The 72,089-nt window shown below is 40.1% G+C and overlaps 2 long non-coding RNA genes across 2 annotated transcripts; one reads left to right on the top strand and one right to left on the bottom strand.

Moving 5' to 3' along the window:
• The first annotated feature begins 23,228 nt into the window (after window positions 1-23,228).
• On the top strand, window positions 23,229-63,110 carry LOC144589618 (uncharacterized). Its single transcript, XR_013545849.1, has 2 exons — window positions 23,229-23,320; window positions 50,780-63,110. It is a non-coding gene; the product is annotated as an uncharacterized LOC144589618 (long non-coding RNA).
• On the bottom strand, window positions 38,322-50,788 carry LOC144589619 (uncharacterized). Its single transcript, XR_013545850.1, has 2 exons — window positions 47,449-50,788; window positions 38,322-42,672 (listed from the first exon to the last, which is right to left on the bottom strand). It is a non-coding gene; the product is annotated as an uncharacterized LOC144589619 (long non-coding RNA).
• Window positions 63,111-72,089: the final 8,979 nt, after the last annotated feature.

The following is a 72,089-nucleotide window of genomic DNA, read 5'->3' as shown; positions in this document are numbered from 1 at the left end:
GGGATGTCAGGATCACAAGTTTCAAGTTTCAGAGAAACCTTGCACTCTGGTCTATTTTTTCTGTTATACTGAATTAGCACTATCCCAGTTTTAAAGAAATAAAAATTAAACAAATATTAAAAATAATATTGGAGGCAGCAGCAGCTGGAGACTGGAAGAAGCAGCTAGCATGAGGTGGGCAGGCACTGTAAATCCATTGCATTTGAGGCTTTGTCTTGCACCTACCCACCCTCACACTGGCTGCCTGTCACAACTACATATAACAGGCTGGATTGCAAGGTTTCCCTGCAGCCAAAAACAAGTGATCCTGGCATCCATTACTTGACAAACACTACAGACACAATTTACTCAGACACAGGCAAGCACACATGCCAAAATGATTAAAAATAAATTGCACCCACAATCAAGTTAAAATAAACAACCAGGCTGTTTAAAATATTTTGTTTTCTGAACAACAAAAGTTTCCTGGACAAAAAATGCATACTCAGCTGTATGTCATTGTGGCGGAATGCCCACATCACTCCTGTCTATCATAGCCGAAGCTCAAGTGCAGGAGCCTATGAGAAGACAGGAGGGGCGGAGTCAGTGAGACATAGGGAGGCAGTTAGAGAGGAGTTTTGGAGAGAGTTAGAGAGGAGAGAATTGGAAAGTTGGAGAGTTAGAGAGAATGGGAAGGAGATAAATGGAATAATAAAGCTAAATAGATAGTCAGAGAATATTAATGAGTTGGTTAATGTGAATAAGTAAATACAACACCTGAATAAGCAAACGTGTAATCAAATATAAGAAGTTTAATGAGTGATCCTATACAATAATAAAAGAACACCTGTGATTTAACAACCAAAAGATAAATAAACAAGTTATACTGGCACCACATGTCTGATACATGTATGGTGCAGTGTGGATGAGAGATCCACTGGTGGTAGCGGAAGAGAGAGTAAATGCATCCAGAGAGTGAACCTGTGTTTGGGGGATTCAAACATGGAACACTGGGTGGAACATCACAGTCATGTATATGGATATTTTTAAGTGGATTTCAAGCATGCTAAACCCAACAGAAACCCAGGAGTATTTCAGCGTGTAACAGTGTCCTTATCTGATTCAGACTGCATTGTATGTGAACCTAAGTAGGAATGGGTGCTTTTCTGCAATTCTTTATGAAATGCATTTGTATAGTTGTTCGAGTAATACTAGGCCTACCATGTGGCAAAATGAGGAAGCTTTTTCATAAAGCAGATGTTGAGGTTTTAGAATGGATCGAATATTGTGCACTATATGATTAGCTCTACATTCCCATGAGCTACCCAGCTGCCATGAGTGGCAGTGGAAGAGATTGTTCCATCACCAACATTGAAATAAGGTTCAAGTGCTAGATTGTCAGCTTTAGGTAATGGAATGGGAGAAGCACTGTTATGTCCTTTGCCTCACGTTGTATAGGCTGGCTATATATATATTAGACCTGTGGTCCCCAACCCCCGGTCCGCAACCTGGCAGTGGTCTGCAGCCTAGGAAGGACCAGGCCACGGACACAGATCTCCTGCCACCCCACAAGCGTCCCCCTGGCATGTGGCACACACAGGCACATGAGCACGCTCTGCTTCCTACAAGAGCACCACATGCATGCATGTGAGCAGTTCCCCACAGATGTGCCACACACATGCGTGCCAGCGTGCCATGCCCTAATGCATGCACATCACACCCGTGTGTGTGTGCCATGCCCCCCTGTGGGCACACTATGCCTCCACAAGCGTGGCATGCACCACACAAGCGTGTCATGCCCCCTGAACCGGTTCCCAGTTGGAAAAGGTTGGGAACCACTGTACCCTTGATTGGCCATGTGAATGATAGCACCCAAGCTTTTTCTTTAATCATCATCATTATTTCAGAGCTGCAGAGCTGGAAGGAATGAATCAAGTCCAGACCCTGTCTAGGAGGGACACTGGGGAATTGAACTCCCACCTCTGGCTCTGCAGACACATAAGAAAATCACTAAGCTGTCCAGCTTCTCTCTCTCTCTCTCTCTCTCTCTCTCTCTCTCTCTCTGTTTGTTTGTTTGTTTTACCAGTTCAAACACGCTCCTAGATACTGGTAAAACACTACATAAATTGCACCTCATTCAGAACTGCTGGATAGCTCAGTGGTTTAGGTCTTCGGCTGTGGAGCCAAAGGTTGGCAGTTCAATTCCCCACTCTGTTTCCTTGACAAGGTCTGAACTCATAAGGTGTCTTTCAGCTGTGCAGTTCTAAGGTTATTATATTATAAATCCTACAGACAATATTGTGACATTTATGTGTTTGCTGCCAAGTTTACAGTTATTGGAAAGGCAGAAAAAATGCCAAATGAAGTCAAGAGTGTGGAAGTTATTTTTGTTTTGGACTAAGACTCCCAGATTCTCCATTCAGCATGGAAGCCAAAAAAGTAAGTTTGCCAAGCTCTGAAGAAGTTGAAATCTTTGTCAAACTAGACATGCAATTCATGTAATTGCAGCATTGTACAAATTATGTATTGTTAAGAAAGAGAAGATGTTAGAAAAATAGAAGATTTCTGATGCATTGAGGCTAGTTCAAAATCAGACCTGCTAATTTTGAACTCCAAAATCTTGAGGGAAACTTAGATGAGGACAAATTTGGGAGTATTTCTACCCTCAAGTGTTTTACTGTGGTCTTAGGGTCAGAATTATATGGCTAATATTCTGTTAAGTGCTTCTCTCAGGCTTCCTCTTTCTGATGCTCATGTTCACATATATTTTAAAACGATCAATACAGGCTGGCCCTAATAGCCACTCTTGCACTCCTACATACCACAGTATGTAAGATGACAGAAATACAATAAGATAACTTGTGTTGGATTACTCTTTCTAATGAACCTCCACTAGTAAGGTCACATCCTTAATAATACATCTGTGCCATTTTATAGTGAAGTGAATGTAAATTAAGGATGGATGAATCTAGTTTACTTTCTATCAGATGTGTATATTGGGGGTTAAATGGAATCCAAGCACATGTGTTCTACACTATTTCAAACCAGTTTCTGATTTTTTTATAAAAAAAACCCACTTGCAGATAAATTTAAAATATATATTTTAGGTGCCTAATAATTCTACTACTTTGTGGTAAACAATTTCTCCTAACCTCCACTATGCCTCCTGTAGAGCCAGCCTGTGTGGCCTTGGGCAAGCTGCACAGTCATAGGATGCCCCCAGAAGAAGGATTGGTAAATTACTTCTCTCTACCCAGAAAAATCCTGAAAAGGGTTGCCACAAGTCAGAATTGACTTGATGGCACATGATAATATATATTGTCTTTTTATATGCATAAAGTTGGTTGCATTAATTTCCCTCTTTAAAGCAGTTAAGGACAGAAGAAATCAATGGTTGTTGTGGGGTTTTGGGGCTCTTTGGCCGTGTTCTGAAGGTTGTTCTTCCTGACGTTTCGCCATTCTCTGTGGCCGGCATCTTCGGAGGACTGCAGTAGGAACTCTGTCCATGCTCTGTTGCTGTTTGTTGGGTAGTTGAGTATTTATAGCTGTGGGAACAGCTTTTGTCTTTTTTTCAGGAGAACATAGCTACAAATACCTTCCATGTTAGGCTACTCAGTGCTGGCATGGGAGCATCTCCTGTCTTCAGCACTGGCACACATGGCAAGCAGTTTTAAAACCCAGGGAACACACAACTCTATTGTTTTGATACTGCCTGTGTTTACCAGTCTATTTCCAGGCCCTATTCAAAGTGTTATTTATGACCGATAATGTCCTATATAGAATCTAAGTCCAATCTATCTGAAACACCATATTGCTCCATTTATGGCTGATGTCATCAGGGACAACCTTCTCTTGGACACACTGCCTTCAGAGGAACATTTGAAGGAGATGACAGAGAGAGGCTTTCTTGGCAACTGCTCCCAGGTTGTGCACTTCCTTTCAAAGGAAAGGCTAGCATGGATCCTTCCCTTTTCCCCTTCCTGTAATTCAGCTGGACTTGGGGCTTTTACTGGATTGCTGTGGAAAGGCTTTTTAATGGAGGGTGTTTGCTTGGGTTTATTCATAGACCCGATGCTGTAGATTACCTTGTTTTAATATTAGTTTTTTTTATTGTATCTGTGAGTTGCTCTGATTCCCACTTGGAGGGAAAGGGTGGGATATAAATCCAACAAATAAACAGACCGCTCCCATTTTGAGAGATCAGTCTATTGAACCAGTTTTCACCAGTTTCCATGTAAGGACTGTAACTGTTTTAATAAAGGGTGGCCTATTTTTTGAAAAATAAAATAAACACTGAACCCTTTTGAAGCAGACCTAACACTTTATGATCTTCACTCTGCCTTCATGTGGAACGCGGCTTTATTGTTTTGACACTCGTTATTACCCATTTTGGTTAAAGCATGTGCTTGATTGCGCTACTCAGTTCACATTACCATCTTTGAGAATGCTTTTGGGTTCTGCCACAAAGTTAATCAAAGCTTTTTGATCTCGTTTCTCCATCGCTCCACACCAACATGCAAATGTTCGCCGCGTCTTGCCACAATTTATACTGCCGCAAATATGTGTAGGAGGGGCCATCTTCCTGATGGAGAAAAAGAAGAAAAGCTTTTCTAACCTTGAATGTTTTCAAAGAGAAAATGGATACCTTTCTACATACTGTAGGCAAGACATTTTAATAGCAAAGTGGCTGTTATACAAGAGGCTTATAATGCATTTCAAAGAGGCCTTTCAGTGTTGCCAGAATGTTTTGTGTTCATACTATCTTTTTATGACAAATCCGTCGCAAAGATTTACCATTAGGGAACTTGGGGTCTGCATTTCAAAGGAACTATCAAGTAAGGATTAATATTCCCTTGTCTGCCTCTGTTGCATCTCACTGTCCCCTTTATACTTGCAGTGGGATTTACAAGTCACTTTGAAAAAAAAAAAGAATGCCAGACAGGCCCACAATACTCTGGGGTTCTGGGGCTCACTGAGCAAAAATTGCCACTTGTTCAGATTGAATAACATTCTCTGCTCACTGATAATCACCTATTTATTTGATAATCCTTTTTTTTGCTGGGTCGTGGCTACAAAAGGCATAAAAATATAGAGCTCGGAATATCAGTAAGAAATCTATACGAAAATAAGACTACCTGCTCTGTGTGGATGTCTTTTGCAGATGAAGCTGAATTAGTAAAATGAGCTTTTGATTGCTTCTGCACCGTAAATATTGATCAATGCACAAAAATGCATTCCTGCAAGTTAGTGTTCTGTAAACAAATGCCATCACAGCCCAGGAAAGTGTGATTCTTTTCTGTGGCCACTGAGGCAATGGCAAATATATATTGATGAGAAAATTCGACCAATGGTGTGCTATTTCAGGTGAATACTCCCCATTACTGTAAATAATTCCCTCCAAATTGTATTCATTTACATTTTATTGAATACACCTACCACATTCGAATTAGGATACTCTCTTTCTCAGGGACAGCAGCCACTCCTTCTTTTCTCAGGTGAGGAGATCTAGTCATTGGAATGGTAGCAGGATGTCTCCATATAGCACCTTAATGTGCTGAAGGAATGCATAGGGGGCTGGGGGGCATCTAGTTTGGCCCGTTGCCTATATGTTTGCCATACCTTTTACATGTCTTTTGGGTGAAATGTAAAGAATTCTATAGAAAGAACTGCATATAAAGATTCTGCACAGAAATGGAGGACCATGGTACAGTTTTTTTCTGAACAGAGAATTCAGCCATCTCCAGAACCATGTTATATTATGTTATGTGTTATGTTATATGCCTAATTGTTTTTATAGTGTGTGTTGTAAGCCGCCTAGAGTGGTCACAATCAACCAGATAGGTGGGGTATAAATTAAACCAACCAACCAACCAACCAACCAACCAACCAACCAACCAACCAACCAACCAACCAACCAACCAACCAACCAACCAACCAACCAACCATGATGGGCCAGTTCAGCACTGATCCTTTGCTGTGCTATTTGGCTAAGCTTGGGTCACTTAAGATTGGCAAGAGTGCCTGCTTTGTTTTTCTTTCTGGTCTTGGGAAAGTGGATGGAGACACTCGAGAGATGCAGGTTTGCATCCTTACAGCAGCAAATACCAATGCATGAGTTCAGACCCTTCTAGCTGCTCATTTCTGTGCCATCTAAATTTGAATCAAAGCCCTAGTCACTAGTCTGTAGTTATGACTCTGGTCACCCATGCAACTCATGAACCATAAATCTCCTGCAACACATTCCTTCAGTATATGTGATCTTGTGAACCTCTCCAAATGAATTCTTCATTTGGAATATCTAAATGCCTGCTATGTCTGATAACAAAGGAGACAAGATGAGAGAAGAAAACCTGGTTTGGTGCTATGCATAGCTATGTTGGACAAATATTTCTTTCTCACACACCTATATGTGGAATTACTGGAAAATCAAAGCAAGAATGGATTAAACAGTTACAGCATAGCACTTTGCATTACTGTTAATGAAAGACTAAGTTAAATGCATGGAATTTGGACCATAGTCCATAAATTGCTGAAGTTTGAAAAACAGCTCATCAGCCTGAAATGTGCAACATCCTTCCTTAAAACTTAGGAAACATTCAAGCTAAGCATTCCTGAACTAAATTACAACATTAAAAAAGTCTCATAATTGCTAGTTCTATATCATGGGTTGCCTGCATGCTATATAACCTCTACTTAGGTTCCAGAATATGAGGTTTATCAGTGTGCTTAGAGGAAAGCACATAGCCACATCCTCTCTAGCATTGTTTTCTTCATGCAGTAACAAGTCTGAAGAAGAGATATTCTTGCCCATGTGCAGGCTTTATACATGAATAGGAATCCTGGGAAATCTTATTCAGTGTCTGAAATCCAGTAGTAAGTTTCAGCTAGAGTAGGCCCATTGAATCAGTGGAGATATGGGGACTTTGTGATGTCAGAAATTCAAAATGGAAGGAGTCTTGTTAGCCAGAGAGCTCACTTTTGGTCCATTCCCAGTGATCACATAAGCTGGAAATGGACCATAACAGAGTGATCTTCCTGCACCAAAAAAGTACAAGCCTCTGGCAGAGGGTCACAAAGGTCCAGGAAGGGATGTTCTGGGGACAGATTGGCTTGCTACCCTGATTACATTGTGTGATTCTCAGGAAAACAAAGAGTGAACCAACCCTTCCCCACAGCAGATCAAACAGCAGGACAAAAACCTATCTGGTTGCCCTCCGAGAGAAATATAAATATGGTGCTGCTTGCTCAAGCAAAAAACAACATTTTGGCTTTTCATTATGTATTGTTGTTTGTTTCTTTATTTCCATTCCAAAATGTATTGCCAATCCCACACTTGCTGCGAAGCTGATGTATGAATGGTGTGTTTTAAATATTTATGAGAATAATGAGGAAAACAGCAGACTGAGGGCCATGTGCTTTTTTAAAAGACTAATAGAGTCTATTAAGTACAATTTGAATAATCTCCCCATAGGTTTAATGACACAGAAAAACTTTAGTTTATGTTTTGTAAGTTAAAAAAAAAGTAGAATTCTAGCCACATTTAAAGAAAACCTCTTGTATAGTATGAGGTTTGTTTTTTGTGTTTGTAACCACATGTACACATGGTGTAAGGAGATGAAGAAGAAAGGAAAGATACTGACATTCTTACTTTTTTGTGGTAGCATCTGGTACAGTACTTTTAATCCCCTTTTGAGAGGAAAAAGGAGGGAAGGTGTCATGACTGCCAATATAAGGTGATACTTCTGTTATTTCGCCCTTGAAGGAGACACAGACCCTTTATTTCTGTTATAGGAAGGAGAAAGTTAAGCCGCTAAAAGTTTAATTTATTAGGCCGAAGGGTTCATTTCTAATAGAAGCATGAGGACTATGTCCAGTTGTCTGGGATCTTGCTCCCTAATTCTGCAACCATTGGACATAAAGTTCTCTGGTCACAGGAACAGAGCCCATGCGTGGTTGAGACTGAAGGCTTGATCTTACCGGCAATAAGATCCACTTTTGTGCCACATTCTGCTTCTTAAAAAAGAGAGAGAGAAACCCACAGCTTAAAATAAGGTGTCTCCTTGATGCAAACAGCAGAATGGATTATTTCACCAGGGAAGCATGTTTTCTAGTTGGAAAGTAAACTAAATATTGTTCTGCCAGAGGGTTGCTTAATTCAGCACACATGTGAAACCCAGTTTATTTCTATCATTTCTGCATACAGTATGTATACCCCTCTGTCACTGCACATTGCACCTTTTGGTAACCAGCAGAGGCAGCAGGAGAGGTGGGTGGAAGGAAGGAAGGAAGGAAGGAAGGAAGGAAGGAAGGAAGGAAGGAAGGAAGGAAGGAAGGAAGGAAGGAAGGAAGGACAGATGAGTGCAGCAGAGGAAGGGTCTCCTGGAAAAGCTGCTTGTTCCACTAGAAAGCTTGATGTGTGCACAAACCTCCTTTCTTTGCCTTATCTGTCCTCACTTTTCCTCCTCAGGCAGCTTTCCTGGAACAAAGTTGAATATGGTCAGAGAGAACCCAGGAGAAACCAGTGGGGCTGCTTGGGAAACTTGGCTGACAAGCTGCTTCATCATTCTTACAGGGACAAAAGCAGCCAAACTTTCTACAGGGACAAGCAGCTTTGCCAGCAGACCCTGCCTCTCCCTCCCTCACCTCACCACAGTTGCAGGGACAAGTGGCCAGTGTGAGGTTACAGCAAGCAGATACAGGACAAAGCCTCAAATGCAATGATTCTAAAAGCCGGTGTAGCTCCCTCAATCGAGATACAGCAGCGCTTAAAAATAGATTAAAAGGTTTCCCAAGAAGAAGCACACACAAAACCAAATAGCACATGACACCACATGATTTCTAAACCTATACTGTTTGGAATGGAGCTTATTATGAAGCAAATGTAATGTAAACAAGCCCTGAGTTAGTTATACTTAGGCTCTGAAACCTATTGGAGGCAGGCAGCAAAATTATTGCCACAAGAAAAACAATGGAATTCAAGATTGAATGTAAAGTTATTTAAAGAAACATATTCCCTCTCTGTTCTTGGCCAGATTTGGTGAACCTGGTGGATCAGTTAGGAGCAGTGTTAAGACAGAACAAGCAATATTCTGAATAATGATTTGCTGCTCAGACTAGAAGAAAGTCAGTGCTTGTGTTGTGTATTTATTTATTTGCATCTCTAAGTGATGTGTTCTGTGAAGAACAAGTTCCACAGATTCTTGTACATGGGCAGAAGGCAGGAAAGCTGGTAGTGGATTGAAAAAAAATATTATACGAACAGAACTAGTCACAGGAGAGTTAAACTTGCATGGGGAGAAAAAAAACAAATGTTAATTGTGAATTTTTCAGTGGGTAAATTTCTCAAAGACAGTAAAATACCATTTGTAAATAATGTACTCTGCCTTCTTAATGGGGAAGTAACCCAGTTAAACAAAAGAGCATCTCAGGGTTTGGATTCATGGGAAATTTGTCCTATGTTTTGATGTGCTCGGAATGGGCCCATTCACTCTTTTTCCTAATGACCACATGATGTATGGAAAAATTGAGAAGTGGCCTGTTTCTGATGTTTTGCTTACCTGCACCTTTTTGGGTCCATGTCAGGAGCTATTTTTTTTTCATGGTGCAGATAAGGTCAATCCATTTTGGTTCAGTTCTAGTGTGTATGATTCTTGGGATTGAACCAAGGCAGGTGGCTTAAGCTGTCCCTTTGCTTAATCCACTTGATGATATCAGAGCGGGAAGAGAAAGTAAATGTTTTTGAAAAGTTCCAAAGCAGCGCTGATGCAATATGCCAGTTTAATTTATTTTTTAAAAATCTTCCCCTCTCTCCCCCTTCACAGTGGAGCAGAAAGAAGCCTGCAATTTCCCATGATCATGAAATGGCAGTGACGTAAGCAAAGCATGGAAGAGGGGACAGAACAAGGATATGAAATTTATTTATTTATTTATTTATTTATTTATTTATTTATTTATTTATTTATTTATTTATTTATTTAGTTAGTTAGTTAGTTAGTTAGTTAGTTAGTTAGTTAGTTAGTTTGTTTGTTTGTTTGTTTGTTTGTTTGTTTGTTCGTTTGTTCGTTCGTTCGTTCGTTCGTTCGTTCGTTCGTTCGTTCGTTCGTTCGTTCGTCCTCTTTAATTTCAGTGTTTGGGGAACAAGTGAAAGAAGGGCCAAATAGGGTTGCTTGAGGTATTATGTGGTCAATCCTTGCATGTGGATGCAAGGATCACCCCAAATGGCATACCACATTTCAAAGTGGCACTGTTAAGCATAATTCAGCCTCATCCAGGCCAAGACAATCTGACTGTCTAGTTGCACCTTCAGTCATCTCAATATATTGGAAGACATTAAGAGGTAATATGCAAGAGTATATTTGCTACCAGATGTCAACTTAGTCTATTCTATGTCATCCATTGTTTACTAAAAAATGTAGGTCAATACACTGAACCTAGAGAAAGTGGCTTGTGATGTTTGTATTTTAACACCACATTACAGTAAGACATATTAATTCATTTATTAATATTTCTTATCCATGTAAACAGTTTATTAGATAATTTTTCAAAGGCATCATGGTGACATTGAAAAGTTCCACAAAATAAGCATATTAAAACATCATTGTATGTATATTAATGCAAATTATCTTCTAATCAATCTCAATAAAATGACAATGCAGCTAATAAACTCACAATAAAAGCAACAAAAATGTCAGTGAATAAGCTGATCTGAGGCATCTGATGGGAAGTATCTAATAATAAGGCTTGACTCCCATGGGAAGAGCTTGGGAAGTTACTTTTAAACAGAATGAGAACAGTACAGGAACCACAATTCAGTTATTATGCTTGATTTCCACATGCTGTTATATGCATGATCCTTTAAAAACAATTTTACAAGCTTGGCCTTTATAAAGTTATTTGACAAAATAATATCTCCGTTCTTCCTTCCCTCTGTGTGCACATGCACATGCACATGCATATGCATGCATGTTGGTGTACATATGTGATATGTGAATAACAACAAAAGATGATAGTTCTTGCATCGTGAACAGAAAGTCACAAAAGGGAAAATGCTATCTAAATAATTATAAAGTCTTGGCCAGCTGGTGGAAGGACACCAGTGTGTTTATCGCTGCAGAGGATAGTGAGGCCTCCCAAGGAAGGAGGTTCTAAATGTGGCCATTGAGAAGGATCTCTCTAGTCCTGTCCCTGTCAGATCTTCGTCAAACACTGTGGAACAAGACAAGGTACTCATTGGAAGATCTTAAGACATAGCTAGGCTTATAAAGATGAAAGAAGTCCTCCAGGACTATCCCCAAGCTCTTCAGAACTTCAAAGTATGCTTGGGCTGGGATGAAGCAAAAGATTTTTCAGGCTCCTAGTCTTCACTGAATTTAGGACAGCTAGATCAAACAACACAAAGATAATGTGATTGGTTAAAGCTATTGTGACCACCGCTTAACTGAAAGAAACATTCCTGAATACTTTTTTGACTTAGGCTTTTTAAGAGGCCCTTTAAGTCAGCAGGAAGTATCCACGGATTTTCTACACAGTTCCTTAATATCCCATGTATTGCTCCATTTCCTATCAAGCTGAAGTTCCCATCAGTTGCTATCTCCCACATTTGCTCTTCTGTTCTTTCTGTCTCATTTTTGAACAAAGTATGCATTTTGGTAAGGTCTTATCAAAAAGTTAATTGAACACAATGATCATCCATTCCTCATTCAGCCACAGTCATTTATTCAAAATGGCAATAGGAGGCCCTAACCAGTACGTTATTACTCTACAAAAGAACTGCTAACCATTAATGGTATAGTAATACAGCAGTATTTATATTTAAATAGAAGAAGCAGGGGTTTCTGCACTCTCTTTAAGGCAGCCCTAACCCTGTAACTAACAGCAAATCTTTGGGTCCAAGTCTTTGGTAGCAAGTCCCAAGTCCCAGGGATGTGGTGGCGCTGTGGGCTAAACCGCAGAAGCCTGTGCTGCAGGGTCAGAAGACCAGCAGTCGTAAGATCGAATCCATGCGAGGGAGTGAGCTCCCGTTGCTTTCTCCCAGCTCCTCGCCAACCTAGCAGTTCAAAAGCTTGCAAATGCGAGTAGATAAGTAGGTACCATCTCGGTGGGAAGGTAAAATGCCATTCCTTAGTCACGCTGGCCACGTGACAATGGAAACTGTCTTCAGACAAGCGCTGGCTCTACGGCTTGAAAGTGGGATGTGCACTGCCCCCTAGAGTTGGACACAACTAGATTAAAAATGTCAAGGGGAACCTTTATCTTTACCTTTACCTGAGTCCCAAGCCCCAAGTCCTTGTCCCTATTAAAAACAAGTGCTTTTTCCCAGAAAAAAAGGGAGGGGTGAGTGGGTTCCAAGTCATGAGTCAACATCAAGTCATTGAAAAAAAAATACAGTACATCGAGTCCGAGTCAAGTCATTGGCCTGATTTAAGTCTTGCTTGACAGTGAGTCCCACGACTCCAGTCCCCATTCCTGGCAAACAAAGTATGCGTTGTTGCCATGTTCAGAGAAGCAGCAAATATATATGTGTGTGTGTGTGAATGAGAGAGAGAGAGAGAGAGAGAGAAAGAAAGACAGAGAGAGTCTTTTATAAAATTTAGAATAGCATACATAATTCCCTGAGCACAGCTATGAAAGTAAAATCTGCTTTCCTATGTCCAGTTATAGAACTTAATATGAAATGAACATGTCATATTCACAAAGTACGGGCTTTTGAAAATGAGAAGAATAACTGGGATGGCGCATGGTCTGACTAAAAGGCTATGATGAGGCTCCCGCCCTGCCCCAAACCTCTTTACAGTGAGTAGAGAGGTGCTTGGGCTAGAATGAAAAAGATTCACTTTTTAGAAAAGCATATCAATGAATACATTTTTTCCTCTCTTTCTGCCACTCTCCTTACTCCTTATCTGAATAATAAATATATTTGGATACCTCAAACAGTAACAGGGAGAGCAGAAGAAATATGAATTCACTGTGACTATCACATAAGACACTGTGCTTTGTCATGTCAACATAATAACATTAACTTTGCCTTATGGGCTCTCACTGAGCAGCCACTGTGAAATTGGTGAAGTCTGAAGTTCTATCTTTAAAATCCTTCATGTCTGGCATGAGTTGCTGCAGTGTTGTTCTCATATATTTGTAAATAGTAAAGGTACCAAAGTTTCTCCCTTTGGAATTAAGAACGGAAAATATTTCCATGGAATCTGGGTTTAAGGTCAGTTGGAAGATCCACTTTAGAGATCCAGTTTGGTTCCCACAACATTAGTTCCTTCTCTCCTTTGCCGTTTTAGATGCAGTGCTTTCTCTCGAGCCTGGATTTGCCACTAATGTGAAGTTTCTCACTGTGAAATGATGCTGCTGGGTGCCGACAAAGCTGTACATTGTTTACAGTGCAGAGCACAATTAGATTCCTGTGGTTTGATTTAGTAACTTGGCTTCTCCCACTGAGTGCAAGCTTTACGTGTAAAATAAGATAAGGAGAATTTGTAACTGTGCTGTTTGCATAAAACTAATTGTGTTGCAGCAGTATCTTCTAATAATCATGAGGAATACAGCTGCCCTGCTTTTATTTATTATAACTCTAAGGGCATAATAAATACTTGCAAATTTGCTCATCCTTGATGAAGAAGAATGTTTTGATACATTGAGGCATCCTGTCATAAAAACTGCCTACTACATGAAAGAAACAAATACCAGAGCTTTCCTTATTATCTGCCCCAACAAGGGGATGTGTGTGTTCCCCCACAGGAGTATCTGTTTTTGCATCAAAAGCTTGAATTTCACACTAAAACTTAGTTTTGGAGCCCAGTGTAAGGTTTCGGGGGTGGGGGGGACATAATCCACAAATGTTTAGTTACAAAAGTTGGAAAAATGAAAAAGTATATATATATACAGTATATGCAGAAAAGCTCACATAATTTTTGCCAGTGGAGTGAAAACTTTTGAAAATGGTTGTTCTTATTTGCAGGAGTGAAATAAGATTTAGATCTCTAAATAATAATATTTTTTTTTCAGACAGCTAGGGCTACTCAGGTACACATCTAATAGTATTTGCATGTTAATGCTAACTACAGTTTAGAGATCAGGAATAGGTTGTGAATCTCCTCACTTCATTGTAGCACTCACTTCACCCTTGCCTCTCTTTAATCAAGATTTTCTTCTAAATTGGCATACTGCCCCGTGTATGTGTATAGCGTCATTATTTAGTTTAATAGCTGATCGAGTTATAGTTGGGAAGGGTGAGATTTTTGGAACAATTAAAATCTAAGATGTCATAAACCCTGATATGTTACTAGGCATAATTTAAAGCTGAAACTGTATGTAAGGAAAGCTACTGTTTCAATATTACTTATTTGCCATAGTCATGTTAACTTAATTGATGAGAAATTAAAAATCATAACTAAGAAAGAAAGATAATGATGTTGTCTAGATGCTACAGAGAGCTTGTTGTTAGAAGTTGCTTGGGCCCTGGATACCTGAAGGATTGCCTCCTTCCATATGAACCTACCTGGCAATTAAGAAATAGCCAGGGGACCCTCCTGAAAGAGCCATCCCTCAAGGAGGTAAGAGGGATGGCTTGTAGATAAAGGACCTTTTCGGAAGCTGCCCCCAGACTATGGAACACTACCGTAAGTCCGATTCATCTGGTGCCACCATTGATGATGTTTCAACATCTGGTCAAAGCCGTCCTGCTCCAGAACATTTTTAATGGAAATCATATCAACGGTGGGTCCACAGTTATTACAAAAATTGCCTGATGGCAATTTTTAGAGCACTGTATTTTTAATTGTATTTTAATAATTTTATCTTTTTACTGTATTTAAATTGTTGTAAGCCATCCAGAGACCTTTGGGTAGTATGGGTGGCATATAAGTTGATAGATAGATAGATAGATAGATAGATAGATAGATAGATAGATAGATAGATAGATAGATAGATAGATAGATAGATAGATAGATAGATAGATAGATAGATAGATAGATAGATAGATAGATAGATAGATAGATAGATAGATAGCTGTTAAAAGATTCTGATCATAATCTCAGAATGTATTTATTTATTTATTTATTTTTGTTATCCTATAGCTTGCAAATTGCTTTGTTTTATGATTCATGATCAGGAGTGGATTATTTTACCTTCTGAGTGTTCAGATACAATGCTGGGAGAGGACTTTATGACTGAATCATGAAGTGTTTTTTTCTCTTAGGGGCATGCTAACTATAATACCTGATTTGAATCTCCCTTTTCCTTTCTGTGCCTACTGCTGAACTCATTGTATTTCTGCTTTCCTCTGAGTATCTAGGTTATGTTGATAGTCTTCCCTCTCATGATATATACCCCCTCTACTGTATCACTATCTGTCAATATTGCAATTCTCAATATGACCACAATTAATACATTAATAAATGTTTGCAATGTTTCTCACTGAGAATAATGATTACATACAAGATAATTGTCCTTACTTTTCAAGCTATTCTTCTCCAATCTGGCATCCCATAGCTGAGTTAGACCACAGTTCCCAACAGTTGCTATTTTGCCTTGGGATGACAGGGTCTGTACTGCAACATATCTGAACATTGGTTAAGAAAAGTTGTTGTAAGCTCCTTTTTAAGTCAACACTTACACAAACCCCATTAATGCAATGGGTTTACTCTAGTTAGGATTGGCAATTGGATTTAGTCTTGAGACTTTTAGCTTCTGCTTAACTATAGCTGGTAATAACCAGGCACTAGACACAGTTATTACAATAATTATTTTATTTACTTTGTGAGAGTGCTTGGTTCATGCACAGGTAAAAATACACCAAAGAAATCACCTGGCATGCCTGTCATCATCAGGAAGGCCCAACAGAACTTTCACTGAAGAACAAATTAAAGGGATCATTGGATCCATGGATACACCTCTCAACTCTCTTCCAGTCCTTTAGTCATTTCTGGAAAATTCCTCTTTACTCCTGATCATATTATACTTCAAGCACAAACAGAAAATGGAACAGTTTGTGATATAATCTTTCCTTCTTTCAAGTCCTTGGCCATCTGGTATGGTCTTTAAAGTATCTCTGATATCTTCACCTTCTCAGTTGGGTCAGGATTGATGTGACCTTTGTAGCTGAGATCTTGCCCACAGTAGGCTCACATTCTTTGGACAGGAACCAAAGCACTTGATACTTGCTGACTTGGGGAAGGCATGCTTATTGGAAGGAGTCTGGCAAAGTAGGTGTAGACCGGTAGAGGGTTGGCCCCATTCCAGAATGTCAGCCCACTTCTAGGCTCCACTTTCCTCTTCTTCTGCCTTCATTGAACTCTCTGTCTCTACTTCAGTTCTTCCTACTCTTTGTCTATCTGATTTTCTCTCTCTCTCTCTCTCTCTCTCTGTCTTCCTCTCAGGCTTTCACTGCCCTCCAGTAATTTCCTCTTTTATAATCTTTGCTGGGCAAGAAGTTTCTTTCTCAGGAATTTCTCCATCCTGTTCTTTAGCCTTCAACCCAATAGCTGCAACAAATGACACCCCTCCGGTGTAGTGGCCTGGAGAAAACTTCTGTTTGACTGGGACCCTGAGCTGTGGGCCAGTGCCTGCCCACTCACCTGTTTAGAGAACGGTGAGGTTACAGGTGTATGTACAACTCTTGACCCACCGCTAGGACATTAATATGTTGTCATAGAATCTTTTTATCAACAATATGGGCCTGCAGATCTATATCTATTAAATATACCTATATTAAATATAGGAATATTCTAACTGTAGAGTGAGATAAAACTTTTGCTGACGTGGAGTTATCTGGTTGATGGGCAATGATGGCTGATATATGGACTTTTAAAGTGGAATGAAAGAGTCCAAATTCAAAGAGATGGAGTAGGAAGGTGTGTCTTCAAGGAAACAGTGTCTTCCTTAATACAAGACACAAACACCCTCTCATCCTATCTCATTTATTCCCCTCAGATTCCAGTCTATATCTGATTCGTTCACATTGAGTCCCAATATCCCATTCCAAACTGCAGTTCTCCTCTCACTCTTTCAGCCAATATTAATCCATATGCACATAAACATTTTGTACCAGATGTCAATTACACAATTACACATTGTCAATTACACATTGACACTGCTTACCACTAAAGGCAACCCTAGGAGAGAGTTTTCTAGGTGTGTGAGATAATCAAGGAACAGGCAAAATCCAAAGAAACAAAATGAAACAAAAACATGTGGCACCTTAAAGACTAACTATTATATTTTAATGTGAGCTTTCGTGGACAAAGTTCAATTCAACAGACATATGGGGAAAATGAAATACAGTGTACCTTTGCTATCCCGCAAAGAAATTCCATGGTTGACAGGGATTTTGATTCAGGTCTCCTAAGTCCAAGTCTTATATTCTATCGCAACTTACATTACAACACAAGACTCACTGCACACTTTATTATGCATGCAACTACTCTATTCAGGTGGTATATGTTAAAAAGAACAGTCATGTAAGAAGGGAAGTGCTAGAGCCTCCACTTCTTCCCCCAGTTTTGTCACCCTTCTATGCGTGAAGGGCAATTATATGACAAGGGATAGTTTTACTAACCATGAAGGATCTCTACTTGAACCGGAACCCAGATTTTCCAGACTCCAATTCATGTGGAAAGTCCCTCCAGTTTGTGGATGCTGTTCATCTTCAGACTGATCATTCTTCATGAGTAGAAAGGTGACAGAATTAACCACAAAAGGACTATGGCTAGAGTACTTCCTTCCTTGTGTGGTGCCTGAAGAAGACTACACTATATTATACCAAATAAAAATATAGGCACGCACAGGTGCAGTTTTGCAGTGATTTCCATCCTATGGCTTGTTACCTCATGTGAGGAGTTCTATGACTAATTGAACACCCAACTTCACAGCCAGTTCTTGACCAGTTGTGTGAAGGAGAGCTCCTGGTGAGAGGATAGGTGCACACTTGCCTTTTCATGATCACCTAATAAAACAGGATTCTGCCCATAATTACGACTGATGGCAAAGGGGGTGGCTCATTAGAGACAAATATATGCCTTGGCATTGTGGTTTCGGCAAATTTGCTTTTAGTTTAGTTTAGCAGGCAAGAAAAGCTGAACAGATCCGTTCTTACAAACTTCATTCAGAAGCCATTCCCACTGAGTTTGTTGGGACTTATTCCCTGGTTAGGAGCCAGTGGTGTACATCCTCTGGCCAGGATCCATGTGTGTTCCTTTTAATTCTATTCCTGTTTCTTTGTTTGAGATGTAACCCCTATCATTCAAATCCTCTTTGATATTTTAATATTTGCTCATCATCATCTTAGAATTACAGAGCTGAAAGAGACCCTATGGATTGAGTCCAGTGAGGAGGACAGTGTGGAACTGCCAACCTCTGGCTCTGCAGCCAGATATCTAAACCACTGAGCTATCCAGCAGCTTTCTGTTTAACAGAGCATTCTTCTCTGTTGTAGTTTGTAGAATACATGTCACTTCTCATGGAGAGAGTGTAGGAAACCCCGCAACATGTTAAAGCTGACAGACACTAGGCTCCCTGCCTATTGTTCTTCCCTTCCTTTGACAATATATTTTGAAATGTACCATCCTGCATCCCACAAAGATGCAAGTCATTTATTTGGTGCAGGCAGTAGATCATGTATTGCTCTGGGCAACAGTTTAGTATTTGTGGATTCCTTTGTATAATTCTGGACACAACAATACCATCTCCTAGAGAGCCAAGCCCATCCAACCCACTCATTTTTCTTTCTTTCTTACATCTGCTGCATTGCATTATTTTAACTCTGCTCTTTTGCTTTCTTATCTCACTTTGAATTATTTCTCTATGCCCTCACCCTGTTGTGCTGCAGGGTTCCATTGTAAGCTGAACCATACCTATCCTTCAAAATGTACTTTGCTTACCAGAGGTTTGCCTGTTTGCAAAAATATTCCAGCACAGTTTGGGAAGAATACCTATGTATTTGATCTGTAGTTTGAAAGTTCTGGCAGATTTGGCAACCTAATCTCTCAGTACTAGGCCTCACACTTGGTTGAAGAAACCCTGATCAATACATTGCATCATTTTTACAGTGCAATCTCAGGACATGTTTTGCAGCAAACGTGTCCTGTATATGGGGTGGGAAGTACATTGGGAGATATATTGTCTCATGCTGTATTGAGCCAGATGGTTGGTTGGCTGCTTTTGTCATCATCTGCTTCTAGACTTATGTCATTGGGTAATTGGAATGCTGTAGAACCATGACAGGATAAGCAAGATCTCCCAAACCTGTCTTTCTCACTGGGCTCTGAAACCAGGGAACTCTTTTGGGTCGAAACTTGGAGTCCTCATATGGTGGCTTGCACACAGTAGTGATTTTCTTCCATTTGTGTCCTTTCTTTTGACTAGCTCTCTCTCCCTCTCAGCTTAGTCCATTTGAACCCAGGTTAGTTCTCTTTCCCTTGTTACACCACCATCTTACCGCATTGTGATTCTACTTCTGCTGTGTTCATAATTTACAGGGACTAGTATGGTATAGTTATAGGCCTGTGTAGGTCATACAAGTAGCTTTTAAAAGATTATGAAGGGAGGGCTCAATTTCACACCTATCTCCTCCTGTACTTCTGATTGTGTGGCACAGTCCCAAACCATGAATGGAGGGAGCCACCCCTGGGGAAAACCTTTTTAATCCCGATTCCTTTATTTTTCATCTTGCTTTTGGCCAATATGAAGCAGCCTCCACCCGCCAGTTGTTTTGCAGTTTTAGATGGGTTGCTTTATTGCTAGACCTTCATGCTTGTATAACCCGTGCTTTAGGGCACTAAATTAAAGTTTACTATAATTATCTGGGTTGAAAAGTCTCATATAAAGTGAAAGGTTAGATTCCCTTCTTGTTTGTCCCTTGGTTTGATTTCCAGTCTGGAATACATACCTCTTGAGTTTCAACAACAGCTTCTTTCCCACACACTGTCCCAGAGAAGTTTCATAGTTTTGTTCTGATTACTGTTCTTATCAGTCAAGGACAAGAGGCAGTGCACTCAGTCTCCTATTCTCTCTTTTAAATGTAAAAATTATACTGTAACAACCATGCAGATGGCCTTTATCTCTACAGCTTCACAAGTATTACTTCAAGGCTGCATAACCTTGTAAAAAAAGGATCAAAACCACGAAGAACATTCAGTGCAGAATGCATTTTCAGCTATTGTGTTATCCCCAAATTCATAGCAGCCTCTTTGAAGACTGTTCGTTTTCTCATTATTCACACTGCATGTACTTTGCTGAATGAGCTACTTTTCTATGCATCCCGAGTAGTTTGCTTCAGAAGAATGAATATTCACAGCAAAGCAATCTCCCACAAAAACTCTTCTATATCTCAATATATATATATTGCTCTCCAAATGGAGGTTAAAAAAAAAAGGCTCTCTCATAAAGCAGATATATTTCACTGTCTTCAATGAAGTGGAGTTCTGCAATGGGTTCTACTATCCGTGAAGGATACATAATAGAAAGAGACAATATTAATCCTAAAAAATATTCAATTCTCTTTTGGCTTGGTTACGGTGATGGATGCACTGCTTGGTTTAAAATGCTGCACTTGAAAGTTATGGAGCAGATAACATTTTCTGCTAGTGGGAAGTATATTGGGTTTTAGTTCATTCACTGTCTGCATTGTCAAACAGGAAAGCTTCTGATGCCTCCATCTGGCATCACAGAAGGCAAAGCTGCCAGTACATGTGTTGTGTACCATTAACCTAAATGTGATCTACAGCCTGAATCAATGCATAAAGATACAGGGCTCTGTGAAAGGCAAATGCGCTGTCCATGTTTGTGTAATTCAGTGCTGTGATGGATGCCAGTATATCTGATTTGGAGCCTTTACTAGTAAAGAGATAAAATATAAGCAGCAGACTTTGCTGTCAGTTCTCAGGGCCTGCTGCCTGGTGTTACCAAAATGAGAAACAAAATAGTTACCTTCTCATCGGAAGGCCCCAACAAGAAAAGCCAATTTTCAAGCAGGACAGGGCCATCTGGGCTGTAATTGGAGGGCTGTCCATTCTTGCACTGCTGGTTCTGAGGCTTAAAAAAAAAAAAACCCTTCTGAACAGGGATTCCATGGCTGAGACACTGTTCTCACATGGAGAAGACTGCAGTGGTGGCAGCCTTGGGTCAAAGTAGGCAACATGCTTAATATAGTTTTAAAAGAGTCACTTCAGTTACTGAAAGAAGTTTTTTTGCTACAGTATGTATCCTTAACAACATATGTCACATTTAACATGCTTTGTATTGTGATTGGTCATTGGAGGGTAACTATGGACTTCATATTAATGTCTGATTCCTGAGGCATATCATAGAATGGTAGAAAATAGAATAATCGAGTTGGAAGGGGCCTAAAAGGCCACTAAGTCCAATTCCCTGCTCAATATCTTCAAGGAAATCCCAGTGTGGGAAGGAGACTGGGTGAGTTGTTAGGAGTGTATGTGCTCTCTAAACATCTAGTTTGACCCCCTTCTGTGACAACCTGTTTGCCATGATCCTATAGATTTTCCCATAGTCAATCTGTTTTTTTATTCTGATGATCTGTTATCATTTTGCTGGGTGGCATGAATTTATGGTGCTTCGTAGTGCAAAGTGGCCAGACACGTATCACTGAGGAACAGACAGGAAAGAGCAAAGTAGGTGGTACATCATGTTCTGATAATGGACAAACCACTCTTATAGGACCTATTATATTTTCTAACAATCAAAGTGCACAGGAACCAATGTCAAATGGTAACTCTATGAATAGAGTTTTTGATACGGAATACAGGAAATGCAGCATAGAGGGCCGCACAGTAGACAAAGAAAAGAAAAAGCAAGTGGTGCTCTGCAATCTTTTTAGCCCATATCTTATTTATTTGCTGTGTTGGTATTTACTATCAGTTCACTTCTGACTTATGGCAACAATGGATGTCTCATTCGGATTATTATTATTTTTTCTTCAACTGCTAAAAAGACCCATATCTATAAACACCTAAAGGAGGCTTGCCTGAAGAAAAGCCTAGCTGGAAGACTTCACAGCATAATTTAAAAAAATCTATCTATCTATCTATCTATCTATCTATCTATCTATCTATCTATCTATCTATCTATCTATCTATCTATCTATCTATCTATCTGTCTGTCTGTCTGTCTGTCTGTCTGTCTGTCTGTCTGTCTGTCTGTCTGTCTGTCTGTCTGTCTGTCTGTCTGTCTGTCTGTCTGTCTATCTATCTATCTATCTATCTATCTATCTATCTATCCATCCTCTGCCTGTCTGTCTGTCCGTCCATCCATCCATCCATCCCACCCAACTAGCGGTGGGGCCACTACTCTGGTTGGCTAACAGGATGAGGTCAAAGTAACATAATATAATAATAGAAACAGAAATGGAAGTACAGATAAAGTATCACACACAGCACGATCCCTAAAACGCAATTAACTTTTTAAAAAGACAATAAAATTAAAAGAATAATAGATGGCTGGCAAAATAACTTCATGAATTCAAGACAGAATTAATCAAAACATGAAATTAAGTTGGGGCAAGGCTATGAAAGGCTTAAATAAAACAGCCAGGTCTTAAATCATCTCCTAAAACCAAGGAGGGACGGAGCCAATCACACCTCAGATGGAAGGGAATCCCAAAGCAAAGGAGCCACCAGAAAAAAAGGCCCTATTGATTTCTTGTTAAGTTAGGAAGCTGGCCCACAGCTTGCTGGAAGTCTCCATACTGGCTCTTAATAGTTACCTTTATATTCTGCCTTTGATTTTGTCAACCTTGGGAGGTAGGTCCAGCTGAGAGAGTGTAGTTTGCCGAAGTCCCAACTTCTCCCATTGAGCCCCGTTTTCTCTAAGATCCATTTTAAAGGTTTATTTCTTTCCGGTATGTATTGTCTAACTTCCTGCCCTTCTCAAATTTTGCATCTATGTGGTTTATGTGGTTTATGTCTCATATTCCTTATGTTTCACACACTCTCATTATAAACAAAACGTGATAAGGCACTAACCCATGTTCTAGTGTGAGATGTAAAATGGTTGAAGTTGCTTCTACAGTGATACGGGAGTATGTTTTGTGTGTCTTTAGAGGATCATTTAGAACCTTATCACAAGGGAAATCTCTGAGTAAATGAGTCATAAATTCTAGGGACGGAAGGGGGATACAGCTATGTGCCTTTCTGGCCTTGTGTCAAGGCCTCTAAGTCCCAGTTGTTGAGAGATGCCTATTGGAACCCACTCTGTCTTCAAAGTAATACCACTCAGCTCAGTGAAAGGGGAGAGCCAGAGAGTGAGCAAGACAGCAAGACAGCGAGCAAACAGTGACTAACGACAGTAACCGTAAACTCCATTCTAGATCAGCAATTTCTGCATGGTAAGTCTTCATTGAATTCATTTATGCAAGCCAAAATTCCACAGTTCTTCTGAAAACCATTGACTGTGGTTTTCCCAGCCCAGTGCTTTTTTTTAAAAAAGAAATCTGTAAATCTATTCAGTTATTGACAGGGAAAAAGCCAAATAAGTGGCATTTTAAATTTTCACCACTATAGTAACATCTCCCAACAAATTCAGTTTGTGGAAACTTGTGAGAACTCACTATGATCACTCTTGCTGAAAGAACTGTGACAGGATAAAGGAAAAGAAGCAGTAAGCTTCACACATTTTACACATGCACACCATGGAAGATGGTGCCTCTTGGATCCAGAAGTGTTAAGAGGAAGTGCAGCAAAGTGGCATTTAAAGACATCAATGTGGCAAATGATGATAGACGAATAGGTAGCCAGCAATGCCTGGGTTATGTTGTCCATCTGGACCTTAGCCACTTACTGCCTAGGACACGTTTTCTTTTCTGGTAAAACAATTTAAATTCTTTGTTCTCCCCCATCCACATTGGATGGTGGCCTTGTTGGCTTTCAGCAAATTTGCACACATGGGAACTATCCTAGGGAAATCTAGGTTTTATTTTGTTTTGTTCTGAATGGATTTCTTAGAGTGATAAATGTTCCTTTTCTTTTAATTTACCATAACCATTCTGAATGATTGCTCCTAATTCATAGCCATAAGCTCATTTTACTAGCATATATATACTGTATTTTTCCTTGTATAAGACGCTCCCATGTATAAGATTCCCCCCTACACTTTTCTAACCCCAAATTAAGAAATCTAAGTGGGACTTAGCAAATATAGGGTAAAAAGGATCAAAGTGTTGCAGGATGGCTTTGATCCATGCTTTCTTCCTTTGTGCTAAAACCCTTCTGGAGCACTTTGATCCCTGCTTTCTTTTTGCTAAGGCTTAGCAAGTGGAGGGGAAAGCAAGGATCAAAGCCCTGCATGATCACTTTGATCCCTGCTTTCCCCTCCACTTGTTTTCCCCCTCTCAGCTTACTTCTGTGTATAAGACGACCCTCAATTTTTAGTCTAAAGATTTTAGACAAAAGTATAGTCTTGTATACAGAAAAATACTGTATATATCTGTCTTTCTGTCTATCCATCTGTCCATCCAACTATTATCTATTTACTGAATGCAACCTTTATCTGTGTCTACCTGACAATCTGTTTGTTATGGAGACTTGTGGTGCAGTGGTTATACTGCAATCCTGCAGTAAAGACTCTCCTCAAGACCTGAGTTAAATGATGACAAGCTCAAGTAGCCAACCTGAGGTTGACTCAGTTTACCATCCTTCTGAGATTGGTGAACTGAGTAACCAGCTCATGGGGAGGAGGGGGGGTCAATATGTAACCTGCATAATTAAATTATAAACTGCACAGAGAAACAATATATAAACAGCACCCTTTATGTCTAGTAATTTGTCTCATAAACCCATCTTAAGCAAGTCTATTTAGAAATGCCTTAGCTCTCATTTGGCCATGCAACACCTCTAACACTTCACTCTCCCTGTTCCCATCCACTTATATGTGATTAGGTGGCACTCAAAAATGTTTATATTTTTCATGTAAAATGCAACCTTTGTTCAGATAAGAGATGTTTTACTATGGTTGCAATTCACAGGTTAATGAACATGTCTCACTGAAATATACTTCCTTGTCCATAGGTTTAAAGTTGGGGTTGTATCCCACAAAATCACTAAAACAGAAAAAGAGGTCATCTATAAAAAATGAAAAAAAAAATGGATGTGATTGCTAGATGGAATCAACTGCAAAAGAGTGTCTTTTCCATACTTCAGAGAGATGAATTATCATGAACATCATTCTCTCATCTTGCACTTAAGCAATCTACAGTGCATTAAACACCCTGGTTTCCATTTGTACTTCTAAAAAGCAAAACTTGTACTGGATTTATATGCCTCTGGGGTATGCAGTCTGGCTACATATCCTGGAATATGAAATGCACTTCAGCTCTTAAGTATGTCATGGAAACCATCAATGTTTTAACATACAGTGTGAAAACCAGGACAATTGTCATTCCACTCATTGCTCCGTCTAAGAGATGGTTCCTCGATGAATTAGAAGATGCAGCAAACTGCATTAAATATCTTGATTTCCACAATCTGCTTTCCTTTAAGTCTCTGCATCTCAGAATTTGTTTTTTTAAATACACAGAACTGTTACTGAGACTGAAAGAGAATTTACACCTAGTCATTTATGTATGTCTGTACCTAATTCCATAACGCAAATATAGCAGGGTTAGGCTTGGTTACCATCCAGATAGAAGGCCACCATGGAACAACATGGACTTCCAAGCAGGACTAGAAAAGAATATGAACCCCTGTCTGGATACAGTACACATGGTTTATTCAAGCTCCCAGGGACTCAAATGTATTCTCCATCACTCCAGGACACGAAGTGTTCCCCCCCCCCCAAAGAACTCCCAACACTGAAGAAAACACAGGACTCAAAAGTTTTTTTAATGTATTGAGGTGTTGGGGAACCATGTCACCCAAACCCAATTTTTATTTATTTTTTAAATTGGCAATTAGAGGGCAGCTACAGTAAGGAGAACATTTTAATAATAATAATAATAAAAACTCCAAATGTTGTAAGGTCCTCCCTCCCCCTGTGGGAAGATGTGCAGCCTTTCAGGTTCTGGAGGAGTGTTTGCATGGCCTCAGACCTCTGGAGGTTGTCTTTCCCTGAACCAAAGAAGCTTGTGGTTTGACTTAGTGTAAATGAACTCCCTACATTCCTATATCCTGTATGAATGCTTTCTGAAGTAAACAACCCTTCTTACCTGTCTGCCTTTGTGACTCCTCCCTGCCCCCCCCAAAACATCCCACAAACAAGGCTATATTCAGCAGCTAACCCCAAGAGATGTGCTGGAGGTGATACTGGTTCCACAACAGTCCTGTCAATCTCTTGGTGTACTGGACATCTTAAGGAATGCTGAAAATCATGCTACTCTAATAAATGTTCAGAAATCCTATACAGATTAAACATATGAGGCAATGAAAATGTTGGATGTTCTTTAAAAAGAAAAAAAGGAGGAAGGATATAAGCTATTGACAGTTTTGTTTCAATCTTAAAGCATTAAGCAAACCAATCTTGAGACCTCATGAACAGCAAAGGCAAGGCCTTGAGAAGAATCAAGACACATCATTGGTATAAAACTCACTGTTCTTGGATTCATGAAAACAAATGTCTGCAATAAAAGCACTTTACCTTTTCATTTTTATAAACCCATGATTTAGCAAATGTAAATGTGCAGTTATAAAGAGGACGAATTGCAAAAGATGTGCCAGAATTACTCAACTGGCATATATATGCATGTGTGTTGTAATTTTCAAGGTCTAGGAAATGCCTTTATCTGTGTTTCTTGCACACATAGTTATAATAATAGCCAAAGTCCATTGATTTTCCTCTGCTGGAACCTTCTGCTCCTATCAGACTACATGTGGAACTAGCTCCTGCCACATCACTTGAGGGTGTCAGATTTCTCCTCAGGATGCAGAACTCAGATTTGTACCAGTTTGCCTGCCGGGCATGTCCATCTGTGCCACACACTTGACATTAATGAAAAGGATTCCTCAACAGATCAATAACTTTGTGTTTGTAAGGTGCCTTCCTAATGACAAATTTCTAGGGGATTGTGGCCTGTAGTCTTGTTTGCCAGTGTCAGACAGACATAATGTATTCTCAGTACAATTCCATGAATGTGGTGAGGAGGTAATTAAAATCGAATATTTTTCTTGTTTACCTTTTCCCCCTGTCTTCATGCCCTTTCTGACTTCAACAGATATCACAGCTGAAATCTATAAAACTGGGCCAATAATTTGTAATGCTTCCATTCAATTTGTTGCTCACAGGACACATAGCAGCAGAGTTAGTTCTTTAAATCTGCTGGAAGTTGGTTAGACCAAACCTGCTGATGTCACAATAAGTCTTCTATTCTTGAAAGCAAAGGAGTCACCTTATGGCTCATATAGTTGCTGTCTTTGCCTGGAGATGGCCATGTATCATGCAGCTGGTGAATTTGGGCATCAGGAGAAGCTTTGATTCTATGGGCTGGATCTGATACAATCTGTCTCCTATTTATCATGCTGCCCTTTCATCCATCCCCAGAAAGATCAGAACCACATCCACCAGAAAGAGCACTGTTAACTACTGTTAACATCCCATGACAATGGGTGGAGAAGGACCTCAGAAGTGGGATTTTCACTCACTCTCCCATCCTTTGTTCATCTAATGTGCTTATTTAGACCAGGGGAAAGTGAAATCAAGAGGAGGATATATCAGGGGTCCCCTATCAACTCCCCTCAAACTGAAGAAGCTACTTGGATGAGTAGTAAAACATTTCAACCTAATAAGAAAGAAGTCCAGTTGTCATGACTTAACTTCCAGACATGCCTACATAGGTTAGCAGTGCAATATGGAAAAGAGAATATCTATAACAGTTTATAAGACAGGGTAAGGGGTCATTTTCCACTAGACTTATTGTTTCTTCAACATATCACTGACATGATCTAGTACAATCTGTTTAACTCAGAGGATCAGTTTTTGATGTGTGGAAGGTAGTGATTTGTGGCTGACAAAACACTGGACTTTTTAGGACTGAAGATGTGGGAAAGTTGTCATTATATAAAGATTTAAACTAAAGATCAGCCAAAACAGTCTTTTTTGTTCCATTGTGCTATTTTTATTGTCAAAATGCGCATCTGCTTTTTGTGTGCTTTTGACTCCCTCCTTAAAGTATTGTCAATTTTTTGGAAGAAATCTCAAAAGCTCTTTAACATGCCAGGAAATTTAGTAATTTCAGGCCAGAAACAGATGTTAGAGATAGCCCATAATTAGAATCTGAAAGTACATTCATGTTATAAAGAGCGACTGAGGCAGTCTTTGAGTTTTAGTGAAATCGGCCTTTTAAGGAAACCCGCATTTCAAACCTGAAGATCAGTCACCAAGCAAACAAAAAAGTAATCTGCATAATCACAGAGGTGAAAGTAGTGCACATGCTACGACACTTCGATGCTCACATCAGTTAAGGATTTTCACTCTTAATGGGAATCTTGGCATGGATGGAGGAAAAAAGTTGCTTTAGCCCTTTGCCTTCTGCTGTGGTCCTGATGCAAATCAGGATCCTTGCACTTACAATTAGTATGGGTAAAAGAAGCTCCCTATGTATGAGGGAGCAATGGCCATGATAGCAAGCAAAGGAGAGCCTTCATGCTCCTATGGGGAAGCTTTTATCTTGATCAGAACCACAGCCAGTTCCAATGTTAAAGCAGACTCACCCCTCATGTCCCAAGTGGGATTTTATGCATTTCAAATCCCCAAATATGGTCAGGGCTTATGAGGAGAGAAGGAAGAGCAGCAAAGTGTGTGATTATCTCCTTTGTGCCTGAAAGAATGTTTAGCTCAGAAACCTTGGACTGAACAGGTGAGGCAAAGGGCATGCCAGACCTGCTACTGGCCAGCTGAGCAAGGGCCACAAGGAACATCATTGTATGGGCTAAAATGCTCCAGTACTTGCATTTCAGTTCCCTTCCTCTTTTGTTTTCAGACTCTCTTAGTTTGGGAGCTTATGGGAAGAGACTATTTGTTTAGAGAAAAATGGAAAGAATTTAAATTGAATTGAATTTTTAAAATAATTAAAATTTAAATGTTTAAAGAAAAATAGTGCTCAGAAGGTTCATGACAATTATTGCCCCAATGGCATGAAAAAAGTCCTTTCAGTGCAAGCAGAAAATACCCGGAGAACTCTTAATAAAGGGAGGAAGATGGGCTTTGCTGATGCTTACCAACAAAGAGACGAGAGCTCTCCCTATTTGTTTATTTGTATGTTTGTTTGTTTATATGTCAGCTTTATCCCTATCAGAGACACAAGATAAAACAATAGACTTAAAAATGCTATATAAATATTGCATTTAAAAAACAAGCACACATTAAGATTAAAAAACAACTAAAACAATTTTAAAACATTTAAAAATCTGTAACTTCAAAACTAGCATTCCTGAGACAACTTACTGCCTCAAAGCACTGCCTAAAGAGGGAATTCTTTGCCTACTGACAGGACAAGAGAGATGGGACCAACCTGGCTTCTTGGAGCAGTATATTCCAAAGTGTTCCAAAGGCATTCCTCACAAGCATATGACTGGGGCAGAAGAGCTGTTCCCCCACCCTCAAAAATGTGGGCAAGGTATCCCCCATCCCAGTCTATAAGCTACCCCTGACTTTGTCCACTGTTTTCTACTGACACAAAAAGTTGAATTTCCAACCCTTCCCAGACTCCTACCTAGTTTTTCTTGCTTATATACTTGGTTTCACTTCTCTTCCTTGCAACAGGTATGTTTTGGCATATCTGCCAATGTAACATCCTTGAACTGCTTGCATACCACCATCATGTTTTATAATGCTATGCTTTGTCATCAGTCAGGATTTCTGTCAATCCTTCGCTGTTATCTGTTAGTGCATGATGGTAGCACTGGGATGTGTAATTTGATTTTCAACAAATTTTAACATTTCCCCTCAAAAATTACCACTGTGGGTATAATTTTGCATGATTACCCTCGGCCCAACAATTGTTCACACTCAAGGATTTATTGCAAAATGGGAGAGTAGACTTTCTATTACATGAAAGCCATAAAGTGTTCTCATCTCAGTGCATAGAAAAGAATGCAGTGATTTGATCTGGAACAATTGATCTTGGACTCTGATCATTTTCACAACAGAGAAGAGAATAAATAAAGACTATTTGAAAAACATATCTGAAACAATGCATACTATGCCTTCTATTTTGTTTCTGCTTCTCTCCCATCTGCTAAGTTTTTGTGCAACCTGTCTTGATGGAAAGATCTTGAGAACTTTTACACACAGTAGTGACATTTCAGGTGAGCCTAATCATTATTGCCCTGGTTTATTTTTATTGATGGGACTGTACCGTACTTTTACATTTTTATGTGCATTCTGTGTAATTCTCCTATACTAAATTCATGGTGAACTCCAAATAATGAACACACTTGAAATTTCAGTATCACCTGCTGCTACTGCTGCTGTTTAGCCCCTAAATCCTGCTATACCACTCATTATTTCATCTGTAAAATCTGTATTTGATCTGTAAATTCAGCAGGATGAGCAGGTAGTTTCTTTGCTGTACCCTACTCAAGTAATTCTGAAAGCATAAGTAACAATAACCATACCTACATGTGGCAGCCACCATTAGACAGAGTCAAATCTTGATAACTATATAGACAACAGCACTTGTACAGTGGCATGCTCAATATCTTCCAAGCCCTGTTGGGTATCTCAAAGGGTTGTGGTTTCAAGAAAGACCATCATCTGGAAATAAGGCATTGTATGCATTTGGCCTTCCTTGAACTGGTAAGCACCCTGAAACTCTGGCTGTAAAACATGCACATGTGAACATGTGTTCACATACTGTATGCCTGTGAAAGAGATAGCTATGCACTGATAAAGCTGTGAAATGGTAGGTGTGAAACAAGTATTGTTCTAAACTTATTAAGCAGGAAACACAAAATGCAGAAGCAAAAATAATCAGTAAAATTGTTACGTATTTCAACAGGAGTATCAGGTACTATGGTGGATCAGAGGGCAGGAGAGGTATAAAATACTCCAAGTTTTAGAAGAATTGAAGAACCTGTACATGTAGGCTTTTCCCCCCAGATCAAATTTCAACCATTCTGATACATACAGTTCAAGTTGATAAAGATATCCAATATCTATATAATCTATACAAAGAAAATATCACCATAGTGGATGATGCAGATGGGATTTAAAGCACTTATCAAGAGAGGCATCCCCAGTTTTAATTGTTGTAGAAAAAGTGTAGAGATCTCACTGGGAATTTGTAAGTAACTAACTATAAATAAGTTTTCATAATAATTCCCTTTCTCAGTGAAGACAGGATCAGGCATATCACATTTTAACTGTAACATACGAAAAATTGTTTCATCCCTTTTACAGTGGCAACTGCAAATTTTAACAAGGAAGGACACTTGGTAAGTTGCAGAGAGGGAGGGAGGGAGGGAAACAGAGAGAGAGAGAGATCGCCCTCCCCATTCCACCTTCACAGACTGTTTCTGCCACCACAATGAATACCTGGAGGAGGAGGAGGAGGCCCAGCTGCCGCAGGTCTTGTGATGGATCTGTTAAGGACAAGGGCTGGATTTTGTGCAAATCTTAACAGTTACTTGAAAATGATAAGGTATGGTCTGAGCGATGAAAGAGGAATACCACATGGTCCAAGAGCTGGCTCATCAGGTGCCTTATTCTGTTTCCTCAGGCTTTTTTTAGGGGTGAGTGTGTTTTGTACACTGGCCAACAGCTTCCAAAATTCTAAGTATTTGGGGAAAGTGGTCCAAATGCTGCTGTGTGGGTATGCTGGTAGTAGAGAAATTGTGTAAATTTCAGTGGCAAATTGCCACTAATTAAAAAGTCCCCACATGGACTTCTCACTGTGCACCAGTCAAATGGCTTGGTTCATGAGCTTGGCTCTAGGTAGGGACTCATTAATTAGTGGCAACTTGCTGCTGAAAGTTACATGATTCCCTTTTTGGTGGCATAACTGTATAACAGGATTTTGGCCATAGTTAAAAGTAACTCTTCTAGTTTACAGCAGGGGTGGGCAAAGTGTGACTGTGGGGCTGCATGTACCCTCTTTTGTAATCTTCACCCCATCTGATTCTTGTATATTCTGAACAAAACAAGTTGTTCCAAGCAAGAAAAAGTATTTGCCTGAGAGCAGCAATTTATCTTTTAAATAGACCCTCCTGCAATGTTTAACAGCAACATTTATCCATTTTCCAAAGTCATGTTTTATTTTTGTTTTGCCATTCTTGGGAACTTCATTCTGAAAATCCCAAAAGTTGGCCTCCAAACCCATCAAAGCTGCCCATGTGGAGAAAATGAAAAGTAAAGAATACAATTTGCAGGCTGCGGCCTTGAAACTGTAACAAATTACTTTTGAGGATAATTTCCAAGCCCGGATTTGACTCTAATGGTAACATTGACACTAATTTATGTTGAATATTTCCTCTGAGGTAATTACACTGAAGAGAATGTTCTTTTTCAGATGCTAAATATTTGTTTCTCCCCATGCTATTGTTGGCAAGAAACAAGGCTGTCCAGTGTCAGACGTCCTAAAATTATGGATTGATCCTTGGCAGTGCAACAATTGAGTGCTTAGTTAAGTGGCAGAGCTTGTACTGCAACCGAAGTTGCCCCTTTAAGAAATACAGATCAGTCTGAAAGGCTGGGTGAAGCTGGTAGCAAGGCATCTACAATGGTACTGGTGAGAGCTTTGGTTCAACTGTGTGTATGTACGTGTATGCATGGACACAGACGTGGTCAACAATTCTCAGGGTGTGTTCTTGAAGGCTTTCACAGCCGGGATCTGGTGGTTGTTGTGGGTTTTTCAGGTTTTTTGGGCTTGTTCTGAAGGTTGTTCTTCCTGACATTTCGCCAGTCTCTGTGGCCGACATCTTCAGAGGACTGGAGTAGGAACTCAGTCCATGCTCTGTTGCGGTGTGTTGGATAGTTGAGTATTTATAGCTGTGGGAACAGCTTTTGTCTTTTTTCAGGAGATAGGGTGATCAGTGTGTTTTTTGTTATGATAAAACAAAGCTGGCCCTAAAACAAGCTGGACATAAAATTCTATTTCAAAATACTGAAGTACTGGACAACACCAGCAACCACTATGTTAGACTGCACAGCGAAGCCATTGAAATCCATAAACATCAACAGAATTTCAACAAAAAGGAAGAAGGCCTAAAACTAAATGCGGCCTGACTCCCGATATTGAAAAATACAGCCTGTAAAAGGTCAATGAACTCTACCCAGCCACAAGGGCCATGGATCATTGCACAAAAAAAGACCAGCTAATGACACCCACCAATCACAGTAACAGATAATCTCCCCCTCCTTATCACAACAAAAAACACGCTGATCACCCTATCTCCTGAAAAAAGACAAAAGCTGTTCCCACAGCTATAAATACTCAACTATCCAACAAACTGCAACAGATCATGGACTGAGTTCCTACTCCAGTCCTCTGAAGATGCCAGCCACAGAGACTGGCGAAACGTCAGGAAGAACAACCTTCAGAACACGGCCAAGAAACCCAAAAAATCCACAACAACCAATTCTCAGGATATCAAGTGAAGTCTCAAAGAATTGCTGTGTTCACCCAGAACTCCTGGTAGGTATTCAGTTCTCAGGCTGAGCAGCACTCGACAGAGCTGTAATTTTCTTCTTTCTGATGAGTTGTCTTTAAATCTTTGGCACCCATCACCATCCATTCCTAGTTGGCTCTATGGCTCACTGGTTTGGCATGAATTATATGTATCTGAGGCTTGTGCAGTATTGGCTGATTGTTAGCATAGAGACTGGCATTTTGAGTGTGCAAAATTGTTTTACTTAACAGAAAACAGCTCCAAGCAGGAACCAAATCCTCCCAATGGCCCTCAAAATATTTTAGAAGTAACAAGTAAACACTCTTTATCTCAATAATGATTAAAAAATTTACTGGTTGTTATATAACTTTCAAAAAATAGCCTCATTTTGTCCCCTTTGTTACCTTCAAAAATAATATATTGGAGGTTACCTATGTAACTTGTACAACATTACTTTCAACCTCTTTGCAGAAATATACCAAGGTTAATTTCGAGAAGAGGTTACATTTCTGGGGGTTTAACTGACAGAAACATGATTGCCATCTAAACATCACACAGAGCAATACTATTTTTTTCATTTGCAGAGGCCCTGAAACACAGTTTCCAATAAAGGAACACATTCAGTGCTTCTATTTTTTTAAAAATGAAAGGAATATTTTCTTTGAATATACTGTATAAAAAGTTACATTTTGCATAGCATTCTTTAGATGAAGAAAAGGGCTCTTTTTTAGGGGGAGAAAATGAACTGCCAACTCCAGAGTCAGATGATGATGATCCATGAAAGAAAGTCTCTGGAAAATGTGACAGATGATCTTAACCTTGATTAATGTGCTTTAATTGGATTAAACTATATGAAAGGCCTTTTCTTCTCTTTCAACACCTTCAGGGCCTTTTGTGAGCATGCAAGGCATCTGGCAAAAGGGCACCCATCCAGCCTTATGGACATATGCTGTACATCCTGACACTGCTAGCATAAACAGAGCTTATCTCCGATGACATAGCCCCTGGGGTACCAGAGAGTGGTGGCCATCAACTGATAATTGGGCATTTATATGATTTGCTGCAGCTTTGGGGAAAGTGAAAAACCATTTAAACCTGATAGAGTTCTCTCAGCAGTGCTGGAAAAACTGTCATCTCACATCAGTGGTCTTCATGCTATAAATAGCAACATAGATGACAAAGGGTCATATTCTATCCTTGGTCTTAATCTACTCTCTAAACAGTCATGCTAAAACCAGGAAGGCCTGAAGGTAGAACAAGAGACTATGTGATTAAACGCTGGGAGTACATCTTGGAAGCAATGAACATTCTCCCCACTCACTATAATATTTGCCATTCTTTATTGGACACTGCATAGGAAAACTTGATAATATTTCAAAACACTCTTTCATTGTCTTGTGATGTGCAATAAATTGGCATTCTGGGTTACAGTATGGGAAATACATTAACTAAACTTTCAAGATAGTTGGACAAGGGTGTAGACATACATTAACAACTAGCAGTGATGGGTGAGCCTATCCAAGTTAGCTCTGGAAACAATTTTTGAGCAAGTGAATTGATTGCCACATGCCTGTGGTCAATTCATTTCTTCAAACAACAACAACAAAAAAACACAAACAAGCAAAAAAAAAAAAAAACCACACCACCCTCTGGTTTATGAACATTGGATACTGAACTTCGGTATGCATGATTAAAAATGCCAGGAAATTGCCTGATATTGGTGCATAATATCATGCCCACATTGCCAGCAAGAAAAGGAATAGCAGGTTTTACATAGCAAAGGGCAGCGTAGATGGTTGTGGGTTTTTCGGGATCTTTGGCCGCGTTCTGAAGGTTGTTCTTCCTAACGTTTCGCCAGTCTCTGTGGCCGGCATCTTCAGAGGACAGCACTCTGTGCTCTGGTGTAGTTTGCTTGGAAGTTGAGTATTTATGGCTGTGAGATAGGCTTTTGTCCTTTTAGATCCTGGCTGTGAAAGCCTTCGTGAAGGCAGCGTAGATGTTGACAGTACCAATGGCAGCAGTCAAGATGGTCTACAGCAGTGGTTCTTAACCTTTGTTACTCGGATGCTTTTGAACTGCAACTCCCAGAAACCCCAGTCAGGACAGCTGGTGGTGAAGGCTTCTGGGAGTTGCAGTCCAAAACTCCTGAGTAACCCAAGGTTAAGAACCAGTGGTCTACAGGATACCATTTTTGTGCTCACTACCATTCACAAAGGGGAAATCCCAGAAGCTGACTGCTTTTTTCATCAGTTAATCACTTCTCAACTAAATAGTGTCATGGCTGTTTCTGAACAAGTGTGAACAGTAGTGAGATGTGTTGTTTTCACTTAATTTATGTAATTCATGCAATTGTGTTGATTATACAAATAACCTCAGACAGATCTACTTGCTTCTTTATTTAACAATCTGAAGCATTGGATAGATTGTTTGCACAGTTAGTCAGTTCTACCGTGCTTGCTTTTTTTTTCCTTCCAACCAGCTATGTCCTATCTATGTGTGTGTGTGTGTCTTGCTTGTTCAAAGGAAAGAAGGCTAGGTATTTGCATTTTTAAAATGCAAATCCCAGAATTATCCATTCTGGGAGTTCCACCTGCCAGACGGTCACTTACATTGTGTTCACTTGGAAGACTTCATGGTTTAGAATAGGCTGCGCTTGGACTTTGTTTCCTGATGAAAAAAGAAACCACCCCGCTGGGAGTTCTGGGATTTGGAGAATGGAGAATTTGGGGATTTGGAGCCCAACACCCACCATCTATACCCACACCCACAAACTGTATGCAACATTCAGAGACCTTGATAGGAAGGCTGGAGACAAGAAACCTCACAGAGCTTTGAAACTCATCAGGGTTCTTCATTCTGTTGAAACAGCATAATCAAAAAGAATGAGAGATTTACCCAACAATCTTTCAGATGTAGCTGGAAGATAGATGGATGGGATGGGCATATGCATGTACATACATACACCTCAGATACCAAAAATATTTTCACTGGTATTTGGTGCTCACCAGTTTGCATAGTGAAAGACTGTTATGTTTGCAGGCAGGGAAACCTGAGGCCAGGAGTGGACCTTTAGAGTCTCATTGAAATAGGGCATGTAAGAGATGAGAAAGAAGATATTCCTGTGGGCCAGCTGCTTGTAAATGTAAATAGGAACAGAATATGGGTTCAGCTTGGCGACAAGTTGATATGAGGCTTGTAGAAGGTTCAGCACCAGACATTGGAAGTTGTTGTTGTTTTTAATTCCAGGCCCTGTTCCAAGGCCGTCAGAGATCTTACAAGAAGAAAAATCATGAGTGGAAATGGGGGGACATTCGTATACAAATATGAATATCCCCGCACAACTGGATTTAATGAGGGTCCGGTTCCTAGGGTCAGACCGTCCACTCATGCATCCGGTGGCATCCCCACTCATCCTTCCAATCGCTCCCGGAGCACCGCTCTCTACCTGCTCTGGTGCCACTCAGCAGCCATCCAGGGAGAATTGCCTTCCCTCCCCTTGCCTGGAGTGGCTAGCCAAGTGGGAAGAGGGTAACGTTAAGTCCAGATGTGTGTAGATATTTGTATTCATATACGAATACAAATACCCCCCTCTCTATGAGTTACAACCATGGTGCTTCACTTTCTGCCTTGCTCCAAAAGCTACAATGGGCTGAAGTTCTTTCCTCAGTTTGACTCCATCTCTTCCTACTTGGTACACTGAGATTGCACAAGCAGAACACACATACAAACATGGAGTCAGGAAGCTCTAGTGCCACCTGCTAACAGGTAGAGATAGATCCCCTGACTTTAATGCCACCTCATATACAACATCAAGTTTTCTTCTCCAGAGCCATTTTCCCTGGGATTTGCAGTACCATCTTGTGACTCAGAGAAGCCTCAGACTCCAACAGGTGCTCTGAAATATGGCAGCCCTACTTAGGAGTGATGCTACCTTCCCTTGTGCAAAAACTATACAAGTTAATTGTTTTATCTGAATGAGCTGCATTCGGAGAACTCTGCTCAACCCCATGTGCCTATAATAATGAATCTTGCTCCTCCTGACTTCATATTTATCTTTCACCTTTTCCATCTTGCTATGGCCTTCTATTCCAATAGGATAGTTGGTGGCATAGCAGAAGGCGAATCAGAGGGGCAAGGGGCAGCAGGCAAGAAGATCCCTTGTCTACACCTCTAAATCCTAAGCATTCCTGTCAAAATCCTAATGGGGAAGTACAAGTCTATTTGTGCTATCATTCTGCAATCTAGGCAATAGGTCACTGATCTTTTTTATTCTTCCGCCTGATGTTTCTGCTTGCCTTTTGCTAACCTCAGCCTGCCCTTTGAGTTGACCTCTGAAAGGGACCAGAAGTCCAGTGACAGCCTGCTTCAGGCAAAAGTGCTTTCTCTCTCTCTCTCTCTCTCAACTGCAATGTATTGCATTACAAATTATGTAAAGTCACAAATCAGTAATCTGACATATGTGCTTTTGCCCTGCAACAGTTCACTATGTTACAAACCTGGTTGCAAAAAAAGAGAATATTCTGTAAATATGATAGACGAGTTCTTTTAGAGGGGAAAACACCTGGAGAAATGTCAATGTAGAAAAGAATTGCCACTAGAATGTAGGTTATATTTTTAATCAACAACTTCTACATGTATTTCTCCTCATCTTCAATGGCTTTTATTTTTCGGCCTTGACTCTGGGCTGACTGACCATATGGTGCATACCACTAAATCATTTCAGTGACTGTGAGACAGAACTAGTATCATGCTCCAGTGGCTATTTTAATTGCTTTATATCTTTGTAATGCACTGTATTTTATATTTTATTGTTCTAACGTGTTACTTTGTGGATTGCCTTGGGACAGCATGATCAGAAAGGGCTATAAATATTTCAGAGCTATATTTTAAATAGGAAAAGAAGGCTCATGCTCCTTGTGCAGTAAGATATGAGCTGGGCTGGCCACGTCCTCAGTGGCCATATGTTCAAATGTCCTAGAGATAGGGCATCTCTGTGTGAGAATCTAGCTCCACCAGGGTTCCCACATGCATGGAAAAGACCTGTTGTTGTTCTTATGTGCCACCAAGTCACTCCCGAGTTATGGCAACCAAATGAATGAATGATTTCCAAAATGTCCTGACCTCAGTAACCCTGCTCATGTCTTAGAAGCTCAAGCTTGTAGTCAATCCATCTCATACGTATTTGGTCTTCCTCTTTTCCTGCTTCCTTCAGCCTTTCCTAGAATTATTGTCTTTTCCAGAGAATCCTGCCTTCTCATGATGTGCCCAACGTTTGACAGTTTTGACATTTGACATAAATAAATTTTTGTTTCCAGAGAGTTCAGGCTTGATTTGTTCTAGGACTCATTTCTTTGTTTTTGTCTCAGTTCAGGGTATCCCCCCCCCCAGCAGCTTCCTTCAAATGAATAATTTCTTCCCCTGACACATTTTTTCACTGTCACACCTGTACCTAGTAACTGGGAATACCAAAGTGTGGATAATCTTGGCCTTGGTTTCCAGCAACACATCTTTACACTTGATGATCTTTTTAAATCCCTTCATTGCTGCCCTTCTGTCTTCATCTGATTTCTTGGCTGTAGTCTCCATTTGGATTTATGATGAACAGAATGTATACAGAATATTTTCTTGTTGGAGTATGGAAATTTATGGCTTGAAACCTCTAGCTATACACCAGAAAAATAATCGGGAACCTGAATTCTGCTATTTCAGCAGAAATAGCTTCAAGTCTCTCCAGAGCAGATCATTCCTTTTTAGTTTGTTGTAATTTGTCAACTGGCACTTACTGTCTCAATAACTCACACAGAGACATTGGTAAAATAAAGAATTTTACTCACAGTTATGAATAGACCAAAACAAACAGCATTCTGTAGGGGGGAAAAAGACTGGTTATATGAACAGAGCTTAACTTAATGGTCGTTGCCAGGTGTGAAATGCTGCATCATCAACTAATTGTTTTGGGGTCATTTTTAATTGCAGTCTCACTCTCATGTCTGAAGTGGACTAGTCCCCAAAAGCTCGCAATAGAATATTGCAGTTAGTCTTTAAGGTGCCCCAATGTTCTGTTTTCTTTATGTTTTCATGTTTTTGTTTTTGCCTGCTGGAGGGTATTCATATTCAATTTCAAAAGTTAAGCAGGGACAAGGTTGGGTAATACTTGGTTGGGAAGCTACTAAGAGATAGCATGGATCTCCTGGTAGGACTAAGGAACAATTGTGTCTGCTACTCTGGAGAATCGTTGCCAGTCAGCTTTTGGAGCAAGGCACAAAGTGAAGCACCATGGGGCAATAACAGACTACAGTATATGAAAATCAATACTAGACTATACGTACAATGACTCAGTAAAAGGCAGCTTCCTGCATTCTCACATGGTGCCTTGATGTTGATACTGAGGAGCTGAGTTGAAAATCAAGTGAAAAGCATTGGAGTTTATGTGATCTTTAACTTGAGATGAACATGGCAGATCTGAAAATCGTATAGCTTGATACTTAAATGATTCAGTAATTGGTAGTACTGCTTGCTATGGCAAATATAAGTAGATTGCTTTTAAAGACAGTTTTATTGATTCATTCTGTATAGTATAATTCATTTCTAGCACAGAAAGTTGGGCCAAAACATTTTAATTATAGTTCCAAACAGATTTTTCATATTGTTGCATTGCCACTTGGAAGAAAGAGCTGGGGCACATTCACTGAGCAAATTAGGGCTACAACTTCATTTTACCTTACAATAAAAACATCCACAATGAGTAGAGATGTATCAATGTGTCAAGCACTACCTCTTTGAAGTCTATCGTCTTCCCACTACCCTATCCATCCTACCCTAGTTCCAGATATTTATTTAAGGCATAGAAATACTGTATGTACAGTACCCATTTTAAAAATCATATTTCAAATGCATGCAAGTTAAGTGCATCTTTCAAAGATATTGATTAAAGTGTGTTTGTACACATTTTAGAATTACATACAATCTTTCTTTCATTTCATTTTTCAAATGTATGTGTACTGCCGAAGGTACTTTTTTCCATTTGTTTTGCACCTGGCATTGCAAGTCTGGAAAACTCCAATCATTTCCACATTCCAGAGCAAGAGGTGTGAACTGGGTGAATTAGTTTTTTAAAAATGAAAAAAATCTAATGGAGTGAATTTCTCAGCTGTTCAGGAATTTTAAAAAGCTGCAACTGTTATGTAAACTTCTCACCAACTTCTGATTCAGATGCTAGCAGTTTATTTGTGGCTCGTGTTTGTTCATTCAGATGTTAGCGGTATATCAGTGGCGCATGTTTGTCTATATGTCAGTCCACTCTGGATTTCTTATTCCGTCACATAATATCAGTTCCCAATAAGTGTTCCAAGAAAGTCTCAGAGAGTTCTTTCCACCCCTCTGACTAAGAACAAGTTTAGGCACCATAAAAATTCCTCAAGGCCAAACTATATGCTACAGAAAAACCATCATCAACATTGAAGGTGGCTGAAATCCTCCTGTATAGCTCCGGGTACACAATGGTGATGAGCCACTAAGCATCTCCAGAGGCAAAACGATGAAACTGAGGCTACTGCACTTTAGGCACATCATAAGAAGGCAAGAGTCTCTGGAAAAGACAGTAATGATGGGAAAGATTGAAGGCAGCAGGAAGAGAAGAAGACCAACTACAAGAAAGATTGAGTCCCTAAAGGAAGTCACAACCTTGAGTTTAAAATGCTGAGCATGGCAGTTGAGGATAAGACATTTTGGAGATCACTCATTCATAAGATTGTGATGGGTCAGAGGTGACATTACCACACGTAACAAAAAATAGTGCAAATCACTGCAATTAAATATAATTCGCACAACAATGCAGCTAAATCCCCAAAGGAAGCCTGATTGGCCACTGATAATGATGTCATGATGGTTGTGGATGGGGACCTACACAATAGGCTTTCAGCCATTATGTTAGAATTCCAGCAATGCGGTTAAAGCAGACATTCATGTCTGACAAACCAGACTTGCAAACACAAAACATACTTATGTCTTAAAGACCAATCACAAAAGAAGGCAAGCTAATGTTGAGAAGTAAGAAAGTCTTTGGCTGTATCAACCACACACAATCAGCACTTAAGAAATTCCATTTTCTAATAGCAGATTATCTATAATGCATAGTTTGTCTAACTCCTCAGTGGTCTGCTTAACTCTTATCCAACACTGTTCTGCCAGTGGGGTTGAGTATCAACAGCATCACTCATGCCAGACACTTACTGGGGTAAGTTGCAGGATAGGAAGAGAATGTTACACCCCCAGGTCAACAGGGTTTCAGGTAAAAAAATAGACCTGCTTGGTCCTGAAACAACAAATATCAAGAACAATGGTATTTAAAGTGGTTCAGTAGTGGGCATGGCTGAGTTTTGCAGTGTGTAAGGTTTTTGCCCTGCTGCACTCTGGGGTCAGCCCCAGGTGCTCTTGGTGGGGATATGGGAGAGGGCCTTCTCTATTGCTGCTCACAGACTCTGGAATTCCCTCCCAAGGTAAGCCAGGCTGGCCCCATCTTTGCTGTCTTCCCACAAGCAGGCAAATACCTTTCTCTTCAGACAGTCTTTTCCTTAATGACTGGTAGTCTGAGAGGGGTTTTTTAATGGATTGTTGTACTCTGTTGTTTTTAAATATGTTTCTAGTAGTGATTTTATATGCTTTTAAAAATATAATACTTGTTTAATTCTTTTTAAATATTTGTATACTTACTGTTTTTAGTTTTTAAATATTGTCTTTTTAATGGTGTAAGCTGCCTTGAATCCTTTTTTTAAGGAGAAAGATGGGATAAAATATTTTAAATAAAGAGATTTGCTCTAAATGTGACAGGGCTGAGGAACACAAGTGACATGAAAATAAAACAAGTACACTGCAGTGTCATTAGTAATGCTTAGATGCTCTGTCTTCAAAAAAGGTAGTCCATGAATGCTGTTATTTCAGCCTGTCCTATGTCTTCTGTAGTTAGGCGCCAACCATATGGGGACTAGCTGCCAGCAAGCTCCTCCAAGCTGGCAAGACAGGAGCTGTTGGCTGTTAGTTCATCTGCACCTTTGCTTTTCCTGTGGGAGGCTGCTTCCATTATCTTGCCATGTGCTGAAGGCTGACGGGCTCCAGACTTTCTTTAAAGCTCCTATGCCTTTCTGACCTGAAAATAAATAAATAAATAAAAATGACTGGATTCTTGGGGAAAAAAAAGTTCCTTCTCAGCTAACAAATTAAGGAAGCATGTAGAAGAATTGCATCTGTGAAGTCAAGCAGGATGTTTGAAATGTTCTTGTAATTGCTGGGAGGAAAGAAGGAGGGAAGGAGAAGGCATTTGGCCATCTTAAAAAATTAACGGGAAAAGAGAAAGAGTTTCTCCTGTCTCTGAATCTTCTTAAGGGCTGTGTGTATCAGCTTAAATAGTGCTACACACATTGTGGAAATGGCCGAGAACAACAGCTGGTCCTAATTATCGTAACTACAGTATGACTAGAAGAACACATGGCTGGATCTCTACTTCCCATCAGGACTTATCATGCAACAGTACAGCCTAAGCCTAAGGCAGCAGGCCTATAACCATTTAATTTGGATCATAAACTACACAGGGTTTGTTTCTGAGTCGACATGCACATTCTGTTGCAAGAGGTTTTAAATGCTGATGGAGATTGCTCATGTGTGTGTATGTCTATGTATTCAAGAACATTACTGAGAAATGAATTATTTTTGTAGTCTTACTGGTTCCTGCAAGTTATGTTATCTCTTTGACTTGGTCTTCTTCACATGCAGCAGGATCTTGTAGAAACAAGGTGGTATATTTCTGAGGTGGTAGAGTGGACTGTATCATATCAGACTGTTGAAGAAAGAACTTCTTTCTAAATGCTCCTCAATGGTGATGACAACAATCCTATGAAACCTCTACTTATCAGAGAATAACTTTGCCACAACTACTATTCTTGATATATCTTTTTTTTCTAATATGTGGACTTTAAATAAAAGGAACCATTGTTTCCCTCATACAGCCCACTTTACCATTTTAGGCTTCTACCATTTCATTAGGCAGGCATCTAACACTTTCTTCCTTTCTTTGTTTAGAAACCATTGGCTAGAGTTTCTATGATATAGAAACCTTGTCCAAGTTAAAGCATATACAGGATCACACCCCACCACCATATTTGGATGGCAGACCATCTGAGAATCTTCTAATGCCCTGAAGGGAATTCAAATGGGGTGCAAACAGTGGCAAGGAAAATGGCAACAAAATAATGTAGTGTAGGATGCTCCTATGCAAATCCTAAGCTACCCAATCACTCCCTTCCCGAGGATACTCCATTTTTCTCACCCAAAAAAGGTTTACATCCTACTTGTTAGATTCAAATAACCCTTGTCTGACACTGAGCATCGACCTCCCCTGCAGTTCAAAATCCCTTGGATGGCATCTTAATATAACACATCAGTATGCAGTGCCTTAATAGTTTAATGTTAGGTGTGCACATGGTAGTGGTAAATGCAACTGGGCTTTCTGCCTACTTGGAACATTTCCTGCCTTTTTTTAAAAAATGCAGCATTCATCAGTCACTACATATCATAGTGAAGTGTTGAAGTTTAGAAGAGTGTGAAACTCCAAGTCTGGAATACATTCCAATCCAAACATTAATCCAGATGGTCTTTATCAGGTCAGTTCACATCTGTGGACAAACATTCTTTGAACCTCTCTAGTTGGAATGCCCTTGATAGTACCAAAAAAGGCGCTATTTTTTCCCCTTTTCTGTAGGAAGACAACTGCAAAACATCCAGCGTTGGGGACTGAAATGACCTTTATCAAAGTCACTAACTCATGGCTCATGCACTTCATTAAGATGAAAACTGTGCTCTGTGCTGTCCTTGTAAAGGTCACATGGGACTAAATGTCAGACCTTTTCAATCTGCTCACCTGCATTTTTAGCCTCTTGTATTTACTGGAACTGTCTCAACTCATTTAATGTTTTAAGGAACCGGAATCCTGAGTGTCCCAGAGAGCTTTGAGCTCATTTGTACCTAATCAATGAGCTACTGAGCAAGGAACAGCATCGTGGCACACCTGTATTAAAAAACCACACTCTTACTGTACTTTTGTGGAGCAATCCCCTTGCCTTTTAAAACAAGCTGGAAAAAAAAACATATTTGGAGGAGGCCAAGTATCAGGAGGTGTATTATAATAGTTTTTAGGTATGGCTGCTCCATGACTTTGTGTACGAGGTGTATATTTATTTTACTATCTTGATCAAAGGAAGTTCATTTGTGCACTATGTGAAGATAGATAGTCAAAATAAACTTTGGTCTAAGGTTATTCATATTTCAGAGTTCTCTTTAAGACTTTGAAAAGACCTTGGGCTGACTTATGATAGTTTAATGGTCCTTTTCATTCTAATTGCACCCTATGTCAATAATTTTTTCCTCTCTTTCAAGGGAGCATATACAGTGTATGAGGGGCCTAGACAACAGCTGCACTGGTATTTGGGCATCAGAAGTATAGGATACTGATCAGCTTTGGGCAAATGCCATTCCATTGCTGGCCATTTGTATCATATTACATTGTTCACAGAGAAAAAACTGCTTAATGCATGTGCAGCTTCTCAGCTTGGTTTCATAGTCCTCAAGAAATCATGATTGGCCCTCCCTCTCTCCCTCCCTCCCTCCCTTCCTTCCTCTTATATACCTTCCGCCTAGTGACATGCCACTTCTTTGGGCAGTTTACCACAGATTGAAACACAAACAAACATATCATGCCCAAAAGCAAACAAATAATTAGGCAGAAGGAGGCAAACAACCTCTGATTACAGATGCTGGTAAGTCCCATGTATTGTCTTGCACCTCCCATCCTAGCCAGTTGCCTCCGTCTATGGTGAAGGATGATCTCTTATTTCTATTATTGAAGGAAGGTTCAACCTGATATAATTATTGAGGGCATGGGTTAGCATCATTTGAACTTGAAATACATTCAGCTCCTTTCTCAATAATGAGAGAAATAGTTTTGTTTTCTGTTTCTGGTGTTGAGCCTTGTTCCACATACTATTAATTTTGTAAAATTTCCTTTGAGGATTTTAGCTGTCTTGTTCTTGTCAGACAAACGAGAAAGCTTTGCAGCTGTATGCAGCCTGTGGGTCATATGTTGCCTGTCACTGGGTTCAAATATAAAAAAATCCTGAACTAATATTTTCATTTACAATAAGTGATTACTCATGGAATTAAAAGCTCTGGGAGTAGGATGTGTCTCATGTCAGTGGACCCCAACCTTGGGCCTCTAGATGTTCTTGGACTTCAACTCCCAGAAGAGTTGGTGGTGAAGGCTTCTGGAAGTTGTAGTCTAAGAACATTCGGAGGCCCAAGATTGGGGACCACTGTCTTATGCCATTTTTGCATCAGTTAATTTGAGAGATGTGACAAGAAAAGGGCATTTGATATTTAAATGAGTGTTTCCATAAAAGATTCTGATGTGTTTATGGTGTTAGAGAAATAAGTAAATTTCCTCTATTCTCTGCAAATTTCCTTATAAGTCTGGTTAGGACAACTTGCATCCTGCTGAATCCTTTCATCAGTAAATGAGATGCTTTATCACATCTGACCATTAACTTGAGAGACTATAGTGAATCCCACTAATCAATTTTGTGCTGAGCATATATATATATATATATGAGAATGATAAGCATCTAAAGTTTCATTTCCCCCCTTATTCTGCTGACAGGATGTGACCTCCCCTCTTCAATCTCCATGCAGACAGGCTGTCTGAGGTAATAGTCAATCTGACAACTTGTCATTCACCAAGACAGATACTTTTCCTTGAAAATCTAGCCCTGTTCTTTATGCCCTCAGGCATGGCCTGGTGAAGCAATCATTAGAGTGTAAGGGAGGGCTTCTGTTGTTGTTGTTAGTAGGAATCAGATTTATTTAAAATATTTTATAATATTTTAAAGGAATAATCATATTTAAAAGCTATTTACTTGTTTAGTGGTTGTTTTAAATTCACACAAAGGTCATTTGTGTAAGAATTCTGTATGACAATTTTATATATATACTGTACATATAGATATACATGGATGTGTCCTTTACAAAAAGTTATTTTTCTAATAACAAAAGAGAACAGGCATACATTCTTTTCTTTTCTTTTTACAACTGCATGCTAGACATATTTTCAAGCCCATTAAAAGATGCCAGACATTTTAAATCGCCATGTATGGTGTGTTAACAGATGCCTATAGAATTCTCCAGTGTGACAAGTCCTTGTATTAATTTTGCTCGGAGACTTTTATTTCCTACTCCACATCAGATGTTAAACAATAGCACTGCAGTTGTGTCCAGCTGGGATGCTGCCTTTCATAAGGGAGTTTCTGTTTATTCCTACAAATCTGCCCCTTCCGCCTACCCAGCCTTTGACCCTTTAAAATGTTAATAGTACGTCACAAATTATTGCAAGAAAGTTTGCACGGTCTGATGGCGTAGGATGCAACCAATTTGCTAAAATGATGCTGGTTTGGAGCCTGACCCAACCCAAGCCAGTTTCATTGAAAGGTGGGGATCACTTCAAGCAAGACTGTAGGCTGGCAGGACTTCTAGGAATGTTCATGCAATCATACAATATTGCTAGGTGTTAGAAAGGCATTCCCTTGGAAGGCTGTTTGAAGAGAAAGACTTGTCATCTTGTAACCACACCAATTCACATAGCTAAATGTTCATACTATGCAAAGTGGACACATTGTGGGAATTGTACACCCACTAGGTGTTGCATCATTTTTCTACAATACGGGAATATTTCTACGGTAGGCATTTGACCTGAAAGGGCTTAGTATGGCAAAATGGTTGGAGTGCAGGACCTGAATCAGGGATACCCAGATTCAAATCCCTGTTTGGCCACAAAAGTTGTTTGGGGGACTGTGGACTAGCCACTTCTTTCAAGCAAACCTACCTTTTTGAGTTGTTGCATTGATGAATAGGGAGCGAGGCACTGTGTGAAATCATCAGGTGCACTGGAAGAAATAAATAACATGAATTGCTGGGTAGCTCAGCGGCTTAAGCATCTGGCTGTGGAGCCAAAATTTGGCAGTTTGATTCCCCACTGTGCCTTCTTGACAAGGGATGAACTCTATGATCCATAAGATTCTTCTAGCTATGTAGGTCTAAGATTATGATTATGATGCCATTTTGCCATGCCCTAAAACTTCAGGTGATATTCTTGTCTGATGACTGGAATTTCTTGCCATTACTTTCCGCCCTGATAGCAATAAACTGCAGTTCTATGAAAAGATGACAGAATTCCCCCTCTCCATAACACTCACTTTGTCAGCTATTTGGATGGAGTGCTGATGGTTTTGTAGCCCCCTGGGATGGTTCTTTTGGTAGACACAGAAGACTGCACTGTGGACAGGAGAAATCACTCTTCCCCAGTCCCACTGATGGAAATAGGCCCACCAGTAGATGCCCCTGGCTGCATTCGGGCATTCCACCACATCGACGCCTAACACATCTCCATTTTAAAATGGCCGAGTTGTCATTAAAATCCCTTAAATACAACCATGCAGACATGCAGTGTTGGACAGTGAGTAGTAAGATCAGTTTTCTTCTAGATTTTTTTTAAGGGCGGAAATGGTGATTTAAAATTCTTCAATAAAAGTGCATATTCAGCTTAAGGGATTAAAAAAAACCTAGAAACTCATCAGTTAACTTTTTTCATCTTAGCGCCTTGGGAATGGTCAGACTACTGTCTTTGGTCAGTTCACTCCTGGTATTTTTCCTGGTTCCGCTTAATGTTCTTTTCCCCCAAGAACAGATGCTGGCTCTTCTTCCTTTGAAGAAGAACACTCGGGAGGGCTTCAGAGAAATGTTGGAGAAACTAGATATGTGACAGACGATGGTTTAGGAAAAAAAAGAGAAAGAATTTGATAAGATAAATAGTTGCCTGGTTTTAAATGATCACTGGATATTTTATATATTATCTGTAGGACTGTTTGGCTCCAACGGAGTTTGCTTAATGTTGCCTGGCAGGATGTGGGGAGCCTTTTGAAGCTGCTGAAATATCAACTGTTTGGCAGACAAGGAAAGACTGGGAGTAGAAATTGAATCCAGCCTTCTTCTTTCCACTAAGCAGATGATTGGTAACATTTGAATAATTTTGAAATAGCTCCATTGCATATTGCTGTGTGTGTTGAAGCAGAGAAGAAGTGCAAATCACATTTTTGTTCTTACTGTTCCTCATAAAAAATGAGGCAAGTGTGCTTCTTTTACCAGATGGTCTCTAGGTGAGTCAGGAGAGTTGCCTCCTGTCCAACCTACCATAAATATCTGCAGTGAAATGAGGTCAAAAGGTTGTGGGGCACTCAGCCTTGTTTCCTTTGGGGATCCCTAGTGGTGGCATAGTTCCCCTGAGAGCATGGGGCAGACATTGACATTTCCCACAATTTCCTGAGATAGCATCATTTGAAGCACAGTGAGAAAATAAAATGGTAGTGTAACGGCCTCCCTCTACCTCACAAAGGGGGGTCGCTACGTCACTCTAAATCACTCTTCTTTTCCACTGCCACCAACCATTCCCTCAACTGGTGATTTACTTATTATATTTTACTGATCAAATAAACAAGTTTGAGTGTGTTAAAGAAACACTGGCCTCATTGATTAATTGGAAATACTGGTGGCAGCTATCTGAGTAGAAGAGTGAGCACATACTGGAGGCCTGAGTTATTATAGGCTCCAGCGTGCCCATTACAGGTAGCTTTCTATATCTCCAGCACTGAGCACATGCATGTTTGGGGGGGGGGAGCATTTGCAAGGATACAAATATGCTGTGGCAATGGGCCCTCCAACACCTAGCTAAGGAAGTCCTGCGAATGCCAGTCTAAAATGCAAAGGCCTTCGTATACTGTTTGTTTTGTTATGGATTTAAGTTTGTCTATGTCTGTGTTTTAGAGCTGCCCTTAAATGTTGTTCCTCCATTTAAAATTAGAAAGATACTGTGGAAGAAGTTACAGCCATTTTGGATACCAGTGGGCACAGGCAGCTCATGTCCAGACCGGGGGCAGGAAGAGACCTTCTCCAAAATCCTGGGATAAGATACCACAGATCAAAAACCACCTTGACTAGGAGGGATGAGGAAGAATTTATTTGGGCCACATTTTAAGGCATACTAACCTGATTCATGCATCCTGCATGAAGAACATTTCCAGATGCTTGCAGTTAGAAAGCAATACACAATTTCTGTCCCCTTCCCCCGCCGCCACTTCTGCACAGTACGGTGAAAGATGGAAAATGCAATGGGAAAACAGAAGACAATGAGAGGATAAAGTTCATTTGTGAAAATTATTGAAGGAGGGAGGGTAATGGTATGATAAAAGCCTGATAGCTAACCATCTTAAATATGCACATTTGAATATACTGTAGCTATTTTTCAGATTCTGCACTTCTCTGAATCATGTAATTTGTAGAATGATATAAGACTGAATCAACATGCATTTGGCATATACCAGAGATGAACGCTGGTAGGTACAGTGGTGTGTAGTCCAAAGAAAGTAAAAGACTTGGAAGCAAAACAAACACGCAGCTTTGCAGAGATCCTTGGGGGCTTCCTTTCTGTACTGCAAAGGAACCTCTTCCTCCCTTACTCTCTTTGGTAATACTCAAATGAGATATACACTGGTTTGTACACACTTATTTCTTAGTAGCAAGCCAATTACATATTTGACTACTAATAGAATATGATAAAGAATACAAATATGCTTTCTTCACCGACCAAGGAAAATTCAGATCTCTAATTCAACACTACGAAGTTTGCTGGCTGGTCTCAAGTCTAGCCCTAATTATTACATTGTTATTTATTACATACAGACTTGTTAGGAATGGTTCTGATTTCACTATCAAAATTAAAATTCAGTTGATAGAACTTGCTGCATACAATCGAAACCTTGCTCTTTGGGTTTAGACATTGGAAACAAAAAGTGGTTCTTTCTACTGTATTGTTCGGTGCTGCTGAGTATATGTCTGAGCGAGTTACTTCCTTAGGCTGGAGATGCAAGTTGACAGTAGTATTAGAAGCTAACATAAATGACCTTTACTTCCACACAGATCAAGTTTGGAGTTAAAAGAAAGGAGGGGGAACAGAAACATGACCTATATCTAGCAGAGACATCCAAGTCCTTTTTCATTTTCTTTCAATCCTTTTTTTCCAAATCTACCGTATCTTTGGAGAGACACCACCCTCAAATCTCTGAAAACACGAATAGTCACTTCAGTACTGATTTTTTTTTCAGGTAGAAGAGTCAGTGGACTGATTCCACTTACTGATCCCAACTGGAGTAGACCCAACGAAACTGTACGACTTTGGTATGTCAAAATATGAACAGGCTCCATTGATTATGATCATATATAATGCTGACAGAGGGGGGAAATGCCACTAGCATATGGCTGGGCTCCCAATAAACAATGGAGGCTTCAGCAGTGGCCAGAAGAGTGGTAGGTTTTCCAAGCATCTGTAGCTAGCAAGAGCTTACAGTACCCCCTGGTTAAGTTGTAACCATCTTGATTCATGAAGGTGGCAGAACTGCAGCTACCATAACAAACAACCATTTGCACATGGAGATAGTTGGTGCCACCTTGTACAGTGGACCCTCGACTTACAGACGGCTCAACTTACAGACTTTTCAAGTTACAGACTTCTCTGGCCGCAAAATTTAGGTTCGACTTGCAGCCAGAGAATCGACCTACAGACCACAAAAAAACCAAACTGGAACAAAAATGGAACAAAAATGGCTGGTTACAGATTAATAGGTTTTCAATGCATTGTAGGTCAATGGAGACTCGACCTACAGACTTTTCGACCTGCAGCCACCGTTCCAATACTGATTAATTCCATAAGTAGAGGGTCCACTGTACAAGTTTTGAAAAGATAAAAACATTTGTGCAACTAGGAGTTGGGTGAGCATAACGACAATGCTGGATCTTGATTGCTGATTTAGTAGGTCAGCTCTAGATGGGACTAGTAATTTGATCGAGCCCAGTTTTTTCCACTTCACTGCTAACTGTGCCTTCCTGCCAATGCCCTATATTACAATACAGTGGTACATTGACTTACAAACTTAATCTATATTGGAACAGTGTTCATAGGTCGAAAAGTTCATAAGTCGAGGCAAACTTTTCCATAGGAATGCATTGAAAACCATTTAATCCATACCTGCTGTTTTTCGTTCTTATGTCGAGGTGCCGTTCTTAAGTCAAAGTGTTAGTTCCCATAGGAACTAATGCAAAGCTGGTTAATCCATACACTACCACTAGGGGGATAATTGTTTTCTTCTTTTGACCTAAGAGGAATTTAGGTAAAAAAAAGGGGGGCAGGAAAGGGATTTTTTCATTTGCAAGTCGAGGCTCCGTTTGCAAGTTGAAGCAACATTTTGTGAATGAAGCCGTTGGTAACTCGAAACCTTCGCAAGTGGAGGCATTCATAAGTCAAGGTACTACTGTATCTCATCTGGAACTCTAAAATTTTATGTAGCCCAAGAATCATACTGCCTTTCTGAGGCATGGGTTATTTCTGCAAAGTGATATTGGAGGTGGGTGATCCTTCAGACTTTGCTTTCTCTCTTACTCAGATTTACAAAGGGTAGAAAACCCTGATCTAAAACAAACTGAAATTTTCAACCATCGCTACAGGATGGACAAAAATGTCAATTTTGCTTGTTCTCACATTCAAATTTTGTGCATTTTGATAAAATGTAATCACAATGAGATGTTGTAAGTATATTTGCTGAGTGCATTTCTGATGATTGATTGATTGATTGATTGATTGATTGATTGATTGATTGATTGATTGATTTGCTGCCCCATTAGCATAAACCACTATTCTGGATTGTTTACAACAATCATTTGTAAACACACAATGCCAGACAATAATTAAACAAAAATTAAGAGATTAATAAAATAAAAACAAACAGCACCAAGAAAAATTATCTAAATGTTGGCAGAACAGGCAGCAATAGATCGAAATCAAATAGAGTTGGTGTGGAAAGCCTCCCTGAATAACAACATTTTAAGTTGTTTTCTGAATGTTTACAGGAAGGAGGCCAAGTGTAGCTGTGCCAGGAGCTGGTTCCACAACATTGGAGCCACCAGAAAGAAGGCCCAATCATGTAGAACTTCCAGGCCTCCCTCAAGATGGCTACCTGGAGGGGTTTGGTTCTGGGAAGCTGTGTTGGGTTGGGCAGATAACATTGGGGAAATATGTTATGATACCGTACAACAGCCTTAAAGATACTATTCTGTTTTAAAGGACCACATGAGGATCTCGCCATATGACCTCTGCCTCTGCCTCTGACAAATAACTACATTATGGGAAAAATCAAACTCCTAGTCCAAACTGCTAGAGTAAATGCACTGAGTCACCAGGATTTACCAAATTCCCACCAATTGAATGGGCCCCTATATTTGTGACTAACAATTGGATTTAATGCAGTGTATTGAATATTTAACATACAATTGGATATTTTTCTTTCTCACTCTCAAGTAAGCATGTCAGTGGGTTCCCACTGGGTTGAAACCACAGTGTGCAATTGGGGAGAAGGCCAAGTGACATATGTGTGAAACGCCAAACAAATGCTCTATTTTCTGATGAAAGGTTATTCCAGGAGGAAGCAATGTGGAGCAAAGAAACAATGAATATAACCTGATCCTAATCCTTTCTGTACCTGCTGCTTCTCCATTATAAGGCTGCAGTCCTATATTTACTTGGATGAAAGCCAATTAAATTCTCTGAAATTAACTCCAAACTAGATGTGGCCAAAATTTGACTCCATATCACTTTCCACTCTTCCTACAATATTGCAAATCTGTTTATTGCAGTTAATACTTAGCCCCTTTAATTTACTGCATCAAAACCTACATCTGTACAACTGAAATAAACATATATCCTGTGTACCAGGAGCAGGTTTCCATCTCTTCTCTGGGCAATGCTGATGAGACTTGTTAGATTAAGCATCCTTCTGTCTTTAGAGACTATGGTAACATGCTCTGAATAGAGGACTTGGAGCAGCATTTAGTGTGACTGAGAAGGCCAATTCAAGAGTGACAGTCCCTTCCACACTGAAGACAAATGCAATCTGTCCCCTGTCCAGCTCCCTGATTTTGCTGGTTTCAGGACTGCCTCTTTGCCTCATCCAATCCCTTCCACACTTGGACTTTTACTCCAACAGCATCAGGAGGATGTGATTTCCTCATCCCGGTCGCTTTCTAATTGATGAGAGTATGTATCATTAAGGGACGTGGCGGCGCTGTGGGCTAAACCACAGAAGTCTGTGCTGCAGGGTCAGAAGACCAGCAGTCGTAAGATCGAATCCACGTGACGGAGTGAGCTCCCGTTGCTTTGTCCCAGCTCCCGCCAACCTAGCGGTTTGAAAGCATGCAAATGCAAGTAGATAAATAGGGACCACCTCGGTGGGAAGGTAACAGCGTTCCGTGTCTAAGTCGCACTGGCCATGTGACCATGGAAGATTGTCTTCAGACAAACGCTGGCTCTCTGGCTTGGAAACGGGGATGAGCACCACCCCCTAGGGTCGAACACGACTGGACAAAAATTGTCAAGGGGAAACTTTACCTTTACCTTTACCTTTATGTATCATTAAGCAGTCAAAACAGCACCCTTCACAGCCAAAAGGGATGTATCAGCAGACTTTAGGGAATCTCAGTGTTTGCTGAAGTACAAAACTATCTAGGGAAAAATGTTAAAGAGGGCAATCCATAAAAACAGAGCATTCAAAGCTATACATACTGAGTGCAGAATACTGAGTGACTATAGGAAGCAAAACAGAAACTCTTCAGAGTATCTCCTCTGGTACTATAAGTAGAAAAGAGGAAACTGGAGGGCTTGATAACATGCATTCATGTATGATATATAGTGAGGCCTTTAGGGACCCATGCTGAAAAGGATTTATTGAAGATCAAGGCCCATTTTTTATTCACAGGAAAGTTCAGTGAGGCACTTACAATCTCCTCAGGTCCTGAGCAATTCTGAACTTTCCCTAAGCGAAGTACCTAATATCCTGCATAATTAGCTAAAGGGAATACTATTTACACAGTCTTTGAATGGGGAATACATGGTGTCTTTGATTAACAGGCAATTCAAACTCATCTTTAGTTCAATTAAAAGCCTCTCAGAGATCTATTTTATGTTCAGTTCTCAATTCCCAAGGAAACAAATGCGTTGCAATGGTATGACTTGTTTGTGCAGTTGATGTGCTTCTCAAGGCCTTGTGAGTTAAAAAAAGAGAGTCTTTCTTTAACAGTTAATTGTGTGCCAGCCTTCACTGCTGTTGCTGAGCCAGATGTCTTATTACAGATACGCTGATGCAATCTATGCAGGCTACATTTACAGCAGAGAAAAACAGTGGTTTTGAGTTTATGATAAGCTGTTTCTTCATTTCCTCCCTTTAATCAAGGACATAGAACCTTGCACAGATTATGACGGTGTGACTGCATATTGACAACTCAGCTGTTTTCCCTCAGCAGAGAAACAACCTAGGCTCAGAACTGCCTAGGCAACAGGGACAGAAGCCAGGATGCTTCTCGGATAGCATGCTTCCCTTCAGCTTCCCTTCTTCCTCCTGTCTAAACCCAGCCTTTCCTTTGACAACTAACTAACTCTGTCAAGTGCACTCTTCTGTTGTGTAGGAGTGGAGATCTGAGATTTGAGCAGGATTACACTTAACCATTGAAAAGTTCATGTTTTTAAGAAGTGCCTTTTGTTACTGTTGCAATTCCCCATGTATTCACACTTGGAATTTACTGATCAACTGGCAATATTCATAGGGCCTACAGTGTTGATTTACAGTCAGAACGTCATAGACTAATCTCTTACTGGCCAACATCCAGCTGAGAAATCACTGAATGTGTGCCACTTCAAAACTCCTGCAGATTTCCTCTTCACATTTCTCTATGAGCTTGGCTGAATTCATTATGGTCAAACAGTAGTGGAAGCCAGTAATTGGCCTGTGGAGAGAAATGGATGCAAAGTTTGTAATATTTTATAAAAAAATAATACTGCAAAATGGAAACTTGGTTTGGAAAATGAGTGTTGCTCATGCACTGTTCCCACTGGATTAAAACACGTACAGATTTCTTACTCAGCTTCAAATGTCATTTCAAGCAACTGCATATGTGCTGTGCTGAAAATTTCTCTCGTGAGAAATTCAAACATTTGATAAAAAAATTTCTCTGGAGAAGAATTTTATAGGAGAAGAAGCAGTAGTTGGGTATCTGGCTGCAAAGCCAGAGGCTGTGCATTAGATTACCAATTGTGCCTACTTCACAGGGGCTGAGCCTGATGATCCATAAGATCCCTTCTAGCTCTGCAGTTCTCTGATTAACAACAACAACAAATTAGTGCACTGGTCATTATGCAAAAAGTATAACTTGCCCTCCTCCAAAAACCTCTGGGAACATCAGGTAGAGAAGGTGTCAGAAAAAGAGTAAATCAAGATCTTGTGGGATTTCTGGATCCAAATGGATAGGCACCATGAACATAACACACCAGTTGTTGTTGTTGTTTAGTCATTAAGTTGTGTCCGACTCTTCGTGACTCCATGGACCAGAGCATGCCAGGCTCTCCTGTCTTCCACTGCCTCCTGGAGTCAAATTCATGTTGGTAGCTTCAATGATACTGTTCAACCATCTCATCCTCTGCCGTCCCCTTCTCCTCTTGCCTTCACACTTTCCGAACATCAGGGTCTTTTCCAGGGAGTCTTCTATTCTCATGAGATGGCCAAAGTACTGGAGCCTCAGCTTCAGCATCTGACCTTCCAGTGAGCACTCAGGGTTGATTTCCTTCAAAATGGATAGGTTTGTTCTCCTTGCAGTCCAGGGGACTCTCAAGAGCCTCCTCCAGCACCACAATTCAAAGGCATCAATTCTTCGGCGGTCAGCTTTCTTTATGGTCCAGCTCTCACTTCCATACATCGCTACTGGAAAAACCATAGCTTTGACTATACGGACCATTGTCAGCAAGGTCATGTCTCTGCTTTTTAAGATGCTGTCTAGGTTTGTCATCTCTTTCCTCCCAAGAAGCAGGTGTCTTTTAATTTCGTGGCTCCTGTCACCATCTGCAGTGATCATGGAGTCCAAGCAAGTAAAATCTGTCACTGCCTCCATATCTTCCCTTTCTATTTGCCAGGAGGTGATGGGACCAGTGGCCATGATCTTTTTTTTTTATGTTGAGCTTCAGACCGTTTTTTGCACTATCCTCTTTCACCCTCATTACAAGGTTCTTTAATTCCTCCTCACTTTCTGCCATCAAAGTGATATATCTGAGGTTGTTGATATTTCTTCCGGCAATCTTAATTCCAGTCTGGGATTCAGACAGTCCTGCCTTTCGCATTATGTATTCCGCATGATGTATTTGCATGATGTATTCTGCCTTGTCATACTCCTTTCCCAATTTTGAACCAATCAGTTGTTCCATATCCAATTCTAACTGTTGCTTCCTGTACCACATATAGATTTCTCAGGAGATAGATAATGTGGTCAGGCACTCCCATTTCTTTAAGAACATGCCATAGTTTGCTGTGGTCTACACAGTCATAGGCTTTTGCATAGTCAATGAAGCAGATGTTTTTTCTGGAACTCTCTGGCTTTCTCCATAATCCACCACATTTCATTAATTTATTTATTTTATTTTATTTCTATCCCACCTATCTGGTCTCTAGTTCTTCTGCCCCTTTGAAATCCAGCTTGTACTTCTGGGAGTTCTTGGTCCACATACTGCTGAAGCCTGCCCTGGAGGATTTTGAGCATAATCTTGCTAGTTTGTGAAATGAGTGCAATTGTGCGGTAGTTGGAGCATTCTTTGACACTGCCCTTCTTTGGGATTGGGATGTAGACTGATCTTTTCCAATCCTCTGGCCACTGTTGAGTTTTCCAAACTTGCTGGCATATTGACCTTAACATCGTCATCTTTTAAGATTTTAAATAGTTCAACTGGAATGCCATCACCTCTACTGGCCTTGTTATTAGCAATGCTTTCTAAGGCCCACTTGACTTCACTCTCCAGGATGTCTGGCTCAAGGTCAGCAATCACACTATCTGGGTTGTCTGGGACATCCAGATCTTTCTGGTATAATTCCTCTGTGTATTCTTGCCACCGCTTCTTGATGTCTTCTGCTTCTGTTAGGTCCCTACCATTTTTGTCCTTTATCATGTCCATCTTTGCACAAAATGCTCCTTTAATATCTCCAATTTTTAACAGATCTCTGGTTTTTCCCTTTCTATTATTTTATTTTTTTTCCCTCTATATTTTTGCACTGTTCATTTAAGAAGGCCCTCTTGTTTCTCCTTGCTATTCTTTGGAAGTCTGCATTCCATTTTCTATAACTTTCCTATCTCTCTTGCATTTTGTTTCCCTTCTCTTCTCTACTATTTCTAAGGCCTCGTTGGACAGCCACTTTGCTTTCTTGCATTTCCTTTTCTTTGGGATGGTTTTTCTTGCTGCCTCCTGTGCAATGTTACGAGCCTCTATCCAAAGTTCTTCAGGCACTCTGTCCACCAAATCGAGTTCCTTAAATCTGTTTTTCAATTCCACTGTGTATTCATAAGGGATTTGGTTTAGATTATACCTGAATAGCCCAGTGGTTTTTCCTACTTTCTTCAGTTTAAGCTGGAATTTTGCTATAAGAAGCTGATGATCAGAGCCACAATCAGCTCCAGATCTTGTTTTTGCTGACTGTATAGAGTTTATCTTTGGCTGCAGGGAACATAATCCGATTTCGGTATTGCCCATCTGGTGATGTAGAGTCGCCTCTTGTGTTGTTGGAAAAGAGTGTTTGTTATGACCAGTTTGTTCTCTTGACAAAACTCTATTAGCCTTTGCCCTGCTTCGTTTTGAACTCCAAGGCCAAACTTTCCTGTTGTTCCTTTTATCTCTTGACTCCCTACTTTAGCAATCCAGTCTCCTATAATGGCAAGAACATCTTTCTTTGGTGTCAGTTCTAGAAGAGGTTGTACATGTTTATAGAATTGCTCAATTTTAGCCTCTTCTGCATCATTCATTGGTGCATAAACTTGGATTATTGTGATGTTGAAAGGTTTGCCTTGGATTCATATTGAAATCATTCTATCATTTTTCAGATTGTATCTCAATACAGCTTTTCCCACCCTTTTGTTGACTATGAGGGCTACTCTTTCTACGGGATTTTTGTCCACAATAGTAGATATGGTAATCGTCTGAACTGAATTTGCGCATCCCCGTCCATTTTAGTTCACTGACACTCAGGATATCAATGGTTATTCTTGCCATCTCCTGTTTGACCACATCCAGCTTACCAAGGTTCATAGATCTTACATTCCAGGTTCCTATGCAGTATTTTTCTTTGCAGCATCGGACTTTCCTTTCATTTCCAGGCATGTCCGCAGCTGAGCTTCCTTTTGGCTTTGGCCCAACCACTTCATTAGCTCTGGAGCTACTTGTCCTTGTCCTCCACTGTTCCTCAGTAGCATGTTGGATGCCTTCCGACCTGAGGGGCTCATCTTCCAGCGTCATATCTTTTAGCTTTTTGTTTCTGTTCATGGAGTTTTCTTGGCAAAGATACTGGAGTGGCTTGTGGGTTCCTGCTCCAGGTGGATCGCGTTTAGTCAGAAATCTCCACTATGACCTGTCAGTCTTGGGTGTCCCTGCACGGCATATCCCATAGTTTCTCTGAATTACTCAAGCTCCTTTGCCATGACAAGCCAGCAATCTGTGAAGGAGTAACACACCAGACATAGTAGTAATAGAACGAAGAAATTTCTCGATTATTGACATTGCAATTCCAGGGGATGCTAGAGCTGACAATAAAGAAAAACTAACAACGTACAAGAGATCTGGCAATCAAAACATTTTGCCTCTGGAAGAAACAAAGTCAGGCTTAGGGAACAATATCAGGAAACTTCACAGAGTACTATAAGCAGTTGCAGATCTCAGAAATCACACAATCAGAGGTACAAAAAACAACTATATTAGGAACAGCATTCATACTGCACCACTATTTAACAGATACTTAGGTTTTTGGTCAAAACTTGATTCTATTGTATAATACCGGTCAATGTTTTTATAATTTTGACTGTGCCTGGAGTTGTTGTTGTTGTTGTTGTTGTTGTTGTTGTTGTTGTTGTTGTTGTTGTTGTTGTTGTTGTTGTTGTTGTTGTTGTTGTTGTTACTATTACTATTACTATTACTATTACTATTACTATTACTATTATTATTATTAATAATACAGTGTGAAATTTTTTGATATTTTTCCCAAAGCCCCAATGACTGTGGGGACCACTGAAGTGTGTTTCCTCCAGAGGCAAGATGTTTTCAATTGTCAGTCAATATTTTTATAATTTTGACTGTTCCTGGAGTTTTTGAACAACAACAACAACTACTACTACTACAACAATTTTAGAGAAACCCTTTGCTAACCTTTCAGTCAGTATTCTTGTGCTAATCTTGTGGAAGGTGGCTGACGAGCATGCATGTATATTCTGTCTTTCATTATACCATAACATCTGTGGCTGTTACAAGAGCAGGTAATACCTTTATTAGAAAACACACACACACTACATGAAAAACAAACAACCCTCCCACAAAAAACAAAACAGCTTTCAACGTTAGTCCATCTTTCTCAGGCTGTACACTACGAGTCCAAAATGTTCATGGCAGATTATTGTGCCAGATCTGCTTCTTAAGTTGGGTTAAAAAGTAGTCTGCAAACACAATTTGGGGTATAGTTTCTTGTAAAATGATGAACCCCACTCTACCTCTGAGAAATTGTAGGATGATTCCTCATTTCCTTCATTTCTTCTCTCAAAAATGGAACAGAAAATTTCAGAAGACCATTGTTGCACAGGTGTAATGCATGCATACCGGTACATACAGTTAGGTGCAGCCTGGTTTCTCAAGCAATGAAAAGTGCATAGGGAGCATGCAGCATACAATTTAGTTTCCTTATGCCAGAAGAGAAAGTACTGGAAAGTTATGATGGTTTTTCCTTGTATATTTAATTATAAATAAACAAGCAGGATATAGTACAAGGAAACTGACTCCGGTAGTATAGCAACAACAGCAACATCAATAATCTTAGAACTGTTGAACTGGAAGGGTCCCTATGGATCATCAAATCCATAACACATTGCTCAGCCTCCATCATCTATCATATTCCCAGAAAAACAAGTGCCCCAAAGGCTACACTTTTATCTAACACTGTAAAAGAGTATGGAAAGCTGCCTCACAGTGAGGCAGATTTTGTTTGCAGCTAGTGCCGTATTATTACTGTTCATTGCTAGGTCAGTTGCACTTTACCTGGAGAGACCAGTGATTGAATTGACACATGGTACATGCATAGGATATAATACACCACTGCTCATGCTTCCTCAACCTATAACAATGTAATGATCAACATATAAAAATGCATGCCATGGAATTGCAGTTCCAAGCCTCTGAAAGTCTGCTGAAACAACTTCATCTTACAATCCCTCCTGATTTCCTGCAGGGGCATCATACTTTGTAGGGACTCAGGAAGAGAATTCCAGAGCATGGGGGCAAGAACATGGAAGGAACTTCATACAATATATTCAATCCAGACAGTTTTGGTGGTTGGCATGTTTAGAAGGGCAGTTCCAAATGGCCTTAGCTGGTGCAGGGGCTCTCATGCGCAGAGGCAGCAAGTTTATGAATCCCAAACCATGTAGGTCTTTAAAGGCAATAAACAACCCTTTGCATTGAACCCAGAAAACTACTGACAACCAACGTAGCTGGTGCAAAATAGGTGTCATATGATTATAATGCAAAGCATCCATTAATGGCCTAGCTGCCACATATTGTACCAGTTATAGCTTTCAAATTGTCGTCAAAGGTAGCCCCAGGTACAATAAATTAGAGCAGTCTAATCTTGAGGTTACAGTTACATGAATCAGCATGGTAACATCAGCCTTCTTGAAATAAGGAGAAGGGACAGATAACAAAATACTGAACTAGCCACAATTCCCTGTTTTTCCAGGAGACACACTGGGTTTAATAAGAGACTCAAACTCTTTACTTGGTTCACAAGAGATGTTTTTTCGCCATCAATCATTAGAGACATGACAACTAGATTTGTCAGTTGACAAGGGACCAAAATCACCTCCATCTGGTGGATTCAGTTTTGGTTTGATCACCCTCAGGAACTTGACCACACCCTCCAGAAAATGACTAAGTAGCGCCACAGCTGCCTCTGGTTGCTTCGGTAATGTAAGATATAGCTAGGTGTCATCACCATATTGATGGCACTCAACTCCATAATCATGGACAATCTCTGATAGTGGTGTCATGTATATGTTGAAGAGCATTGGAGCTAAAACTGACCCCTGCAGGACTCCACATGACAGTTTCTAAGGAGCTGATAAATAGTCCTCTACCATTATTTTATGGGTCATTTTGCAAAGGAAACATGAAAACCATTGCAGTAGAAGACCCAAGTCTTTCTCTGTTCTTCTCAACAAAATGCCACGATCCACTGTATCAAAGGCTGCTGAAAGATTAAACAATATCATCAAGGATGACCCCATCTTGTCCAGATAGGATAGGATGCATCTTGGGTGTCCAATCATGTGTGCCATTACACAACTGAGAAAGGCATGGCATTTCATCCATTAGCTATAATTAACTGTTTAATTTCTGTTTATGTATACAGCCTGAGTGGCTATGAAGCAATAAAGTATTTATATTCATCATTAGCTTTGGCAAATTAACATGACCACCAACAGGATTCTGGCAGTTGTTTTTCTTCCCCTAATACTTAATGGGAATGGGACATGACACAAAGATGTACATCCTTGATCTTTCCGAGTTGGCTGACTTGGGGAGTTGCAGATGTTCTGTGTGAGTTTGTGTCACTTAAAAAAAAAAACCTTATTTATAATAGTGGATGGGAATATCAAACCAAGCTCTCTGTGAATTTTCCTCCCCATCATCATTTGCTTGTGTTCAATGTTTTTTAAAAATTCTGCCAAAATTCAAAAACAATTTGAAGTGCAGTATTTAAATAATTGAATGAGTCCTTTTGGGAGAGAAAAAAACCCTCCCACACATCAGGTTCATTCCTGAGTGAAGAACTCCCATATTTAAATAAGCATGGCATCTAATGGGTTCCTAGAAAAGTACCCCCATAATGAGGTGAAAGGGGATGGTCTGCATGTACATAAGAGCTGGCCCTAGCCTTCTCTTGTATACAATCCCGTAGAAGACTATTAGCATAACTGACAGGCCTGGATCCAACTGGTAATCCCAACTAGAAATCTAGTGTATTTTTACGATTCACATTGCCATTCAGTAATTGATTCAATGGATGTATTGTCTTAGGTTTCTGGTTTGTGTTGACTGTAAAGATCTGATATGCTTTTGAGTGGTAATTGTCTCCATTTAAAAAATTGTTTGTATATTTATTTACATATAAAATTTCTACATTGGTTTTTGATCAGAAAGATGTTCTTAAACCATTTTCTGTTCTTTGATTATTATCATTATCCCTTTCATATCTGTACTTCATGGAAGAAGAATGTTTTGAACTCAGATTTAAAATAAATTTCTTCTTTTATTTGCATTTTCAATCCTCTTGACTGTTTTGTCTTTCTTGCCATTCTTTCATCTGTCTTTCTCACTTTTCTTTGTTGTCTAGTTCTTGCAGAAACCTCATCTGAAAGGTGGATTTTCCCACATTTGCCCTGGCAGCAATACAAGCTAATTGAAATTATTTCGTATGCCTTTCAAAAGTTTGGAGAATGTTCTTTTGCCCAAAGGTACACATTAAGCCACCTTGAAGTGAATTATTGTGTACCTAGATGAACGTGTCTTAAACTACAGCTACTGTAAGTCTTGTGATACATTAGTTGTGCCATATAATGAAGCAATAACGCATCACTACCATTAGCACATGTCAATGGTGGGAGCAAGAAAAAGCAATTAGAAGACAATTACAGGATGCTTTATATACTTGCATAATTAGTAAATATTTTAGCAACAAGATTTTGCTTTTTAAGCTGCTGCAAACTAGGAATATATAGCCAGTGAAGGTGCAAGACAGCATTATAATATTATAAGGATTTTTAATGAGTAAGTTTAAGAGATTAATTAAAAACACAACCCTGTAGTTCGCAGACTGAAGTCTATGGGTCATAAGAAGGAAGATAATTCCCCCTCCAAGGTCCTAGACGAAACTCTAACTTCAGAGGAGGAGACCAGGTTTTACTATACATGACTGTCCTTCTAAAAGATAAGCTTTGATTGTAATACCAACTCCCTTGTCTTGGTGAGATAGGTTGTAAAACTTGTTTGTCCTGTCCAGAGGTAATAATGCATCATAAAGTATGGAGTGAACAGGAACATAATAGCCATGACATTCTAAAAACAACAACAAAAAACACACATGTTAAAAATTGATTCCATCTAGATCTACCAGGAGATCTACCTAAAAAGACACATCTACAGAGCAAAGCAAAGAAGTTGCTATTAGAATGTATACTTATCCTTTTAAAGGCATTTCCAACCATTGTGGGGATTTCAGCTTTGGCTCCCTTAATTTCTCAGGGTCAACATTTTGACCTTCTGCAGAGTAAAAAAAGAGGCACATTGAGGTGATCTTCTGGATCAACAGCCCTGTTATCTCCAACCATGCCCTAACATGTATGGAAATTTAGTTCAGGTCTAACTGGGAGGAGATTTTTTTATTTTTGCAAAAGGAGATTGACTTTCTGAAAAATAAAAATAAAATCTCAGAAAGCAGGAAAAACAAATCTTGGAAAAGTTTCTGTTCTGGACTGCATTTCCTAGAATTCCTCCATCAGCATGGCCAGTTGTAGTCCAAAAAAATTCACATCCCCAAAGTTCTGTGAATTCAGCCCATCTGATATTCCTTTCCCACTGATGGCAAGAATCTGGCAGTGCTTGGAATGACTTGGAGCCCCTGACGTCGGAGTCTTCCATTTCAACCACAGGATTGCATTCTTAGTTTGGAAAACCAGATGTGGAGAAGCTGCTCCCACCTCCCCACATTTCCATACATTTCCACATGTCGAGAGTGAGTTTCTGAAGATATGGAGACATGGAAGAATCTTTTTGAGAAACTTGGTCACAAGGCAGAAGGCCTTTTTGGCTGCAACCCTGAATACTTTCTCTTGGGCTTTCTGCCTAGATCAAATGTTTCTATCCTTGGGGAATGGATTAAAAAGTTTCACTATACTCAGACATTGGATGGAATGGGATTCACTTGCTTTTAAATACAGTGGTGCCCTGCATAGCAATGTTAATCCGTTCCAGGATTAACGTCGCTATCCGGATTCGTCGCTATGCGGGGGGGGGGAATCCATAGGGACGCATTAAACTCCGTTTAATGTGTTCCTGTTGGGGAAAAACTCACCACTATGTGGGGAATCCTCCATCCGGCCGCCATTTTCGCCACGCGGTAAGCGAGGGCAGGGCGTGAAAATGCTGTGGGAGGCCATTTTGCTGATCCGGCGGCCATTTTGGAACCGCCGATCAGCTGTTTTCTAAACATCGCAATGCGATGTTTAGCCTATGAAACATCGCAAAAAACACATCGCTATGCGGGTCTGGCATTAAACGGTGCACTCGTTATGCGAGGCACCACTGTATCAGCCTTAGTCCAATGAATTATCCCTATAATTTGTTCATGTGGGGAGATGTTGCTTTAAAGTCAATGTTATTTTTAATTAAACTTCTGTATATTTTATCAATGTTATTTTTATTTAAACTTCTGTATATTTTAAACTTTGGTATGTCTTCTCTATAAAATGTCTAGAATATGTTTTAGAAAAAAGTGCCAAGAGATGGATTAAATAATAATATCAATGTTAATTACCATCCTCCTTCTCATAATGGAGATCTGAGATCCAACACATGCTGTTTCAGGACTTACCCATTGAAATAGATACAGTAATTTATGTCCACATGTCTTTTCCAGTCAGTTTGCTTTCACATTAAGGTTTACAATGACCAAGAATTAGGCCTGACTTATCATTTGACTACAAAAACGACATCTATCTGTGCTTCACTCACATACTCTTTTCATGTTTAAGCTGGTCCTTTAAGCCCTATTCAGACCTTACATCTTGTATCCAGGTATGGCTTGATCTCCTGTGTCATGCAACAACGGGCAAGTAAATGAGTGCACCTCACAAAACATATCTAAAGAATGCCAAGATAAATTATGCAAGTGTCACCTTCACTGATATGGAGATGCGCATAACTCTGTCATTCCATCCCCTTCCTACCAAGAAGTTACTGATATTTTAATTTGAGGTCTCAAAGGGAGACTATCATGTTTGGTTAAACGTACTTACAATGGTTGCATGATGCGGGAACCCTGACACGGCAGAGCCCTAGATCATGTAAGTATTGCCAGTGAACTGAGCCAAATATGGTTTCTCCATCAGAGCTTCATGCTCCTCATTAAAAGGTTTCTGTGATTTCCACATGGGGAGGGATTCTGGGGTGGTGCTTAAGAGCACCTCTATTCTCGCCACTGTTTTAACCCTTCCATGGTTTCAGATAGAACTCTTGAACTGGGCTTCCTTGCATGTAATATTAAAATTCCAGAAGAGTAGCATAAAGTATTAAAGTTACTAACAGGCACCACAAAACAACCTGGTAATTATGAGACCTCAGATGTCTAATACAGCTATGTTTCTTGTGCATGACAGTGGCGTCCTATTTAAAATAGGCTTCAAAATTTGGAACCTGCAAGCTGTTTGCTTTAAGCTAAATGCTAGTCTCGTTTCTTTTGTCATAGATTGGTTCTTTGCAGTTTGCCAAAAAGGAGGGGTGTGTGTGATGCCTTTGAAGCTCTGAAATGATGTTTGCTAAGTGTCCTGGGAATGTCAGAAAATTTAATTGTTTACAATCTGTTTTTAAATAACAGCTGAAATGTATAGGAGACTGTATGAGGGAACCTGACAATTTTCCATACATTCAGATCTGGTATGTGGTTTTGTTTATAACAGGAAGTGGGGCTTGAGAAGCAGAACAGAAAGAGATGAGGTTTAGTTTGGCTCCTTGCCGCAGTCTGATCATTTGCAGATGGCTCATGTGAGACTGCTGTAAGATCCAAGGGCTGAACATAATCAGCTTCCAAGCCACTCCACGCTGAGGCCGTCCTACAGCTCAGTTAATCTAAACAATGAGAAGGAAGTCAGTTATTTAATGCCATAGGGCTAATGCTCTGCCGAAAGAAACTCCGCCCCCTGAGACCAAAGTGGAAGACTGAAGATTTGCAAGGAATTCAATAAGGCCCAGGCAGTTTTATAGCATGAGGTCATTTTGCCCCAAAGATTAATAGTTAAAAGTTAAGGTCACTCAGTTCTCTGACCTTGTTCTAAACTGCATAACTGCTTTCTTTTAAATCCCAGAATCATGCTTGTAGTAGAAATAAGTCAGCTTTCAAAGTTGTTACATCAACTGAGAAATCAACATTGAAAAAATACAATTAAATATCAAGTGGAATTTGTCTAGTTATAGGGAATTAGATAAAGGTTTTTGTGTGGTGGTGGGAGTATTCATTCTGGGATTACTAGAAAATACTGTTCTGAACCTATTTTAAAAATGGATTTTCCCTTCAAAGGGAGGATTGGAGCCTTCCAGGTTTTGTTGGGCTGCAAGTGCCATCAATGCAATGGCCCAGACAAACAATAATGAGGGAAGCCAGGCATTGCAACTCACCCATATCTAGCTATACTTTCGCCCTCCCTGTGTGAAAGTGACACCAAATACAATCTTGCATGCAAGATTGTTATTATTCAAACAAAACCATGTGCACAAACAGGTGTAATAAGCAAATAAATGAATGGATCTTTAAAAGAAAAACTATTTCTGATGAAACTAGGCACGGATGGGACATGGAAGCGTGAGAATGCCCAGAGATTCAAACTTGACAGAGATACACATTCTGTTCCTTTCCCCTCTAGAAGCAGGAGTATTTCTCTGCATGCCAAATATAGTGCTACAGATGGTTGTAGTAGATTGCTGTCTACAGCTTTTTGCACTTATGTTGGTTTTTATTTTTATACAAAAATATAATCTCCTCTTCTCAATTCTGGGCCTATGCTATTTACCTGAGGGTTTGGTTTGTTTGTTCCCCTTTGAAGCTTTTGTTTTAGTCTGCATTCTTTAACAAAATGATAGCTTTCCTATAAACCTTGGCATTTCCTCTTTGCAAAGCATGTATTTAACAGGAATATCTTCTACCACAGACAAAGAATTAAGTTTCTATGCTAACCAATTTAGCCTTAGGCTTATTCTAGGTTTTGGACCGGCTAGTTTATTCCTCTTACTGATCTGTAGCATAATTGATGTTATCTCCCAGAGGGTGATTTTTTTTCTCCCCAGGGTGGGTTTTTGGACTCCAGGAATCCATTGAAGTAAAGAAAATCTAGCAGTTCTGCTTGTGTGATATCACAATCACTTCTCTCCCCCCCCCCTCAACCAGATTGTATTACAGTAATATAAGACGTGTGACTTGATCTCTTCTGTGAACTGCTAGGGTCCCTTCCAGCTCTGCAGTTCTAAGATGATGATGATGATTAATGTTAACTGCCATAGTTTGGTCTGGTATTCAAGTAGAGAAGTTGCAGCTTGTTCTTTTGCTTCCTTCATCTTCTATCTCCAGCTCTGTGTTTTTTATTGTAATATACTGCTTTTTAAATCCTCTGTAAGAAATCTGAAGTTAGTTCATTTAAAAATTATCTGCATCCTGTGCCCAGAACATGCCCTGTATAATAAAAGGGCAGTGCCTTTTCCTTGATTCTCTAAAATTTCCACTCCATACCTACAGTGCTATCTGCCTACAGTCATTCATGTTGTGGAGATGCTAGTGAACTTTGTGAGGTTATTTAGGAGCTCAAGAAATTATGATTATGTATTATGCCACCGTCTTGTTTAATGAATACAGAGCAACAAAGTAATCCTGAAAGACTGCTTGCTTCATGCCCAGTTTTGCACTGGTTGTGAGATCAGTTGTGCATCCAAATGTGCATGGGGAGCCCTGGGGTGGGGGAAGAGATTGAAACTGAGGCTATTGTCCTTGCATTCCACGTTCTATTAACAGGATTCATTCTCTCTCTCTCTCTCTCTCTCTCTCTCTCTCTCCTCAATCTCTCTCTCTCTCTCTCTCTCTCTCTCTCTCTCACACACACACACACACACACACACACACACACACACACACACACACACACACACACACACACACAGAGAGAGAGAGCTTCTACAGAAGAAAACATGACCCTTTTCCCTTCATAATCGCATTTTATTTTCATACGTATAAATGTGTTGATGTGCTTCACTAATTTTTTTAGTTCCTCACCAGATGTATTTTGCACTCAAGTGACAGTTCAGTCACTTAATTATTTCAAACATGACTGTGCTGATCAATCTTCTAATATTCACTTCTTGTGTATGAAGGGACTTCCTTTCCCTTAAAATGACAACTTTTTTTTTACACTGTAAAGCAGTGATTTTCAATATTGTGTAACCCTGGGTGTTCTTGGACTGCAGTTCCCAGAATCCTTCACCGCCAGCTGTGCTGGCCAACGTTTCTGGAAGTTGCAGTCCAAGAACACCATGGTTAGCAAAGGAAGGAAACCACTCATGTAGACTTCATGAGAACATGAAGTCTACTGCACTTTTAAGTCAAACAGGTTTATTGCAGCATGAGCATCTGAGCATTATAATCCATCTTGTCATATGCATGGGGTATAATTTTAGAGTTTCAGACGTATATGCATAGTATACCTTATTCAGGGTAGGATTAGGGTGAAGCTGGATTCTAAAAGTGAGATTATGCTCCATGTACCTGAGGAGAAGTGGCAATTTCAATAAATCATTTAGTCTTAAAAGTTCCATGATACTCTCTATTAATTTGATGCAACAGATTCATATGGCTCCTACTTTGAAAATGGTGTGAATTCATAAAGAGAAAGACTTTTGTTTAGCCCTGCCAGCACTGCCATTAGATGGAGTGAAGTGGGTGCATCATGCGATGGGGCATTAGGACAAGCAATTATGCTGCCCCCCAAGGTCCTTCTACTGCATCATCATCTTCCTTCCCTATGTCCTATTTTGTGGTGGCAAGTTTGGGACACGGACTTACACGGCCCCGCACTGAGGCCAGAGCAACTGAATCCACCCCCTATGGGGATTGGACCGGTACAGGGCAAAGGGCATGGAGCTGTTTGCCAGCAGACCTGAGAAACAGAGTTTTCAGTCTGGTCCGCTGGCACAGTTAAAAAAGAAAGGTGAGCCGAGGCTTGGAGCCTCAGCTTGCCAGAACATACCGCAAGTCCCCCTGCCCGCCCGCCCTAGATGATTGCATTACTTTTCTATGTTCACAGGTTGATATGGTTATTACTTTGTTGGGTTGTTAGTTTATATGTTCAATTGTCACAACTTGGAAGGCGTTTTCAGGCATTGGGAAGGACTAAACTGGTTGGTGGACAGCAGGCGGTGACCTGCATGTCTGTATTGGTGAGAAATCCCCACGTGGGAACCTAGGAGGGGGGGCCTGGATCTGCCCCCACCCTAGGAGGCAGGGGAGACACAGAGTGGCCTACGTCCGCATGGCCTCCCAAGAGAACTGCCAACCAAGAGGTCTCTCAGGGAGACAGTGGATGGCATCGTGGGGCATTCGGTTCCCCCAATGAGGTGAATCCAACCCAATGCTTGGCCAAGACAACTGCTGCTGTGATCAATAAAGTTGTGGCCTCTTTTTCTCCTATTATGTTGTGAGTGTCAGTTAATTCAGTTATTTAAGGACCAGCCAGGTTAGCAGTAGGCCATCAATTGCCCCCTTTCTTTGTCTCCTCTAGCATCAGCCACCTTTACTACTCTCTTGCCATATTACGAGTCATTGCTGTCACCACTGTTGTCATTCCTTGCCTTTGCAGAAAGACACTGCTTCCTCTCTCCCTCTTTCCTGTGAAGAAGCAGTTTGCTGCTCATTTCCTCCTTTTCCTGTCAGGGATATAGTCAACACCACCACTGCCCTACCTCATGTTTCTCAGCACACAAAGACCACCTATTCCTCTCAAGGAAGCACCAGCCATGGCACATACCTCCGTATTTGCTTGCTTATGGTCAGCTGCAGAAAACACCCAACAAGACTTTTCACAGAGCTGTATCCTCATGGAAACCCATGTTGAATAGAAGGGCCTTAGGTGGCCCACTTTTTTGCAACACCTACAGGCGTGCTCCTCAGTTTCTCAGCCTGGCGGTCATTATATTTTTGTTGGAAATGGTTCTGCTGGGGAAAGTCGAATTGTCTCTGAGAATCTGTTGGAAAGCAGGGTTGCCATCTACCAGGTCTGAGCAATTTCCTTGAAGTCTTAAGTCATTACCATGCTCTCCCTAGCTCTCCGAGTGAGAAGATGAGTTTCAACTCAAGCAGTGCCTTTTTAATTATTATTTTTATTTTAAAATCTGTTAATGTGTTAATTTGTCAGTCTTGCAGGTGGCTTTGAAGCCTGTGTAACCCATTACGATATATGTCCAGCCAGCTCCAGTGGCCATTGGCTCAGCATAAAGATGTTTGCATGTGTGTTGTGCTTGTGCAGTTTTGGGACATCAAAAAGGCAGCTGCAAGGGACAGAGACAAGGGAAACAGCAGGTGACTACATGCATTTAGGCTCGTCATGTGATTTGGAGCAAAGCAAGGAATGGGGTACCGCCACTGCAACTTGTGAGGATTCTTGTTCTACAAGCTTTGACCACTGCAACACAAGTTCTGGAGGAAAACTCCCTATGTGTCATGTATGGTGTAAACATTGCTGTGTGGGACGCAACCCCTCAGGAGAACTATAGACAACACCATTGCTGCTAGATGCTTTTTGCTGTCTGTCCACTTGCTGTAAGTCCTCCCAATGGGCTGTATGGGGTCATATTGCTTAGTTAGCTGGATATTATGCAAATCCCATTCACATTTCTTTAGATTTTCCACATGCGCATTTCAAAACTGAGGTGGTCCAGAAGCAGTTCTGTCTCTCTGTTCTAACTCTTGCTTGTTCTGCCCCAGTGACACCACAGCTGTGTACATGTTCTCATAGGTTCAAGATCTCCCAGGAAGGAGATAGCTTGGACCTAGCAACTCTGTTCCAAGATATCTGTTCTCTATTTAACTGATTCATATTAATTGGCATTTTTAAATGTCATTAGTTAATGGAGAGTATTTTTTCCAGATATAGAAACAAAATATCCTATTAATTTTCTATGAATTTTGGCTTCCATTGATATAAAAAAGTAAGAGAAAAAATGATCTGGATATCTAGTTTATGTATAAAAATGAGGGGCAATGATACAGTGAGGGTTTTCTTTAATTGAATGAATCTGTCTGAAATTTATGACACTTAATAAGTATGTAGCCCATGCCTGATTTCAGGCAGTTGGGAAAAATCGTTTTGATACTGCAAACCTTTCAAATTTAAATTTTAAGGTGCAATGACACAGTATGATGCAGTGAAACCACTCTGCCTTGACTGTGAGAGCCACTGCACTTGGATAATTAGCTTGCAGAGAAGTTTTCTCAT

Source organism: Pogona vitticeps, chromosome 5 (assembly GCF_051106095.1).
Source record: "Pogona vitticeps strain Pit_001003342236 chromosome 5, PviZW2.1, whole genome shotgun sequence".
NCBI classification, from domain to species: domain Eukaryota; kingdom Metazoa; phylum Chordata; class Lepidosauria; order Squamata; family Agamidae; genus Pogona; species Pogona vitticeps.
This window is presented reverse-complemented; position numbering and strand designations above follow the sequence as displayed.